At 35.3% G+C, this 72089-nt stretch overlaps 3 protein-coding genes across 3 annotated transcripts; 2 read left to right on the forward strand and 1 right to left on the reverse strand.

Moving 5' to 3' along the window:
- Positions 1–14485: 14485 nt before the first annotated feature.
- Positions 14486–17147, forward strand: LOC116115188. Its single transcript, XM_031401349.1, has 3 exons — positions 14486–15188; positions 16190–16307; positions 16477–17147. The coding sequence occupies exons 1-3, from the start codon at positions 14530–14532 to the stop codon at positions 16717–16719; spliced, it is 1020 nt and encodes a 339-aa protein (XP_031257209.1). The 5' UTR covers positions 14486–14529; the 3' UTR covers positions 16720–17147.
- A 4850-nt stretch (positions 17148–21997) lies between these two features.
- On the forward strand, positions 21998–26868 carry LOC116115190 (gamma-glutamyl hydrolase 2-like). The gene is made up of 10 exons (XM_031401350.1): positions 21998–22643; positions 22731–22817; positions 23493–23582; positions 23750–23844; positions 23964–24024; positions 24922–25011; positions 25138–25200; positions 25811–25899; positions 26201–26293; positions 26625–26868. The coding sequence occupies exons 1-10, from the start codon at positions 22200–22202 to the stop codon at positions 26656–26658; spliced, it is 1146 nt and encodes a 381-aa protein (XP_031257210.1). The 5' UTR covers positions 21998–22199; the 3' UTR covers positions 26659–26868.
- An 8786-nt stretch (positions 26869–35654) lies between these two features.
- On the reverse strand, positions 35655–38357 carry LOC116115204 (receptor-like protein 33). Its single transcript, XM_031401363.1, has 2 exons — positions 38077–38357; positions 35655–37050 (listed from the first exon to the last, which is right to left on the reverse strand). The coding sequence occupies exons 1-2, from the start codon at positions 38312–38314 to the stop codon at positions 35744–35746; spliced, it is 1545 nt and encodes a 514-aa protein (XP_031257223.1). The 5' UTR covers positions 38315–38357; the 3' UTR covers positions 35655–35743.
- Positions 38358–72089: the final 33732 nt, after the last annotated feature.

The raw sequence follows: 72089 nt of genomic DNA on the forward strand, positions 1-72089 counted from the left end.
AACCGGTAGGTGCTTTGTGATCCCCACTCGGTAGTCACTAAGAGCGGTTGGTGCTGTGTGAACTCCACCCGATAGTCATGAGATTGAGATGGTGCTGTGTGAACGCCATCCGACTGTACCTCCGTTAAGATGAGGCCACGACGTTTAGTAGAATACAATAGAAAGAAAGAGTGGAAATAATTAAGAGAAATAAATACGGGGATAGACAATAGAGGTTTTACTATGACATTATTTTGTGCTCACCCCGTTATTTTCCTTTGTGGATGCAGGATCTAGGTGATGATGCAGTCGGAGGGGCGTCGGCAAGCGAGGAGCAATAGCTACACTGTTTCCCCTGTTTTTGTCTTTTTAAATGGCATTTTGTAAATAATGCTCTTTGTGTATAAAAGACTTATTACATATAATAAAAAGAAAAGTTTTGGGCCCATTTTCTATTATTATTATGCAAGCATTTTACTAGTTACAGCAGTTGTTACATTATCCATTGTTTGGTAGTGTTTTTCATAATGTGAACTAGTTAAGTAGTAATTAAGTACAGGAATTAATAATGAAAATTTTAAGTTGACTTTGACATTTTAAAATTAGCTACGTTGATTTAAGTTTGACTTATGTCCAACATTTTGCAAATAAATAATTCAGGTGCATGGAAGATAATACCGGTAATCTATCTTTTTTTCTGCAAATTACTACGTTTAAATGTCAAGTAATGAAAGATTACGATGAACTTGTATCGCAAATAGTGGTTACTGTTGGTGAACACGAGGTAATTGGATTACTATCTGGAGAGTGTTATTTTTCCATTACCAGGGTAATCAATTGTTCATACCAATTTTACCCTTAATTAATAAATATTTTGGACACAAATACCCTCATATGTCTACTAAATAACAATTAGCCCAAATGTGCGATATGACTTCTTTAACCTCATATATTATTTTTTTAGATAGGAATACCCTCACTAGTTATATGGATAATACCCAAAATACCCCTAGCCACCCAAGACAATTGTCGGCCGCCACCGACAGTCATCGAAAAGATGCACGACCAGTCAGATCTGGCCGATCGTGCGTCGATCTAGCAGTTTTCGGCCAGATCAAAGGCTTGAAATGGCCAAATGGTTGTGCATTTAACTGAAGTGTCTTGGGCTTGTTGGTTTATTCCCAGTCACCAACGCTCTTCAAGAATCCCTCCTTTGACGTTTTCCAGCACACACACAACATATTCGACAAAATGTCGCAGTCAGCGACCTCCATCCCTAGTGCGTGCCAGCGCCCCTACACAGTGTGTGTGACTGTTGTGCGGTGCTGGGGTGGTCAACGGGAGGTGCTGGTGCTGGGGTTATGGTGTAGGTGGCAAGGTGTGTCGGTAGGTTGGCACTGAAGGCTGGCCAAAAAGTCGTGCGGCTATGGAAGATGAAAAGTCGCTCAAATGGGTTTTGCGGCAGCTGGGAGTTGGTGTGGGTTTTACGGCGACTGGGAGATGGGTTGGGTTTTGCGATGGCTGGGAGATGGTTTTTGAAATGGCAAAGGGATGGTGGGTGGAGTTGAGGATGGGTTGGGTTGGGTTGGGTTGGGTTGGGTTGGGAGAAAATTTTGGTAAAAAGACATAAATCCCTTTAACCATTATATTAAATGATTTTTGGTTGATTTAACGGTGGGAATGTGGAATTTATGAAACCAGGGTGGGAACTTGCCTTTTCAATAAACCTGGGGTGGGAACATGTCGTTTACTCTAGAGGTCTACTTAATTATATATGAACTATAAATATTAATTAAGTTTTTCTTTCACACCTGGTAAGGTTATAGTTGCTATCAGTCTCTAGTAAAAAACGTAAAATTTGAACAAATTACCGACCTACTATATATAGCCAAATAATGAATTGACAACCGCGTAAAGCATGCAATGTTTCAACTAATTATCGATTGTTTGGTTATGTTTTTCATAAACAAAAAACAATGTTAACTAATTAAGTAGTAAGTAGAGGAATTAATAATGAAAATTTTAAGCTGACTTTGAGCATTTAAAATTACCTGCGTAGACTTTAGTGTGACTAATATTCTCCAACATTTTGCCTATAAATACTCTTAGCTTTTTGCTCAATTGAAACCCATCTGACTCTCCTCTTTAATTACTCAAGATTGATTGAGTAATTTAAAAGGAGCTATAACTTCTTCATTATTTGCTCATATATGCACCTCTCTGTGTCCATTAATTCTAAGCCCTATTAAACCAAAAAAACATGACAACGTAAGTTTGAATTTTCTAATCAAGTTGCTGATATTTAATTTCTTTTAGCATATATATTTTATCTGTATGACAGAAATTAATTTCCTTTGCATACTTTTTTCTTTTTCATTTTTCTTGTCATCAGAAAAAGGGAAAATGATTCACAAATCAATGGAGAAAATCCTGACAGCACACTGACAGTCAAGAGTACCAATGATGAAGAAGAAAAAGTATCAGATCCACCAAAAGACGATCAAGGAAAACCTCCAGAAGTCAATTCTTCACCGAAGGATGTAAAAGATAATAACAAGAATAAAAATAGTCTTGGGCTCCAACCCAACGCCCAATGTTGCCAAACCACTCCCAATTTGATTTATTTATTTTCCATCATTATCTCAATAAAATCAATTAATTATATATTTAATATATATTAACATTTACAATAATGTATATATTTAAATATGTGCGAACACACATTTAAACGTAATTTCACTTATTTAACTTTTCTAATAAATTAATAAAGGCTACGACCTCAGCAAATTTAATTGCCATGTGAAATTACCAAAATACCCTTTCGCCTTAAAAGACGAAAACTCCCTTCTTTCTTCTTGGATCTTAAATTATCTTCTATGTGTATGACCCATAGGCTCCTCATCATATCGGCAGTGTATAGTATCGTGATTAACACCAATTAATCGTCTCACTAATACACAGACCAAGATTGGCCCCTAGCAAGGCATCATGGTCACCCGATAGATTCGGATTTAGCAGATTAGCTACCTGTCAACGATATGGTTACCGTGCAATTCGATCCTTTCATCATTCGTTATCTCGACGAGATGAAGGCATAGAAATAGTGTCAACCTTCGTTACTCTCGATATTATTTATTCAGTTTCTGGACCATGACCCGTATTATAAACTGGATAGAGCATAACTCATCCCCTGTGGCCACAGTTTTAATGTCATTGCCATATACTGAATTGCGTCGTGAGATAACTTTCTCCCATACCCAGGGTGATGAATCCTGTCAATCCACCTAGTCTTGATACCTCCTTGATGCAGCCAATCACCCACCGTATTGACAGCTCTGAAAAGAACTGTTTAGGCTAGTGTCAAACTACACCAATCGGTGCACAAGGCACTCCAGTGATCTCAAGTCTAAGGATCACATGCACCACCATTCGTTAGAGGATTTTTCCATAGACCTGGGTTACCATCCATATGGAATCCTCTAGTGGGTCAGTCCAGTGACTTGCTGTGGTGTAATCGCCTGCAGCAAGCCCCATGTGTTGCACCAGTTGTCACCAAACAACCTTGACAAGTGAGATCAGTCACTGCCTTTCGACAGGGTCGTTCAACACTATGATAGCCTTACCGTATTATCTGTGCTCTTACTTCAGAATAATACTGGGGCTACAGACGTTTCTAGAATGGCCACCATATGTGCTCATAGGGTTCTCACTATCAAGATTTAAACACTTGATACCCTCGTCACGGTTCTACCATTCTAAGACATATATCAATACATATTGCAATAATAATGATTTACGATTAGAATAAATGCCTTTATTGTTAATGACATCATTACAAAGAGTCAATTTTACAATAATTGATTGGCTCTGGGCATCTACTCTAACACCGAACTATCCAATTTTGTCTTTATTCGCTCAAAAAGTCCATTTTAACCTAAAACATGAAAAGTAAAGAATTACGCACCAATTCAGGTAAAAATGCACTAGAAAGTACCTGAAATCCGACAAAAAGATCAAATAAAAACTGTATAATTTACGGATTATCAGCAGATTCTAGACAACGCAAAGCTTTCCTGAACTTTGATTGGTGCTTGTTGATGTAAGCTTATGTCAACCTTGATTTTTTAGGCATAACAATTATATATGAACTATAAATATTAATTAAGTTTAAGTATATGTTTCCAACATGATGAGGAACGAATCAATTGCTATCAGTCTTTAGTTAAAAAAATTAATATTAGATTAGAACAAGTAAACAAATTACGTACTAATATTAATGCCTAACAATTGACAACCGCGTTAAGCATGCAATGTTTCAACTAATTATCCATTGTTTGGTAGTGTTTTTCGTAATGTGAACTAGTTAAGTAGTAATTAAGTACAGGAATTAATAATGAAAATTTTAAGTTGACTTTGACATTTTAAAATTAGCTACGTTGATTTAAGTTTGACTTATGTCCAACATTTTGCAAATAAATAATTCAGGTGCATGGAAGATAACACCGGTAATCTATCTTTTTTTCTGCAAATTACTACGTTCAAATGTGAAGTAATGAAAGATTACGGTGAACTTGTATTGCAAATAGTGGTTACTATTGGTGAACACAAGGTAATTGGATTACTATCTGGAGAGTGTTATTTTTCCATTACCTGGGTAATCAATTGTTCATACCAATTTTACCCTTAATTAATAAACATTTTGGACACAAATGCCCTCATATGTCTACTAAATAACAATTAACCCAAATGTGCGATATGACTTTTTTAACCTAATATATTATTTTTTTAGATAGAAATACCCTCACTATTTATATGGATAATACCCAAAATGTTAGTAAACGGTCCCGTATACGCAGCGGAAACAAAAATTATAATATAACATGATCGTTTACGTGAGCCAAGATCAAGGGTATGATTTTACAATTTATATTAAATAAAATCTGCAAAAATATTCAACATGAGTTAAGAGAAACAAACGCACGTTTGGAGGCTCCACCACGATTGTCTTTGAACGTTTTGCTACCGATCCAAGTGTAGGATCGGACCTGCGTAGTCCACACGAAGACAATCTCAAAAGAACCAAAGAGGGATTTGCTAGATCCTCTTTGGCTTCAAGATTAAGAAGAAAAAACAAATCAATTGAAATTGATTTTAGGCTAAGAGTGTTTCTGTCGTGGGAGTCAAAGAGAGCGTTGCTGTGTGTGTTATTTTTAAAGAAAAATCAATTCATCATATTTTAATTAACACACACTTTTCTTTTTATAGTAAAATAATCAAGTTGCCCTAATCCCATACAGAATAGGCTTGGGCTCCAACCCCAAACGCCCATGTTGCCAAACACTCCCAATTTGATTTATTTTATTTTCATCATTATCTCAAATAAAATCAATTAATATATATATTTAATATATATTAACATTTAACAATAATGATAATATATTTAAATATGTGCGAACACACATTTAAACGTAATTTCACTTATTAACTTTCATATAAATTAAATAAAGGCTACGACCTCAGCAAATTTAATTGCACTGTGAAATTACCAAAATACCCTTTCGCCTTAAAAGACGAAAACTCCCTTCTTTCTTCTTGGATCTTTAAATTATCTTCTATGTGTATGACCCATAGGCTCCACTATATCGGCAGTGTATAGTATCGTGATTAACACCAATATATCGTCTCACTAATACACAGACCAAGATTGGCCCTAGCAAGGCATCATGGTCACCCGATAGATTCGGATTTAGCAGAGTAGCTAATGTCAACGATATGGTTACGTGCAATTCGATCCTTTCATCATTCGTTATCTCGACGAGATGAAGGCATAGAAATAGTGTCAACCTTCGGTTACTCTCGATTTATTTATTCAGTTTCTGGACCAATGACCCGTATTTAAACTGGATAGAGCAATACTCAATCCCACTGTGGCCACAGTTTTAATGTCATTGCCATATACTGAATTGCGTGTGAGATAACTTTCTCCCATACCCAGGAGTGATGAATCCTCTGTCAATCCACCATAGTCTTGATACACTCCTTGATGCAGCCAATCACCAACGTATTGACAGCTCTGAAAAGAACTGTGTTAGGCTAGTGTCAAACTACACCAATCGGTGCACAAGGCACTCCAGTGATCTCAAGTCTAAGGATCACATGCACACACCATTCGTAGAGGATTTGTTCCATGACACTGGGGTTACCATCCATATGGAATCCTCTAGTGGGTCAGTCCAGTGAACTTGCTGTGGTGTAATCGCTGCCGCACAAGCACCCATGTGTTGCACCAGGTTGTCACCAAACAACCTTGACAAGTGAGATCAGTCACGCCTTTCGACAGGGTCGTTCAACACTATGATAGCCTTACCGTATTATCTGTGCTCTACCTCAGAATAATACTGGGGCTACAGACGTTTCTAGAATGGCCACCATATGTGCTCATAGGGTTCTCACTATCAAGATTTGAAACACTTGATACCCTCGTCACGGTTCTACCATTCTAAGGACATATTATCAATACATATTGCAATAATAATGATTTACGCGATATAGAATAAAATGCCTTTTATGATTAATGAACATCATTACAAAGAGTCAATTTTCATAAATGATTGGCTCTAGGGCATCTACTCTAACACAAAATACCCCTAGCCACCAAGACAATTGTCGGCCGTCACCAACAATTGTCGAAAGATGCATGACCAGTTGGATATGGCCGATCATGCGCCGATCTAGGAGTTTTCGGCCAGATCAAAGGCTTGAAATGGCCAAATGGTTGTGCATTTAACTGAAGTGTCTTGGGCTGTGTGGTTTATTCCAGTCACAACGCTCTTCAAGACCCTCCTTCGACGTTTTCTAGCACTACACAAATATTCGACAAAACGTCGCAGTCAGCGACCCCCATCCCAGTGCGGTGCCAGCGCCCTACACAGTGTGTGTGACTGTTGTGCGGTGCTTGGGTGGTCAACGGGAGGTGCTGGTGCTGGGGTTATGGTGTAGGTGGCAAGGTGTGTCGATAGGTTGGCACTGAAGGCTGGCCAGAAAGTCGTGCGACTACGAAGATGAAAAGTCGCTCAAATGGGTTTTGCGACAGCGGGAGATGGTGTGGGTTTTGCAGCGGCTGGGAGTTGGTGTGGGTTTTGCGGCGACGGGAGATGGGTTGGGTTTTGTGACAGCTGGGAGATGGTTTTGAAGTGGCAAAGGGATGGTGGTGGGTTGGTGTTGGTGGTTGGGGTTGTGGAGTTGAGGATGGGTTGGTTGGGTTGTGAGAAAATTTTGGTAAAAGACAAAATCTCTTTAACCATTATATTAAATGATTTTTGGTTAATTAAGGGTGGGAATCTGGAATTATAAAACCAGGGTGGGAACTTGCCTTTTCAATAACCCTGGGTGGGAACATGTCGTTTACTCTAGAGTTCTACTTAATATATATGAACTATAAAAATTAATTAGGTTTTTCTTCACACCTGGTAAGGTTATAGTTGCTATCAGTCTCTAGTAAAAAACGTAAAATTTGAACAAACTAACGACTACTACTATATAGCCAACTAATGAATTGACAACGCGTAAAGCATGCAAGTTTCAACTAATTATCGATTGTTGGTTATGTTTTTCATAAACAAAAAACAATGTTAACTAATTAAGTAGTAAGTAGAGGAATTAATAATGAAAATTTTAAGCTGACTTTGAGCATTTAAAATACCAGCGTAGACTTTATGTGTGACTAATATTCTCCAACATTTTGCCTATAAATACTCTTAGCTTTTGCTCAATTGAAACCCAACTGACTCTCCTCTTTAATTACTCAAGATTGATTGAGTAATTAAAAGGAGCTATAACTCTTCATTATTGCTTATATGCACCTCTCTGTGTCCATTAATTCTAGCCCTATTAAACCAAAAAAACATGACAACGTGAGTTTGAATTTTAATCAAGTTGTGATATTTAATTTTTTTAGCATATATATTTATCTGTATGACAGAAATTAATTTCCTTTGCATACTTTTTTCTTTTATTTTTCTTGTCATCAGAAAAGGGGACAATATGATTCACAAATCAATGGAGAAAATCCTGACAGCACACTGACAGTCAAGAGTACCAATGATGAAGAAGAAAAAGTATCAGATCCACCAAAAGACGATCAAGGAAAACCTCCAGAAGTCAATCTTCACCGAAGGATGTAAAAGATAATAACAAGAATAATATGATAACCCCAGATGCAAAATCACCTTCAAACGACACGGGAGACGATCCAGAAACCAATTTCACCCAAGGATGTAAAAGATAATAAAAAGAATAATATAATAGCCAGATGCAAAATCACCTTCAACCGACACGGGAGGCGATCCAGAAAACAGTGAAGATGAGAAAGAAAAGTAGAGATTCTCACTAAGGGGCGCTGCTACTTTATCAAAACTTTGATCGCCTATAGCCAAAGTATGTATCTTTTTCCGATGATAGTTTAATCATCGAATATATCTTTTCTTGTTTTCTGATAAAGCTACCAAGCTGGTGGATTTGATCATCATCATGGATCTGATAAGTGTAGTTAGTTCATTTTAAAATTTCTCGTTTTCTTGTTTTTTTGTTAGAACGTTCACTCTTGTACTCTTTTATATGTTGGAAATTATGAATTAAGCATGTTCGAGTGTTAATGTTATATCTTTTTCTTATACTGCATCTTCTTCTTCTTGCTCGCATGACTAACTTTCCTTTGAATTAGGCATATTTTATATGCCTGAAGATTTTTCAAGGACTGTAATGATGAGTGAAATGAGAGTGTTTGGTTTGACAGAAAATGAAGAAAAAGTGGGAATTATTTTGAACCCACAACAGGTCTTCTCTCTGTTTGCTCTTATCAATTATAATGGCTCTATTGGGTAGCTTCTTCATGCTAAACGTGCCAAGCTTCAACTCACCCATTCAATCCACACCACCATCCCAAAAATAGGATCACGCATCTTAATTAAAAGCTTTCATGGAGTAATTTTTTTCCTTCTATATTTTCTTTCAATGATTTATCCTCACCACACATAAACCTAGGTATGTATATGTATATATTTTCTAGTACATACGTATGTACTCGCAGTTGTAAAATGAGAAGGAGAGAAAGAAAAAAATGTTTTGAATTGAATAAAGTTGGATAATTCCCCTCTTTTCATTTTTAGATAAAAAAAATGTTATTTGATTTGGATTAATTTTCAGAATAATTATCAACTGTTTTCCAGTGTTTTACTAATATTAAATTGGTTGTTTATTTAGTTTAAATGTTTGATTAAGTACAGAAGTTTTTTTAATAAGAATAATATTTATAATGAACATTCTCAGTTGACTTTTACCATTTACAATTACCTGGGAAGACTTATGTACTTTTGACTTAAATCAAACATTCCAGTCAGTATAGTAGGGGTTTCATTTTTTTTTTAAATATAATTAACAAAGAATTCTAGTTAATTATACATTAATTAAGTTTTTCTTTCCAACAACATGAGGAACGGAACAGTTGCTATCCGTCTTTAGTTAAAAAATATTAATATTAAATTAGAACAAGTAAACAAATTACGCACTAAAGAATTCCAGTTAATTATACATTAATTAAGTATTAATGCCTAACAATAGACAACCGCGTTAAGCATGCAATGTTTCAACTAATGATCCATTGTTTGGTAGTGTTTTTCGTAATGTGAACTAATTAAGTAGTAATTAAGTACAGGAATTAATAATGAAAATTTTAAGCTGACTTTGTCCCTTTAAAATTAGCTATGTTGATTTAAGTTTGACTTATGTCTAACATTTTGCTTATTGTTAATGCTTGATTTTAACACCAATGATTCGTACATATAAAGTGTTAAGTTGACTTAGAAATTACACGTGAATGAAAAATATAATGAAGTAAATAGAAGATGATTTTTAAAGTGGTTCGGATGCTTAAAATGAATCATACGTCCACTGTTCTTTTATTATTCTCTGACTATTTTTATAATATTCCTTGTAAGGCATACAAAGAATGGAGAAATGTTTTATTTATAGAGAAAAAATAATAAAACTCAAATGTTTGTCTAGCTTTCATATGCCCCGCCTCTCTTCTTTCGTGAAGAGATGTGCATATTTATACTTTCGAGGTCAATGTAATTAATGTTTTTTCAAGTTGTCTTGACATGTGGGGACCACTTCTTAATCCTTATTTTAAAATGAGATAGAATTGATATAAAATATCTCTTGGAGGTGGTTTGGGTTGATAACAGCTAATATCACCTTATCTTTATGTATTTATTGAACTATAATTGGTGGTGCTGACATCAGTGTGTATTTTTGGCACAACAGAAGTCTCCCAATTTTTGGAGTGCGTAATTGCACTTCAAAAACTCATATCTTAGATCTAAATGGTTGTCGCACTATAGGCTGTAGTCTCAAACTGAAGAGCTTGAACTATGTCTAGGGTGATCAGGTGCTGAGAACTAGGACTACGATCTGAGCGCTTGGAGTGATCCGAAGCTGAGCACGATCTAAAAACTGACATAAAATGTCCAATAGATGAATTCCTAAAGAGAGCTAATGTCAGAAGCCCAAACGCACTAGAGGCCTTAAACGGACAAGCCAACTTAAAACAGCTATAATTTTTTATCTGAGAGGAGTTTTGGAGCCTGTAAGATATCCACAGAAAGCTCGTTCCAAGCTCTACATCGTGACAACAAGGGAACTTGGTTATGGCCCTTTTTGGGGCCAAAATCCACAGTTTCAGCATGTTTCGGGGCTGTTTTGAGTTTTCTACGCTTTTTTTCTAACACTAGCAACTGGTCGCAATCTAAGAGCTGAGAACTGATCGCGATCTGAGAGCTGAGAACACAACCTGAGGTTGTTCGCTATCTTAGAGCTAAGAGCTAATTGCGATTTGAGAGCTAGGAGCTGATCACGATCTAATAGGGGCTCGACCTGAGAGCTTGTGGCGTGCGATCTAAACGATCCACAGTGTGCGATCTTAAGCAAATGAGCGAGCTTATGAGCTTGATCAAAGAGCATAAGAAGCTCGATCAGTGAGCATAAAGAGCTCGATCAGTGAGCATAAGGAGCTCGATTAGAGAGCATAAAGAGCTTTAATCTTAGAACTCAAAAGCTCTTTGCGAATCTGAAAGCTTGAGAACTCTTTGCAATCTGAGAGCACAAGGAGCTCGATCAAAAAGCACATAGCACAAAGAGTTAGATCAGAAAGTGTGAAGCTTGATCTGAGAACAGAAGAAGTTCGATCAGAAAACGCGAAGCTTGATCTGAGAACATAACAGGTTTGATCAGAAAGCAGAAACTTGATTTGAGAACTCAAGATCAGCGATCTAGGTGCTCGGAAGCGCGATCTGGGTGCTTAGAACCACGATCTAGCTGCTCGAAAGCACGATTTGAATGATCTGAACGCATGATCTCAACGATCTTGAACACGTGATCTGGATGATTTGAGCGTGCGATTTGCAATCTGGCCACACACTCTAAATGATCTGAACACGTGATCTCAACGATCTTGAATGCGCGATCTAGATGATCTGATCGTGCGATCTAGATGATCTGATCGTATAATCTGTGATCTGACCATGCGATCTAAGAGCTTTGATGCGTGCGATCTACAATCTGACCACGTAATCTGAGAGCTCTGATGCGTGCGATCTAGGATTTGGCCACGAGATCTACAAGATCTGAGAGCTCTGATGCATGTGATCTGCGATTTGACTACGCTATCTAGGCGATCTGAGCATGCAATCTGCTATCTGACCATGCAATCTGAGAGTTCTGATGCATGCGATCCATGATCTGGCCACGCGATCTAAGAGCTCTGATACGTGCAATCTAAAGCAGAAGATCAAAGCGATCTGAATGTGCGATCTACGATCTGGCCACGCGATCTAAGAGCTCTAATGCGTGCTATCTGAAGCTGAAGATTAGAGCGATCTAAACGTGCGATCTGCCATCTGACCACGCGATCTGAGAGCTCTAATGCGTGCAATCTGTGATCTGGCCATGCGATCTAGGCGATTTGAGTGTGCGATCTACGATCTGGCCACGCAATCCGAGAGCTCTAATGCATGAGATCTGCGATCTGACCATGCGATTTAAGGGCTTTGATACGTAAGATCTACGATCTGACCATGCGATCTGAGAGCTCTGATGCGTGCGATCTGCAATCTGATCACGTGATCTGAGAGCTCTGATGTGGAACAAGCTTCAGTATTTTGACGATAACTTGAGTTGTAGATGTTGGATTTGGAAGATTCTTAAACCATCGGAAAGCTAACTCGATGGGCTACAACTCTTGCATTTATCACATTGCCAGATTCAGACTTTATCAAGCTCAAATTTTCACAACTGATAATGTGAAGATTTTGAGGCTTGCTGGAAAAACATGGAGAGCTAATGTGAATCATGCCCTCCTTCTAGCGTCAAACTATTGATGCTTGATTCTGACACCAATAATTCACAAGTGTAAAGTGCTAAGCTGACTTAGAAATTACATGTAAATGAAAAATGCAATGAAGTAAATAGAAAATGATTTTTAAAATGGTTCAGATGCATAAAGTGAATCATACGTCCATTGTTCTTTTATTATTCTTTGACTATTTTTATGATATTGCCTATAAGGCATACAAAGAATGGAGAAATGCTTTGTTTACAGAGAAAAAATAATAAAGCTCAAATGTTTGTCTAACTCTCATATGCCCCGCCTCTCTTATTTCATGAAGAGATGTGCTCATTTATACTTTTGAGGTCAATATAATGAGTGTTTTTGCAAGTTGTCTTGACACGTGAAGACCCGTTTTTAATCCTTATCTTAAAATATGATATGATTGATATAAAATATATTTTGGAGGTGGTTTGGGTTTATAACAACTAATACCACCTTATCTTTAAGTATTTGTTGAACTCTAATTGATGGTGCTAATATTGGTGTTTATTTTAGGCACAACACATATAAATACTCTTAGCTTTTTGCTCGATTGAAACCCATCAAAGTGTCGTCGTTATTTACTCAAGAGTGATTGAGCAATTTAAAAGCAGTAAATTCTTTATTATTTACTCAATATGGCTCTACTTGGTAGATTCAGAAATATGAACCTCCCGATGTCCATTAATATTCAAGCCCTATTAACCCAAAAAATTATCACTCCGTAAGTTGATTTTTTTATCAAGTTCTTGATATTTTCTTTCAGCATATATAATTATATATATATAACGTTTTCTTTTAATTTAATTTTTCTTATCAACAGGAAACACGCAGATAAAATTGAAGGGGGAAGCGATCATCCACAAATCAATAGAGAAAATCCTTCCAGGAAACTGATCGCAGTTCAGAGTGATATCGGAAATTTTAAGTTAAATGTTGCAGAAGAAGATCATAACAGTACTATAGCAATCTTAGCTGCTGCTAAATCTGGAGATACCATCGATGAGGGAAACCCTCAAGAAATATATGCTTTACTCGATACTAATAACACTATAGTACCCTTAGCTGCACAATCAAGTCCACCTGAAGACAAACCAGGAAGTTCTGCAGAAACCAATCCTGAACCAAATGCTACGAACGATAATAATAACAAGAAGTAGATGCTTCTACTGGATGCGGCTATTACTTCATCATCAACTAGTTAAAAGAACATCAACTCATCATCCTCTGAACTATTTAGCTTTGATTAATATCTAATGTTGCAGAAGAATAAATTATCTAGTGTGTGTGTGTGTCCACTCAGCTACAGTGATGGGCAAGCGGCTGGTGATTTGATATTTCTGTTCATGGAATCTGATTGAGAAATCCATTTAGTTCATTTTTAATTTCCCATGTTCTTGTTCCTGTTCTTTTTTCTGTTGTTTTTGTTTTTGTTTTGTTTTTTGCTTGAGAAATCATGTTGATTATGAATGAACTCTTTTTATATGTTGGAAATTATAAATTAAGTTGGTGTGGGTGTTAGGATCTTTTTCTTATGTTGGATCATCTTCTTGCATATCCAAAACCAAACCCAAACCCAAACCGCTAGCACCAATTTGAGACAGTATATGAGTAGAATTGTTTTCAAAAACAGTTTTTGAATACAACCCTAAAAACTAATGTAAAATTTGAAAACGATTAAAAGTCTTTTTCATGGTCTTCTACCGTTTTTAATCTAAAAACAATATTTAAATTTTATATCAGACAAATTTACAATTATTAAAATACAATTAAAAAATTTGAATAGCATTTTAATTTTTGAAAATTATTTTTGTATCCAAACATGTTACTTTCAAGTTTCACAAATATATTTTTCTAATTTTTGGGATACTTTTCATTCAATCACGTATTTATTTACTTATTTTGGGCCTAAATTACATCTTTTAAAGCTTTAATAGGTATAAAAACTACTTCAGTGGATGTAAATATTCCTTTTCTAGAATGGGCTGGCCCAATATTAGCTTCGGCGTCGTTTTGTCCCAATCATTTTTCTCCGCAAAACTCATTTTCTGCAGCTCTGCAGCTAGCTTTTGTTCACTTCAAATCTCGTCTAAAACCCCACAAAAACCCTCGTTTCAGCCTTGTCAATGTCTCTCTTCAAAACCCTAAACCCTTCTCAGATTTCTCGCAACAAACATATCTCACTTCTTTCAGTCTTTCTCAGGACCCTAACATCAGTGCCATCTCAAAACCAAACCAGCAACAAGAAGCCTCTGTCTGTTCTTTTCGAAGAAGCCGTGGGGTTACGTAAAAAAGCAGACAGCGACAGCGAAAACGATACCACCAATGTGTTGAAAAATGGGTTGAAAGAATTAGAGCGAGAGGTGAGAGATTTGAAAGCCAAGAATCAAGAGACCGTGAGTGTTAATTTTGAAAAAAAAGAAGAGACAAAGAAAGTGAAGGGTTTGAGGTTGTACTCGTTGTTTGTTAACGGTAAGAGGGTGACTGTTGAAGAGAAAAACACGCGAGAGAGGAGAGTAGAGGAGGGTGGTACTTACCCAAAAAAAGGAGAGGAGGGTGGTCCTTACCCAAAAAAAGAAGAGGAGGGTGGTGTATTGAAGGAGCTGTCGCCGGATATGGAGACGTTTGTGAATCATTTGTACAAAGAAGGGTATTTTAGTAAAGGTAATTTCTTGCGTCCTAATCAAAAGAGGTTGGACTTTGGCTGTTTTGATGAGAATTATGGCCGGGATTTTATTAAGTTTGCTGCTGAGAAGTTTGGCGAGGATCATCAAGAAATTGCCAAGTAAGTATTTTTCTTTTTACCCATATTTGTTTGTTTATGAATTGATATAGTCTATTTGCATTTGTTATTAGGATGGCCAGGATTTTCGGTCGATTTGGTGTTTGATAAAATGAAGAGTAGGAGAGAAGGCATTGAGGTTTTTTAACATTATGCTGTTGGTTTACTAAAATGAATAGCTGATTAAAGTCGGTTAATTAAATTCATCTTAGTTCAGAGGAGATTTTTGCTTATGTACTTATCTATGCCCTGTATTGAAATTGTAGCGGATCGTTTTCTTACCTTTTGAACAACCACATGAAGTATTAGTCATGTCCATTTTCAAAGATATAATTCTAACGTTGAAACTGATGAAGTAATGTCAGCTCAAGTTTGTGAATTTACATTGACATTGAGATAACTTTTTAAATTTTACAAATAGTTATGGGGGATGGGAGGATGTGAACTAGTTATGTTTGAAATTTTCTTGTCTGAGGTTTTTAAAAAATATTATTTGTGTAAGTGTTTGGCCTTTTTTGCATTGGTGGACAAGTCTAGTGATTGCTACCTTTATTGAATATGAGACATGCAAGTGGTGCTATATTCAACAATTTTTAGTAGTTTCATTCATGGACTTGCTGTGGTGTTAAATTGAAGTAATCGGAAATTGTTAAAATAATGTCATTTCATATAAATGATGATAATAATATTCTGCAGCATTTATTTATCAGTAATGCAGTGTGATTCATGATGTCATGCTTATTTACCAATTTTATTTTCTTACAACTTTAGTTACTGCAGTGGGTTTGCCACTAGACCTGTGTGAATGATTAAATAGATTGTGCAATCATCTTACCTGATTAAGGTGATATTAAAATTTGGCACCTGTTCAACTATTTATAATATGCCTTTTTAAATATTTGTTCAACTTAGTATGTTTGCTCTAGTTCCGCTTGCTCCTTTGTTGGCAACGTGTGTCTGTCTTTGCACCCACTGTTTTATAATCCTATCTTGTGGAATTACAGATGGTTGTCGGGAAGCGACTTGAGAACGATAGCTCTCTTTGGTTGTCCTTCCACTACAAAGAAGGCTGTCTTTTCTGCTAAACAATTGCGCAGATTTTTTGAAATTCAAGAAGACACTGTAAGCCAATATGTCCATTGATCTTTTTTTCTTTCATAAAGCATATTTATCTTTGGACAAATATACTGTGAAATTTCCTTGCCTTTTGCATTTATGCTCATTTAAAATGCTTATCTTAGTGCAATTTAATTATGAATTTTCAGTGCTTTATGTATTGTGCTTGTTTCAGGTATGTCGCAAATGTGTGTTAAAAGAGTCATGCAAGTTTGTAAATCAAAGCATATGGAAAGGTCAACATAAGAATTTGAATTTGGTTGTAGTGATGAGGGTTATCACTAGGTATGCTCTGGAGTCAGTACCTCCGCAATTGGTAGTGCCTGATGAAGTAAAGGCTTCTGTCAGTCGATTGTTCAAGGAGGTTATCAACCTAAGTGAAACTACTCATAAAGCTACTTCCACTATATCTGTATAATCCAGGTAATTGGTGGCTAAATTGCTCTTCAAGTGCTCAGCTTTCATCCTATGTCTCACCAATTATTCAAACCAGATATCAGTATGACCAAAGATGTCTGAAAGGAGGGTGTAGATCATTACTATAGACCTGCAGGAGCCAATAAATGGACTTCTAGATAGAAAATGATGGCTGATGGTATAATTGTTTGTCCCAGTTGCTGCTTGGCTTGATGCTGGAAGTTCTAGTTTTATCTGAAAGGCAGCGTTTCATTTATTAAACTATTGATAGCTCTAGTCACAATACACAAACTCGATTATCCTCATGAAGGTAGCTTATAGTTTAGTTAATTCTAAAATCCTTGGAAATTTTTGCTATGTCCACACAAAATTATTTTCTTCTTTTTCTTATTATCGTTATAAATTTTGACATGTATGTCATAGACAAATACTGGTGAAATGAACACAATCGTGGATCATTTACTTTTATTGCAAGGTTTGTCAATATTGCATGATTCTTTCTTTGGCCTAAATGGTAGGTAAATAATCTGTTGACTAGTAGATTTATGTCGAGAATCAAAGATTGAAGTCTAAGGAAATTTTATGTCAGTCCTACTTTAGAAATTTGAATGTTAGATACGAAATGAGTGCCCATCTGATAAATTTAATTCTTAGCATATTAGCATCATGTATTCTTGTTAAATTCTGCTTGAGAAGCTTGTTTGCCACGAGGCCACTTGATATTGTTATTGATGATCACCTTAAATTGTTTGCCGGGTTTGCAAAGCTAAGCTTATGGCTTTGTACTGTCCCTATTAGGCCAACAAAATTGCTTGTTATTATTTAAACACTCAACAACTAAGGCACGAGGTTGAAGAAGTGCCAATTTCTTGGTAGTTTGTTACTCACATGCCCTTGCCCTCCAAATTTTCAGGTTATATTAACCATAATAAACAATCGTTTCCAAGTAAGAGTCGTATTAGGAAGTTTATGATGATTAACTGTTTGTGGTTGCTGATTAATCAAAGATTTCTGTCAAAAGAGTTGTTTTGTTTCCCATTTGGTGCCCATGCTTTATGTTCCAAAATTGCATCAAACTCTCTTTTCAAGTGAATCGCCCAATTTCTTTTACTTGGCAATCAAAATTAAGGACTAGCCTACAGGCTAGAAACTTCTGCAGTGGGGCAGTTAGAGCTGGCCCCTTAATGAACTTTCCAACATTTTGATTCAGCCAGAATTTTGAAAGTTGATTTCATATGAAGACCATTGAAAATGATCTTTCTTTGTTTTCTTGCCCTCAATACTTTTCTCATCACATGTAAAAACAACCAACAATTTTATTCCAATTCTTGAAAGTCATGATCAATAATTTGACCAGAAAACGAAATGCACGAACCCAGTACTCCATTTCCTGCAAACTGTGAAAAGATAACTTTCTTCTGGTAAATCCAGAAAAGAAGAAACAAAACAATATGAGTAAAATGCCATTGTGTAAGTTTCAACAATGAAAGTAGACATTAAAACCAAAGAAAGATGACTTGAAATGACCCCATCAACAGAATCAGAACTTGTTTCTTTTAGCAGAAGAATAAACAGGCATGAAAGTGGTGATAGGGTCGATTCCAATACATTGTTTTAAAAACCGGGACCTGGTCACGTGTCCGGTTCGAGTCAACATTAAACCCGCTATTATGTAATAACCCGTTTTAAACCGTTTAAAATTCGGATAAAATGTGTGAACCGCCGGTCCGGATAAACTGGTCGAAAGTTTCAAAATGGGAAAAAAATCCCTAACTCTACACAAGTCGCAAGGCCATTCCATTTTGATTTCACTTCTCACTTTCTCTGTTTCTCAAATTTCTCAGCTTCTTCTCTACGCAAATTCCTCTCTAAAATCTCACTCAAATCGCAATAAACTCCACTTCCTAAAGTCTGAAATTACAACCATTCACCAAATCGCAACTGAACTCTCTGAAATCGACGACGACGACGCCTTCCTCCCTCGCCGAAAATTGACGATGACAACTCCATTCCCTGCTGGAAATCAACGACGACGACGGCTGCTCCATTCCTCGCTAGAAATTGATGATGACGACAACAACTCCATTCCTGGACGACGACGACAACAACTTCGTTTCTTGTTGGAAATCAACGACGACAGTTCCATTCCTCGGTGATCCAGGTAATAAACATATCATTCACAGGTTCGTCTTCAATAATGATTTCGTTTTTAATGCTTAAATGTGATTCTTTTGTTTGCAAAAAGTTTACATTTCATTACTATGAAACAGAGTTCATTTGTATGAGGAGCGCAGTATTTCTATCGGGTAAACAACAATAGCTTGCAGATTAAATGCTTTCGGATTACTTCAGTGAATTTTTTAACAAAAATGGATTTCCTGATTGATTATTGTCAATATAAATTAACTTATTGTTCTTTCCGTAGTATTGCATAGTGCCATTACATGCCTGAGATGAATTTATATCTGTGCTTGAGATGTGGCACTGCTAGGAGTTGTATACCCATGAATTATCAAACTTTTGTCTGCCCTGTGTCATTGTTGTCTGTAGCTAATTTTCAGCTGGTCTTGTAACAGGTTATTTCTGATTGGTTTGAGTAAATTTGGAAAGGGTGATCGGAGGAGTATTTCAAGGAATGTAGTGGCACCAACTCAGGTATTAAATGTGATTTCGTTTTTAATGCTTAAATGTGATTTTTTTGTTTACAACAGTTTTTACTATTAGGTTGTGATTGTTATTGAATTTGAATTTTGAATTATCTTACCTAATAATTAAGTTGTTATTATCTTAATAAAAAATAGAAATCTTAAAATACAGAATAAACAGTAGGTTTTTTTCTGTGTTGACATTACCGATCCAATCAATGATCCAATCGATTGAATTGATTAACCTGTGACCCAGGCAACAAGGCGGATTGCCCTTTGATCCCGATTTTAAAACAGTATTCCAATATGGTGTTTGTGCCTTTGAAGAAACTTTTAGGTGAGAATAGGTCCCATATTATGTCCTACCTTCTTGAATGATATGTAACTGAAAGAATCCTATGCATATTCAATGGTCCTGTGATTGAACAAGACAGGAAAGGTTTATTTATGAGCTTATGTGGATGATTTTGGTCCACAAATATTACTTTAATACAGTCCATAAATGTGGCCGGCTGAATCAACTTTATGATAACCCCCTTTCTGCGTAAAATGCCTTATCAAAAAATTCCTATACATATCGTCAAAAGACAACATATCATCAATCTTTAAAAATTATAGATTTCATTTCCCCTATATATTATATCATGTCCTTCTCATTACATGCTGTATAATTTATTTTTTCTTCCAGATTATGTAAGCAGTTTACTTGTAGTGACAGTAAAGGTCACCAAATTTAATATAACATTACAATCATGTTGTCATCTTTCCCCTTACACGACATCAAATATTTTCTTGAACAAATTTCCTTAACTCATCAGCAGATATGAAAAATCGATTTTGCCCTATAAAATCATATTAACCCTATCCAGTTTATTGCGCACAAAAATCTACATAACATGTAACAGTGTTTCGATATTTTAGTATTATTTGATATTAAAATCAACAAAAACTGGCTAGACAATTGGATCGGAAACCTCGACTTGAACAGGCCAGCTGGCGGCGCCGGCGCGCAGATGTAGGTGGGCAGCTGTTGTTTCTTGTTTAGTATTTGTTTTTGTATAACTTTTGCCGGGTTTTTTGTAATGTTAAAGTGAGGTGAGATTGAGTGTTAAATCATAAATGTATTTGTATTATAAATATTTATGTGGTTCCACTCAGGAGAAAAAATTTATATGGGACAGTCCCGTCATCCCATTTTGCTCATCTGCTGAAGCTCTCCAATAAGCAATAAGGTAATTAAATGTGTTATCTTATTTTAGTTAAAAAAAAAAAAAAATTCATCCACTTATAAAAATGATATAAATAACTATCTATCACCGTACATTGATAATTACATTAATAATTATTACAATAATATGTTGTTTTGAAAATAAACAATAGGTATCATTACAGTAGTAAAATGGAATGATAAAATTGTCACGTGTAAGTATTTTTATCAATCACACAATGAGTTAACTGCTTTTTCTCACCCAAATAATGGTTTAATAACTGATTTTTTTCATTCTCAAACTTTTAAAATATCACTTTATTATCCAAATTTATATTTCGACGATGAATAGAGAGCAAATTCGGTCTAGATTGTTAAGGCTTTTGATGATTAGGATTGATCAGAATTTGACTTAGGAGAGGCGACTGTGTAAACCCTAATTGCTTGATTACTAAGGATTGGCAAGGTTGGCGAGAGTAGGGTTTGAGAGGTTTAAGTGAGTGATGATCGGAAAGAGTTGGGGTGTTGTAGGGTCGTAATGATGCCAAAATTGGAAATGAAATATAAATTTGGGATAATAAAATGATATTTTAAAAGTTTGTGGGCGTGAAAATGTCATTGAGCCATTATTTGGGTGGGAAAAAGTTGTTTTCTCTCACATAGGTCATAAAGAAGGAAGGTTTAATATAGCAGTTCGGGTTGGGTTTTTGAAAATAGAACGAATTGACTTCGATCCCAATTTCGGGTTGATCTGTCACAAATTTTTGGCCTGTTTGATAGATTATTTGAAAAATGTTATTCTAAAATATTTTTTTAATATTTAGATAATTTTTAATCCTCTACTTTTGTTAATTTAGCTAAACACTCCCTCAATAAAAGTTTAAAAATTAACTAAAGCACCCTATCACCCAAGAGGGTAGCCAACCATCAACCACCGCTGTTGGATGGCAGCCGACAATCGTCAAAACAACGCACGATCGACTATTTCTACTAGATCTATCGTAGATCTGGCCATCGTTAATGACCAAATTATAGCCGTTAACAGCTAGATTTGGCTAGAGTTTAGCCAATCATACATCATTCTAGCCACGATAGCCAACGACGACAATGATGGTGGCCATTGGCCAACAGTGGTTATAATAGGATAATTGAAAACAAATTTCCCCTCTTTTTTATTTTAAAAAAATTATTAGATTTGGATTAGTTTTTAGAATAATTTTTTATTTTTAGAAAAAAAATATTATTAGATTCGGATTAATTTTTAGAACAATGATTCAAACCCATATTCTATTTTTTTAAGTTTAAAAATATATTAAAGAAAGTGAAAGAAGGATGAGCTTTAAATTATAACACAATTGTGTCATGATTTATTATTATTCTAATAATAATACAAATTTAATGGTAATTAATTGTCTTGTTTTGTCTTTCCGCACGTAACCTTCTTTCCTTCTTCGTCTCTCTCTACTTTCTGCTCAAATTGCAGTACTCCCCTCGCCACTCTCCCTTCAATAATTTTCCACGCTCTTCTCCACACTTCCCTCTTTAATTTCTCCCCCTTCTCCATGTTAACTCCCTTTCTTTTCCCCTCCCTTTTTCTTTCTCTCCATTTCCTCCCTCCCTTTTCCCAGAATGCCCCACTCTTTCCTTTCTAATTCCCCCACCACTCCTTCCCCTACCTCCTCCCCCTCCCAAAACGACACCGTTCCCTCCACCTCCTCCGCGACCTCCGATATGTGGAACTGCCTTTGGATCCCGATCCTCATCTCTCTTTCTAAAGAACTTTCTTCTGCTAAAGCTGAGTCAACCATTATTCTACCGAGTCAGCAACACCCAACTGACGACTCTGTGACTACTTTGACTGTTCCCGTCCCTCGCTGTCCCCGGCCTGACCCCAAGCTAAATTATCGGCCGGTCATCGGGATTCTAAGTCATCCTGGTGACGGCGCTTCCGGTAGGTTGAATAATGCAACGAACGCGTCGTATATTGCGGCCTCGTATGTGAAGTTCGTTGAATCGGCTGGCGCTCGTGTTATTCCTCTAATTTATAACGAACCTGAAGAAATTTTATTTGAGGTGAATGATTTAGTGGTTTATTGACTAAATCCAATTTTTTTGTTGCCGTTGTTGTTAGGGTAAAGTTTGTTTTGATGCTTGTTGCAGAAGCTGAAGTTGGTGAATGGCGTGTTGTATACTGGAGGTTGGGCCAAAACCGGTTATTACTACGAGATTGTTGAAAGAATTTTCAAGGTAAATAAGCACATGAAAGTGCTTGCGGAAAAGCACTTACTGAATGTTTTTTCAAAAGCTTTTTTTTTCTTTACCCCTTAAAAATCGCAATTTGAAGAAGTGTTCTGGCAAAAATGCTTTTTCTTTAAGTACAAAATAATTTACTCCTAAATACTTTCGTAAAAATACTCACTGAATGCTTCTCCGAAAATTACTTTAATCGTTTTTTTTTTTTTTTTAATTTATAGACTGCTAATTTTTTATCAAATTTTTTTTTTTGCAAAAATATAAGTTCTTTTTAATCATAAAACCAATGGTCTTTCGAATATACAAATAATTCATTTTTTCAAAAAGCACTTTAGATGCCTATTTTTCTGTGCTCAAGAAAACGGTTTCTTAAGAAGTTGCTTTTTTATCCGGGAAAAAAACCTTTTTTTTTTAATTTTTAATTTTTATTATCCTGATTAGGCTCTAGGAGTAAAAAAAAAAAAAAAACGAGTTTGATTTGGTAAAAGGGCTTTCTAATGATTTCAAAGCACCGTGAAGTGATTTACTGAAGCTTACCTTTCTACATTTGAGTTAGGCCGTGTTAGTATAGTATGGTATAGTATAATAGAGATTGATTTATCTAAATATTGAGTTTCTTACTGTAAAATTTTTCATTAATTATAAGCTTTTCTCTTCTGTTTCTGGCAGAAAATTTTAGAGAAGAATGATGCGGGAGATCCTTTTCCATTATATGCCATTTGCTTAGGCTTTGAACTTTTAACAATGATCATTAGCAAGGTAAATTTTTTTTGTTTTTTTTATTTGTCAGACCACATCATTCTTGTGCTTAGGTGAAAAATGATTTAAACTATAGGATTCCTTGGCATATTTTAGTGAAGTTTTTTTTTTCTTTTTTTTTTTTTTTTCCCTGAATACAGCTTTTGTTTTTTTTCCCTTGATAACAGAACACAAACATTCTTGAATCATTCAATGCAGCAGATCAGGCATCGACTCTCCAGTTCATGAGAAACACTAATATTGATGGAACTGTGTTTCAAAGGTAAATGATTTTCATTATTTTAAAAGGACTTTACTGTGAATACACGATGATCCTAATATCCTATTACTCTTATTATGGTGAACACTTCTAAGCATGCTTATACTCATATGCTTTTACAGATTTCCACCAGATTTGCTTAAAAAGTTGAGCACAGATTGTCTTGTCATGCAAAACCACCATGTGAGTCACTTGTGCTTCTTCTATTGCTTAACATGTTGTGCATTTCTCTATCCAAATTCAATTAATTGAAAGGATCTTTTGGGGTTGTATAAAAGGTATTGGGATTTAACATTGCTCACACCTGGGGTAGGGACGTGTTTGGTTTAAAATTATAGGTTTGATAAAAATAATAAGTGTAGTGTGAGAAAAGAAAAGAAATTCTGTACCTCCTTTTTGATATATGTATAATACAATTTTCATTGTTCAAAAGAAAGTGGAGTTGCTTTTTTTTTTTCTGGGCATTGTAATATAGAACTAGAATGATTTTTGAAGTATAAAATTCATTTTATATATTCTTATATCTTTATATTCTTTTTACCCTGAAATACCCCAGAGCTGCTTCACGAACTCAAGTTTGAAAACTGACCTCTGTCTCCTCTTTCACATCCCCAGTTTGTTTGTTTATTATCGGAAAGCAGTCAAAGGATATTCTGGCCCTTGAAACAATACAAAAATAAGCTAAGCCTGGGGAAGAAAATAATATCAGTGTCTCTTATTAATAATCTTTGCTTGATTAGGCAGACTTACTTCCAAATTTTGCTATGTAGTTTTCCTCTTTGATTCAAAGGCCTGAAATTAGTTCATTTTTATGTACTTTATTCAATTTATTTCTTAAGATGCTGGTCTTAGAGTTTCAGAGATGGACTCTCCAATATTTTTCAAGTGATGTTATCATTTCAAATTTTGCCATATAATTTTTCTTTTTATTTAATCATACATGTGAGACTAATCTTTCAATGCTATATCAGTTGGGATCTAAAAATTAGGATATATAGTATTATTCATATGTTTTATTGCTGCATGGTGTTTGAATTATTTTTAGGTTAATTGAAGTTTATGTGTTCTTCTTTTCAACAGTATGGCATTTCACCTGAGAGAATGCAAGAGAACTTGGATCTATCTGGGTTTTTTAAAACTTTGACAACAAGTGCGGATGGAGATGATAAGGTAAGGTTCATAATCAAATTTTTATTTTTATATTGATATGTGGGCTCAGGAAATAATTACGACATGCTTTAACTCAATATGAATAGTCTACTGGAAGAATTCTAATTATGGTATTCATAATTTCAGGTCTATGTCTCTACAGTACAAGCTTATAACTATCCTGTGACTGCTTTCCAATGGCATCCAGAGGTATTTACCTCAACATGCTTCACATTGTTCCATGTGTGCCCCATCACATATAGTTTATTATTTTGACTATTGGATGTATGGAAATATTCTTTTTGACATTTTACTTTTTATCTATATTAAATATATTTAGCTTAAGAGAAAAAAAATTCTGCAAATCAAATTCTGATCAGTATCAATGTTGTTGAAGGTCTAACTTATTTGAGTTTGTTTTAAGAAATAAATGCTGTCAAATTATTCAAGGCAACTATACTAGATCGTATGTCTGGGTTTTATGAAGGGTGAAATGCATGGTCACTTAATGTGTGGTTCAGACTGAGCTTCATGCTGTCTTGATTGTCTGATATGATGTTATTTTATAGCTAGCTTCACTAATCTGTAATTTATGTTAAGAAAAATTCAATATTCCATATTGATGTGCCTTTTTTTGGCTTAACTAGATTGCAAATTATTTTCAGCTCTGTTCCTGTGTGCTTATGTGTCCACATTTATGTTTGTGTTAAATTTTTTTCTTCCTCAATCTGTTTGCTGTTATTGAGTAGAATATTACTAGATCTCTTGGTAATGCAACTGATTTCAATTAAGGTGAAAAGACTAATCAATTGCTCTGCAGAAAAATGCTTTTGAGTGGGGGTTATCGGGAATTCCCCACTCGGAGGATGCCATTCAGGTGACTCAACATGTTGCAAACTTTTTTATCAGGTTAGTTCTTGATAACCATGAAAGTCTCAATGGCTTATATTGTAAAAGTTAAATTTATGCTCACTGCCCAAGCAATAAAGTTAATAGTATTCAACAGGCAATTTCTTGCATCTCTTTTGTATTTTCTAAACAAGGCTATGTAACTGTTCTTTGGATGTTCTTTACAAATAGTGATGCTTCAAATGCCGTGACCTAGTGTTTAGTTGTCAAAAAAAGAGACTAGGTTAGGACTTTGCATTTGTGCATAACTATAATGATTAAAGGTGCTGAGGCTGATATCAACTGTATGTCTGTTGTGCAGTGAGGCTAGGAAGTCGATGAACAGACCGCCTGCTCGAAAAGTGCTTGACAACCTTATCTACAATTACAGTCCCACCTACTGTGGAAAGGCTGGGTAAGTGTTACTGTCCTTGAATCCCAAGTGGTATGTTAAGGCTCATTTGGTATATTGTTTTTAGAAAATGGACTTGTAGAATAAAACTGGAAAATGAATTTTGTTTTTGAGGGTTTAAAAATGCCTTTGGTATCACTTCTTTGAAACTATATAATGAAAACGCATTTGGTGCTGATTACTTGTACAAACTAATAAAAAGTATGAGAACAATACGAAAGTTAAAAAATGGTTGTTAAATCAAACATTTAATATTTTGATGATGATACTGAAACCCATCTAACTTTACATATAAATTTATTGATTTTATTGTTGTATGATGTCTTGACTGCAGGAAGGGATATGATGAAGTTTACATTTTCCCATGATTTCAATCCTGAATTTTCTGTAAAGGTTACAATTGTAACAGACTTGAAAAATGTAATATTGTTGTAGACTGTAAGGGACTGTTTTAAAGACCATTTGTCTGTTCCTTCCGGGATTGGTTTCAAATATGTTGCTACTTAGTTTTATTCCACCACATCAAGTAGAACATACTACCTATTATCAACATCAATTATACAGGAAAATTTCGTAAATAATTTTATTGTAACACAATGACCTATACGAAGGGCACCATCTTAAATAAATGTTTAACTGTTGCAACAGCTCCGCAGCTGGTTTTAAACTGCCGGCACATTTTTGTCCTGAGCTTCTTATGGAAGATTTTGTTTCTAAATGTCTTACTAGACCTGCACTTAGATGACTTGAAATTCCAGTCGTCTCTATTTCTAGTTTTAGCTTTTGTGCTAAACCTCACAAAAAAGGAAACAAATGGGAGTTTGCTGCTCAGAGTGAGCTGAAATGTGGGCGTCTCAAGGGTGGCATTTTTCCCTTGGTGATTACGAAGACAGCATTCATGAGAGCTTTCAGAGTATCAAGAATCTTCATCCAATGTAACACAGTTATTATTTCAAACAAGGTGTGTATAATTTTATGATATCAAGATGGTTGAAACCTGAAATTCATAAGAGAAAGAACAATGGGGGCAAAGGAGTTTGCTCTAATATATTATGCAATATGATGCTGGGCATCAATTGACTGACGTATAGAACGATTTCATTAGATCAACACAATAAGTATCTTGCTGATACATTATTTCAAAAGAAAAATAAAATCAAGTACAGCATATTATCAACATGAATAAAACTATGTGCACTAACCAATGTGTACTAATCCAAGTACTAACATTGGAAATTTGAAATTCCCTTCAAATTTTTTTTTTTTTTCAAATTTCTAATGTTAGTATTTGGATTAGTACACATTGGTTAGTGTACATAGTATTACTCTCCTTCAAGTTGTTTATGAGACAGGTATAGGACTGCAAGAAACGTCATTCTTTTCAACTGCCATGGAATTTTCCCATGAAGTCTGTTTGAAAAGAGGTCTAAGGATTCTAGATCTGCGAAATTTCCCAATGACAAAGGGATGTTGCCAGTTAGGAAGTTTTGAGAAACGTTGAGCAGTCGAAGTGATCGAATCTTTCCAATTAAATCAGGAATTCCCCCACGAAAGCTATTGTTTGAAAAATCAATGGTACTGAAAATAGTGAGGAATTTCACCAGTTTAACTTCATTCTTTTTTACAAGCAATGTCAATGAATCTTCATAATATGATTCACCCATATACTGCAGATTCCTTTAAGCCTCACCACTAATATCCATCACAGATTTCATGTTCTCAAAATAGAATAGGGTTTGGGATATGATCTGTTTATATGAGGAACAGAGACCTCCAAGAATAAGCGATAGAGAGATTAATTGACAAAATTCTTCATTGATAACCACGATCTAGATTTAGACTATTATACATCTTACACTTTGACTCCAAATGACTCCCAAAATACTCTAATTGTCTAATTCAAATCTAATAAATTATTCTATCATAATCATAAAAGGATAATAAGATAATCATAATTCTATCCTAATAACATAATTATAAAAGACTTAACATAATTATCCCTAGAATAATCCTAACAAAATACCTTGCTAGCAGCAAACCACTGAAATTGTTGTTCAAGAGATCAAAGATTCACAACTTAGAGAAAGAATTTTTCGCCATTGGATCATCGACTAGACCATGAAATTTATTGGAGCGTGGAACAAGAACTTGTAATTCCGGAAGAGTTCTCAACCACTGCAAAAATGTATCATTTATGTTGTTGTTTTCGAAAACAGAATTTCCAACATTGTACAATTGATCAAAGATGGTGGAACTGTCCCTTCAAATCTATTGCCATTGAAGTTAAGGGTCCTTAAATTGTTACCCTTTGCAAATGTTTGAGGAATGGTGCCATGAAACCTATTCTTTCGTAGAACCATCACATGCAAACTATTGCTAAAGTTTCCCATGCATTTTAGAATGGTGCCACTCAAGCAATTATTAGAAAGGTCAATGTTAGAGTCATGAAAATGACTCTATTAAAGTGATTTAATACACTTTGTTATGATTTAATTGACTATATATCGAGACAATTTATGAATTTATTGATGAAAAATAGCATTTTAATGTTTTCTTACGAATTTTTCATGTTTGAAATGATTTTAGAAATGGTGTGAGTTGGTATTAGCTAGGTTGTGGTTGATGGATTATGATTGATTTTGTCTCATTTATGTTTATCAAGGGGTAAAATGTCATATTTCCAAGGAGTTGATTTTGTCACCTTTTAAATGTGCAAGGACTAAAAAAATTATTAGTCGTGAAAATGTAGCCAGCCGCCTCCCATCAAACCCTAGCCACCATCCACCATTTTTTGGCGACTCTTCATCTTTCAAAACTTCGATTGGCCATCACCTCCATCATCTCCTTGAAGATCTTCTGCTGCCATTCATCATCATTTTCACTGCCATGTCTCTTGGTATTCCGACGTCGATTTAGCTTCCCCAAGTGGCAGTCATCCTTCCCTTAGCGTTCCCGAGCATTTCAGCCGCCGTTCAGCAACATCCGTTGTAACGCCCAACATGGAGATACATGATTTAAATTATGTTTTATAGCCCTTGGTTAATTTTTGTTAGAATTATGTTAAGAGAATATGAAGAAATGCCTTAAAACTTGCATTAAGGGTAAAATGGTATTTTCAATCAAAATTAGTTGAAAAAGTGGGGAGTGAAAAGAGAGAGAATTTCATAGAGAATACAAAAAAAATAAGGGCATTATGGTAATTGACTAAGGGACAAGGATGAAATTTCAAAAAAAGCGTAAGGGCAAAATGGGAAAGCATGTTTATAAAATAAGATGATAAGGGTTTGTAACCCTTATTTCCTTCATTCCACCGCCACTCTCCTCCTTCATTTTCTCTCAAATTTTCATTCACTTCTCCAAGGAATTTGAGGGCTTTTGAGTAGATTTTCATAGGGTTTTGATTCTAGGCATCAAAAGGTAAGAATTCATGCTTTTTATCTATGATTTATTTGTGTAAAAGTTAAGTTCTTATGAAGTTTATGCTTAGGGTTAAGAGAAGATTTGAATCCAACAAGAGTAGAGAGCTTAGGAGAGACAACTCAAACATAAGGTAAGTAAATTCCACTCAAATCCAACTCAAGGTAAGTAAATTCCACTCAAATCCAACTCAAGTTAAAGTTTAAGAAAATCAAGTGAGTAGAGATTTCCTTTAACTATGTATATGTTATGATTATTGAGAAATTGAGATGAGATGGATGATTATTTATGCTTGTTGTTGGATATATTTGAATATGAGGAGTGTATGTGATGGTTTGATGATGGGTTGAAATTGGAAGAATTGGAGAAATCTTTTGGGAGTGTTTGTGCCGTGTAGGTATGGTGATGATATAAGAAAGTTTTTCTCTCAATTTGGGTGGCTTAAGAAACCAATAGAATGATAATTAAATTAGGGTTTGTTCATGCACAAGTATTGTTTGATGAAATGCCTAAGAGAAGTATGAATGGAGTAGAAACGTTAATTTTATGTAACATTGCATATGTGCATTTCAGAAGTGCATTTAAGTAAGAAATTTTAAGCATGAGTCATCCATATGCATATAATTGTGTATGTCTAGAAACTTAAGAAAGAATGAAGAATAAAGAATAAAGAATAAGGAATAAAGAAAGAAAGAATAAAATACTCTAAGAATAAAGAGAATGGAAGAATAAGCATTAAAGAATTAAAGAGTGTTAAAGAAGAGAAAAGAATAGGTTGTTGTGATGGGGAACCGTGAGTGTTAAGAAGAAATTCCCACATACACGCCACCTTAATTAAGTGGCATAAGAAGAAGAAGAATTGTACGACCCGTAAAAGTGTATGTGGATGAGGGTTGTACCAAGAAGAATTTCCTACATGCATGCCACCTTAATTGAGTGGCCTAAGAAGAAAGAAGAAAGAAGAATTTGTACGGTCTGTAGAGTGCATGTAGATGAGGACTGTACTCACTCACACGACCAAGGTTCCAAATCCATACATCAACCCAGTCCGATCGGCAAAGAATAAGAAAAGAAAGAATGAGAAAAGAAAGAATAAGAATAAGAAAGAATAAGAAAAGAAAGAATAAGAATAAGAAAGAATGAGAAGGCTTGAACAAGCAAAGAAAAGAAAAGAAATAGAACAAGAAAATAGAAATAAGAAAGAAAAAGCATTTTATGCATTATTGCATATGCATTTTATTCATGCATATTGCCATGAATTTCATCATGGTTAGGAAGAATAGAAAGAATAAGAAAGAAAGAATAGAGAGAAGTAGAAAGAAAGAAAAGAACAGTGAGAGTTAGAAACAGAGAAAGAAACAGAGAAGGAATTAAGTAAGGAAAGAACCTAAGAAGGAGAAGAGTTAATGGATTTACTTACTGAGCATTTTTATGCTCACCCTGTTGTTTTTTCCATATTTTTGCAAGAAATAGGTGAGCAGCAGTCGAAAGGACGTCGACAAGCGAGGAGGATTGGCATTATTGTTCACTGTCGCTAAGTTTTTGTACTCGTTATTTTGATATATGTAAAGAATTATGTTTTGTAAGTGAAGGAAAATTTGGGCCCAACTATTTTCATCTACTAATTATGTATGTTGTTATTGTATATGTTCTAAAGTATACTAGTAGAAAGTAGTTATTACATCCGTCATGAGTCCATTTGCGCCGCTGTGTCTTTGCTCATTCCAGCCAAGGTTCTTCCACTTCCCGGTGTCGATTTGTCTCCCCAACTATCGGTCATCTCTCCTACAGCTCCCAGCCACCTTGCTATCACAGTTTTAGCCACAGCCGACATGTTTTCACTGAGATTCGCCGTCACCGACGATGATCGTTCACCTTTTCATGTCCTTTGGTCTTCCTCAGCCACCAATCTCTCATTCGAATTGCCGGCGATGTGTTTCCCACATTTGGCAGTGACCGGTTAGACCCTTCAGCCATTATCAGCTCACCATGAGCGGTTGATCTCCGGTTGCCGTTAGGCAGAGGCGAGACTAGGATTCAAGCTATAGTTTTCTTCGCTTAAACTTTTGACTAATTGGATTATTAATTACACATTGAAGATATGATTTGATTGTTGTGTATTGTGATTTGAGGTTTGCTTTGTTCCAATATGATTACAATATGATGCATGATTTAAATTATGAAATGCTTTGTTGGATTGTGTTCGTTGTAAAATCAAACTGATTGCATCTTGAATGTTGGGCTTGAAAGTTCTGAATGATGGATTATAGTTTCCAATTGTTTCTATACTGATTACAATCTTGCTATATATTGTTATTCAGTAATGTTTCTACTATATATGATTTCATTCAAGTGTGATAAATTTGTGATTGTATTACAAGGATTATGGATTGTGTTTATTCTCTCTGTACCAATTAGTGGTTTTAATTGATTGAGTCTCTTTGTTAATTGAAGATAGTCTTTAACCAATCAACATGTAACTAAGATAACAGGGAGACATGATAGATTATACTTGGTTGTGGAAAGACTTTTTATGTGATTTGTCTAGCCTTGTAGGTTTAGGAAATCTAAGAGTGAGAAGAAGAATTGCGTGCTAATTCTGAGTTGAGCCGAAGCCTTAGGGCAACACCTTTAACATTGTGTTTCAGTTAGTAATTAGATTTCCTGAAATTATTTTCTTAGGATACTAGTTGATTAAAACTTGTCATTTTTACTTTCGTTTACCCAATCATACCTTAGGTTGAGAGTCTTTGCTCTCTATGGATTCGACCCTAATTACTGCTACTTACATGACAACCGGTTCAACAAGGACTTCATTGTCCCTCATTTTACATATTAAATGAGGTATTTCTCCATTTAGATTATTGTTTGAGATAAAAAATACTTTTATATTAGGTGGTGGAACTGGAGCTGGTCCTTCAAACAAGTTGGAACAAAAGTCAAGATATTGAAGGTTCTTCCATTGAAGTCATTTAATGCCTGTCAACAAGTTTATGAAAAATTAAACTCTAAATCCTATTTGTTAGTCTGATCCTTTGTTTTCCAAAGTTCCAAAGTTTGTACAAGTACAGAATTAAACCAAAATATGCGTAAGTCTTATAATAAATTTTTGAAAATAGATTGTAAATCAACCTAGATCATAAGAACAAAGAAAATCAAAAGATAGCCAATAGAATTCTTAACATAAAACTAACGATATTGCAAATAAGAGAGATTTCCGAGAAATATATAAACCTAAGTTCCTTCAAATTTTTAAACAATGGAGTGCAAAAGATTTAATGGATAAATTAATCAAGCAAAGAAGGATTATTTATCTTACCAACCCCCTTCAAAGATTCAGTTCAAATGATTTGGTTAGGAGATTATACAACGGAAAACATACATTTGAGATTAATAACATAGAAATAAAATCACACCACAAAAAGAGACACTACATTTACGTGGTTCAAAATAACCTGGCTACATTCACAGATGAGAGAAATCCACTATAGTTTCATAAATACGATATACAAGAGTACACGACACTATCATAAATCTGGTATATAATTAACAGACCAGTACCTAAAGTGAAAACAATCCTAATTTTTAAGACACTCTACCCATGGTGTCTTATAGCCCTTACATAAAATATCTTATGTTCTAACATTCTCTCATAACCTTCAATTGGTTCTCACCCCTATATTTATACACAATATATTTCAATTCTTAATAGGATTCTCATAATTCTATTTCTATTTACAATTGTATTCTTTATTAAAAGGTTTTTCTATGCGATTTATAAAATCATAGTTGAATGAACTTGGTTAAAGACATACAATTTAACATGAAAATAAATAGGAAAACGAACCACAATATCCCAATAGATTCTGGAGCTTTCAAAGTTCTACGGGAAGCTAGTTAGAAGGATGTTCATGGTCCCAAAGTCAGCTAGTTGGAAGGATCTAGTAAGCGACCCAAGAACTTCGAGCTCTGATACCAATTGTCATGACCCTATTTATTTCACCATTAGATAACTCAAGCTTGCTAGTTTTGAGAATAAGAGAGAACACTCACTCAAACTCATAAGATTATGCTAGAGAAAAGAGTATTCTTTATTACTTAAGCTTATAATTCTTGGATGGTTTGGCCAAATGAGGCCTCCCCCTATTTAGAACAATCTTAACTTATTATGAACGGTCTAGATTTACACAATGTTCCACATTCAATGGTGGAGATTTAAGACCTAAAATCTTCTACCAACTACCAATAATTCAAGAGATACCTGCAAATGTGTAGAGAACTCAAGAGAGTTCTAGAATTTTGTGAAGGGGGCTAGAACTTTTCTAGCTTGAGATTTCTACCAAGTATTTGATGAAATGCTTGTGAGGCGTCACACATGGCAAATAATTGAAAAAACTAATGATTGTGTTATGCCTAAAATATATGTTGACGTCACCTCCACCAATTAGCTCTTAGTAGGCATCTCCGCCAACCTCCAATTCAGAATGATATTTTGTGTAGCCATCTGCCAAAATTTCATTTAATTTAAGGATATGAATGAAAGCTTCCAACGAATCAAAAGGAAGGCAGATCTTCACCAAATCAAGACAACTTATAAAAACACTTATTAACTTAAGCTGAAAAGAGTATAAATAGGCAACTCCACTCCTCACAACGGGATCGATTATCAAATTCACATATTTGTTTTACAGAAAAAATAGCAAATATACACTACTAAAAGAGATCGACTTATCATTATCCTAGAATACTTCAAGTACTTGTAACCATTGAGAGATCGTTCTCTTTGTAATCTTCATTAGTGATCATAAAAGAAATCATAATACAAACATAGTGGATGTAGGACTTGCTCATAGCATCCGAACCATTCTAAAACTCTCACTTGTCAGCTTGTTATTTACGTACTAAGTAACAAGCATCATCACTGCATCATAAACACATCTCACAATCACCTCACATGTAACCTCTTAGCACTTTATATGTGCGTAGTCGTTAGTGTGAAAATTACGTATTAATAGACTGGAAGAACAGCAACAACACTCATCACTAGTTTCATTGTTGCTAGTTAATTTCAAAGTCTTTTATTACTATAAAACATGCCAATGACCCGTGAGACACGGTTTGAAATTTCTCAATTCTTGTGCGAAACTGACAGTCAATTTGGAAAAAGTGGCTTTGAGAACTATTTGCAGGTAATTTCCTGGGATAGTGCTCTCCCCCCAGACTTGAAAGATATTTCACCATTAGATGTCCACAGTGGACTTCTAAGTCAATAAAAGGATAAATGGATCTAAATTTTATATTTACACTCGTTAAACTATTGATATTTGACTCTTAATTTGAGTAAATAAAGTCTGGGAGAAAATGAACATAATACAATGGTTTCATTTTCATATGCAAAATCAGCTCATCAACGAGCTTGACTTAAAAAAGTTTCGCCAATAAATTAATTAAAACTTAAAAGACAGTGCAGACCTCGTAAGAAATGACGAAAAAGTCCTCATCATTCTTGATAATTCCTGGGAAATATTAGGCTTAGAAGAAATTGGGAAGTTAGCTCTCCTGGGTTGAATCACGGTTCTTAAGGCACTGGACATTTCAAGAGAATGCAGTGGCATGGTAACTGCAATTTTGACAGTTTCAAATGTATTAAGACCGAAAAATTTAGACTACTTTGGAATTCTATATGTTGATGATATTGAAGAATTCCCAATCTTGTTTTTTTTGGGTTTCCGAATGGACATTGTTTTTCTTTTTTTGAATTAGTCCTGGTTAAAACTAGGGGTTAAAACATGGTTTATCAGCAAACTGTGATTGTTCCAAGATGTGCTGACTAAATTAGACCATACAATTACAGAACTTTCTGTCAATAAGGGCAAAAGGGTTTTGTATAATTTGAAGAGATCCGGACAATTGAATTTAAATTCATAAGAGAAAGAACACTGAGGCAGAAGGAGAAGACAGTTTGCTATTGCTAAAGTCGGTTACATTATGTATGGCTGATACATGATACCAAAAAGAGAAAACTACTTTCAAACACTAATTTCTTCTTCTTTTCTGTTTGTTCTTAATCCTTCTCACCGTTTTGTGGGAATTCCCTTCAACTGCGTTTACAAGCCATTGAGGCTTTCTTGTTGTGAACACAAGACATCCAATAATCAATCCAAACGCCGTCCCACATCCATAACCCATCAACACAACTTTCCAACCAAAATCTTTTTCAGAGTCTGTATCACCTGATCTCGGGGATGGCTGGGAAGGCTCACCGCTGCTGCATTTCTTCTTTAATGGAACTCCACATAATCCCCAGTTTCCTTCGTACGAATCACTTGAGAATGTACCGAATTGGTTCCCTTCAGGAATACGTCCCATAAGGTGGTTTTGTGACAGGTTCAGCAAAGAGAGAAATGTCAAATCAGTTAACTGCCATGGAATTCTCCCGCCAAGTTTGTTTGAAGAAAGGTCTAAGACTTCGACTCCTTTCAAATTGCCCAACGATGGAGGAATCTGACCTGTAAGATTGTTTTGAGAAAGGTTGAGGTGATTAAGTGCTCGAAGCTTTCCAATTACTTCTGGAATCTTACCATTAAAGCTATTATTCGAGAAATCAATGGTATAGAAAATAGTAAGAATTTTCACTAGTTTAACCTCGAGCTTTTTCACTACAAGCGTCACTGAATCATCATAATACCTGTCTCCCATATACTGAGGCTTCTTTTTAACTTCAACACTCATCATGGATTTCATATTCTCAAAGTAACTCACAGGTAATGAACCACTAAAATTGTTGTTCGAGATATCAAAAATTCTCAACTTAAAGAAAGAAGTACTATTGGCTTTAGGATCCGTTACAAGACCATAAAATTTATTAGAACGAAGAACAAGAACCTGTAATGCCGGAAGGCTTCCCAACCATTTTGGGAAGGACCCGTTTATCTTGTTATTTCCCAGATCTAGGACTTCCAACTTTGTACAATTAAGCAAAGATGTTGGGATTGGCCCTATCAATTCATTGCCATTGAAGTTGAGAGTCCTCAAGTCATTGCCCTTTGTAAATACTCCAGGAATGTTGCCACGAAACTTATTCTCCTGCAGATCCAACACGCGCAAACTGTTGCTGAAGTGTCCCAAGCATTCTGGAATGGTACCCGTCAAGCTATTGTTGGAAAGATCAAGAACTTCAAGGGTACTCATATTGCTTATTAAATGAGGTATTTCTCCTGTCAGATTATTGTTTGATACTAAAAAGACTTTCATGTCAGGTGGCGGAACTGGAATTGGTCCTTCGAACAAGTTGGAACGAAGGTCAAGATATTGAAGATTCTTCCATGGAAGTTGTTTGACGCCTGTTACAAGTTGTAGGAAACATATATGTAAAATTGAATCAGATCTATAAACTCTACTAATTGTTTGAAAATATTTTTGGATCACGAATCAAAGGCACACTTAAGTTTCTTACAATTTTCCAAAATAGATTTAAACATGGTAGTTGTAAGATCAGTTAAGTTGTCAACAATATGAACAATGGTGGCATCAACTCAGCCACACCGTTCTGAAGATAATAGAACCCAGGAGCTTCCTTTTGTCTCAGCCTATGTTTTCTGAAATTCTTGAGTCAGTTGACTATTATAAGTAATTTTTTTCACACACCGATTCTCCCATAATCTATTTTTATATTCGCACTCAAAAGTAACACGAGTTGTTTTTTCACAATAGAAATCTGCTTGCGATTAGTAAAAGAGTACCACTAGCCTTACAAAGAGGCATACAAAGAAACAATCCATACCTTTCAAATTTATGATTGTCTCTCTCTCTCTCTCTCTTTTTCCATTCTTTTAAGGACAGTAATTGTCTCTTTGTATGCCTGGGCTAGTGCTACTCTTAGTAAAATACCAAAATGACTTCCAAATAATTTGTTATTTTAAAAAAATAAAATTGCTGTCAAAATGTCATTGCCAGGCAACTGTTATCATTGGCAACAGCCACCCAGCCATCGAAAACCGGCCACCAATATTGGAGAATATCACAGATAGGCATCCAACAGTATTCTAAAAATAATTCTTAATAAAATTGTTAGTAAATTACCCAAAAAAAAAAACAGAGTAAACTACAGTTTATCAGGCAACCTATAACTTTGGGTTATAACTGATTAATTTCGAAGCACAACTATAAGTGTGATAATGGTAAAAGCTACATAATTCCAAATGCATCATGATTCCTAAATAAATAAATAAAATTCTCAGTATAGAACTTACATAGATAAGAAAAAAGGTCAAGATATTGAAATATGAGTGATTAATTTCCAAAAGACATCAATATTACAATTTCAAGTGTAATTAAAATGATAAAGGAAAGAAAGATTGTTATCTTACCAACCGTTTTTGGCTGCTCATAAGCTGCTTTAAGAGTTCTACGAGGGAGGTCGGAGTCGGAAGAGTCAAGGCGATTGGAAGGATCTTGATTAAACCTTAAAAGATCTTGTTTCTCACTCTTGAAGAATCCCAAGTCAGATCGTCCACTGCAGAAGCTACTATTAATGGTTAAAAGGGCAAGTAACACAATAAAAAGAATGGTTGCAGGAGCAGCAACAATACTCATGGATTCTTTCATTGTTTCTACTTACTTACTCAGTCCTTCTTCTACCATAAATATGATGAATGAGCGTGTAAAACAATCTCATATTTCTCAGCTTGCGTGTTGACCTGGCAACCAATTTTCCAAAGTAGGTCCAGAACCTCATTTTTCTGCAAAAAAGTAGAAAGGAGCTCTGCTGGAATATTGCTATGGGTCAAGGTTTTAAATGTTTACAGTTGTTCTATGTCCCAACGTGTGCTCCTATGGTAATCAAGTCAAGTCAATTAAAGAAGGAATATAATTGCGGAATGGAAAATTCACACTTGTAGAGTTGTGTATTTCTATTTATCCATCGGAACCGAATCAAATAACATGTATTCTTATCCAAAATTTCTGTTGCACTTACTGCTAAGATTTCCCCCAATTGAAACGAGAAAATGATTAATCGGCTGTTTGCCAACCACCTAGTCGATTCATGACTGAATTGACCATTTATAGTCTAAAATTTTAAGTAAAGGTCTGACATATTTTTTACGATATCAATGTTCAACTAATTTTTAATTCCATCAATCCCTTTCTATCCTAAAACGTTACGTAGTTGATCATTCTCCTGTTGGGTTTTCCCTCTTATATGGAGGAAGTCCGAAAGCCCATGTGGTTTATTAAGTCCACATGGAGAAGGGGCATTTTTGTCTGTTACTCTTAGGGATGGGAGAGGAAAGGCTGGGGATCCCATTCCTTGGCCCCGTCCTTGACCCTTTGGGGATTCCCTAGGCCTGGCCTGTCCCGTCCTCAAGGTCGAGGATGAAGGGGGGATCTTGGGCACAGTCCACAAGGATTGGGTTGACCCCCTATCTCCTCCCAATCAATGAAGTCTTTGCGGGGTCAACGTTTATGATGGGCTTTAGGATTCTTGACTGTGGGCTGGATTTAGGCTTTAGGATTCTTGACTGTGGGTTGGATTAGGATTTTCATGGGTTTTAGAGCCTTAGGCTTTTTTTTTTTTTTTTAAGTAAAAGTACATTAACATTTGTATCTAATTTTCAGAAGGACAAAGGCTTTTATTTGAATACAAAAAACATCTATTATTACTCATTTGTATAATTGTATATGATTTCACTCAATGTTTCCACAATTATAATCACATTTGATCAATTAATAGTGTGAAAATAATAATTATTAAAGTGGTAATTTCGTGACAAATGTGATTTTTTTAGAAAAGAAAATGAATAAGAGAATTTCAAGCAAAATTATTGGAAAATTAATTACAAATATTATTTAAATGAAATGTCACAAATTAATTGATATGCAGTAAAACTTCTCACATTTATTGAATATTGATAAAATTGCCTAGAAAAGATCTTATATTAAAATTTTTAAATGAAATGATATATATATATATATTTTTTAATGAAATATATATATATATATATAGCCCGGGGGGGGGGGGGGGGGGGGGGAGGGGCATCCCCGAGGTCACGGAATTATTCTCTTTCATGGATTCCCTAGGCCATTCGCGGGGGGGCGGGGACCAACTCAAACGCCCATCTCTAAGTACTCATACATTGGTTTATGCATATTTGGTGGGTTTATTTTTTGTTGTTGCTGTGAATGTGTGAGAGGAAAAAACACAGAACAAATTTCAGTTTCATTATACTCCAATCAGACTTATCAAGCACTTTGATGGAAGGTCATTCGTTGTTAGATTGAGCGGGTGCGTGTGCGTGTGTTCAGTTTTCTTTATTTACATGATTTTTATTCCAACTTTCATACATTTGATTGTGTTTACGTGTTCAATTAGTTTTGAATTATATTATTTCTTTAAATTATCATAGTTTATTCTATACAATTTTTTTTATTTATCTTGTATAAATATATATAATTATCAAGGTAATGAAAATTATATCATTATTGCTTGTATATAGCTCTATTTATTTTATCAAACGTTTCTTATAATATTAAGTTTCATCTAAAATATTTAAATTCAACATATACAATTTTTGCCAATTCACAAGTAATTCTCTAGGAAAAGATTATCTTCAAGTTTGAGAAACACCATTTCTTTGACTGTTTCTTTCATGACACAACAAAAAAAAAAAAAAAAAAAAAAAAGATAAACCTCAAAAGCATTGTTGGACACGTCTAGAAAAGTTGTGTTAGAGGATAAAAAGGCAATGAACTTGACAATTATTTGAACTCAAGTCAACAATAGTGGATCGACAGGCTGGGTTAAATTTGGAATCTCTCTATGATTTGGTTATGAGAGAGATTTATATTTGAAAATGTAGTCCAAAACAAAACTGTAAGTGTATCAACAGTTCTTGAGTTGGATATGTCCAAAGTTAGAGTTTTTGTGAATAAGGCCGTGACGGAATAAAAGGCCCTAATGACAATGATGCTATATTTATATCATTTTCATACATATTATATGTGGTATAGTCACAATCACATAAATTATTATAATATTAAAAATTTATGTGATTGTATATATGTCACATCATGAGTAATGAATATGGTGTAAAAGAGTGGTGTAAACGTAATATTAATCAATGACAATATCCTAATTAAAATGCTCCCTGAAAAGGAGGAATCCAATCAGGATGACTTTTTCCTTCCCACGTGTTACTTGAAAGATCTAAAACTGCTAAAAACGAGAGTCTCCTATACAAACCGGAAAGAACCAGAAATAGGTGTAATTGGGATTAAAATATTTTATTTTTTTAAACTGCCTAAGTTGCTCGGTCAAATGACCAAAAAGATTAGTATTCTATAAATCCAGATTCTCCGAACCCTGAAACGAATCCTAAAAACATGTCTAAGACTTCATTTATTTCTTGACTCTTGACTCAAATTGACACTGACAAAAAAATTGAATGCAAGTTGCAAATTCTCCCCCTTGAACTTGTAATGTTTCCTCCAAAGATCAAGGTTTGAGAGAAGTCAAATTTCCTAAAGCACCTGAAATTCTCCCCCTTGTTCGATTCAAGAATTGAATTGGTGAAAGATAAATCAAGATGTTTAAGCGAAGTCAAGTTTGAAGTTCCTGGGGAAGTGAACCTCGAAATCCAGTTTCACTTAGTTCAAGAAACACTAAATTACGAAGACCAGAAACCAACCAAAAATCAAAGAGTTATGAATTTGGTTTAAATGAAAGATCAAGTGTGCTAAGAGATGACAAATTTCCAATTGGTGGTGGAGGAAATCTGTAAACTTGACAATATGATAATTTAACTCCACTAAGAAAGGAGCGGTTTACACCCACAGCCAATCAGAAACTTCTTGGTATCCCTAAAGCACAAATCAAGGCACTTCGGCAAAGAAAGACCAGACAGCCAACCCAAAATCTCAGCACGTATATTTGAATTATTACCAAGATATTGCAACAGATATTGGAGGGAAATTTCGTTGCACTAGTAGAATCTCTCAATCTGAAGCCATCAAAATGTCCCAAGTTGAAACCCTAGATATTGTCACGACCTCCAAGCTCGTCTCTAATCATCTCCATCTACAATATCTAATTGTTCTAGTCGCTATATATCAATTCATTTTTCTTATTTATTACTTTTTCATTGTTGAATCGCACTCTGTGATGCTTTTATATTTTTATCGTCAATTTAATTTTTCTCTATTTAGATTATTTTCTACAGAGAATAATTTTACTGAATCAGCGAATAAATTTCTAGGTATTATATTAGATTTTACCCATATTTTTATGCAACCAATCTGTTGTTTCTCGACTACGTCGAGTATTTATGAAAGCAACACAATATACAATTTGAATTTTTATCTCAGAGGATAATGTTCATCACAGTCTCCAATTCCAAAAGCATCATCCTGTCATTAACTTTAAAATAAGCTTCCAATCGTAATCAGAAAAACAATACCTTTTTGTTCTTTACATACGATGAAATTACATAAAGACAACAAAGCTCCAAACACAACACTAGCTAGCAACATTTTCTTACAACACTGACAAATTTGTCGCTAAGGCAATCTAGAATTGATAGTACATATACTCAATCTTCTGTCACAAGTAATGGACCTATTAGCTCCAAAAGCCAACCACAAAACCAAGTGCCATGCCTACATAGAACCAATCCACTTCATGTTTCATTATCGTTTTCCCCGCTATGGTCATAGGTTGGAGTTAAAACAGTATGTGGTGATGTGGCTGTGTTTGTGCCACGGTGGAGTCAATAAAAACTGGAAGAGTTAAAGGGGTCCAAAGCGACGACGTTTGTGATACTAAAATGGCTTTGTCTACTCATCGATCTAGCCCTCATTTTACACAGATTTCTCCTCTCTAACTGCTTGTTCCAGAATGTTCTAATGGGAGGCGGAATCTGTTGCTCATCTACAGCTGGATCTTCTTGGGGTTCCAAGTGGAGGCTGATCCTGGAAGGGGACCTATGTATAAAAGATTGACCTTTGATATGGATTTGCAGCAAGGGGAAAAGGGAAGAAAGCTAGGGTTTCTTCGGGTTGTATTCCTTTGCTCAATCTGTTTCTTTCTTTGTAAATCCCTGTAAATTGTCTCCTTGACTGTGATAGTATGATATCCTATTTGCACCTTGAAGGTGGATGTAGGCTACCCAACCGAACCACTATAATTCCTTGTGTTGATCTTTATCTCTTTGCTTGATCTGCTGTTTGCTAATGCCTGAGATTCAGAGATCTTAATCTGTGATTACTTTGTTGTTTGGAGATTGGTTGTTAACCAGAGATCTTAATCTGTGATTATCATCTTGCTATACTATTGATTATTTAGCCTTAGATCTGTAATCTGTGATAACTTAGGACACAAAAATCCTAAGAAGTACCAGTGCAATTCTTAAGAAGTGGAGATTCACAAAGGTCATTGCCAACAAAACTGGAAGGATCAAAGCTTTGTTGTTGAGTGCCCAAAGGAATTTTTCCGGTCAAGTTGTTGTTAGACAAGTTCAAGTGACTTAGAAATGTCAAACTTGAAATGACTTGTGGAATTTAACCGGTTAGTTGTTTTTCAGAGAAATCAAGAGATTCTAATGAGGTCATAGCACTGATAGTTTCAGGAATTCTTCCACTGAATGAATTGTGAGACAAATTCAATGATTGTAATGCTTTAAGATTTGTTACTTCATTTGGAATCACTCCTGAGAAACTGTTGCCAGAAAGGTCTATACTTCTCACCAAATTGAGAATATTATTATATTCGAAAGCTTTTTCCTTTTGTCACAAGAACTGCGCCCTCATGGTACTCTATTTTAAAGAAGTACGAGAAATGGATGGACAAGTAGGAAATATAGTTCCCTTCATCATAGTCAATTGACACTATGCCACTGAGGTTCTTAATACAACTTGGAATGGTTCGAGAGAGATTGTTGTAAGCAAGGTCCAAGACATGCAGAAAAGTCAGATAGCACAGTTTTGTTGGTAAATGATCATCAAACTTATTTGAACGAAGGCTAAGAATTACCATACCTAAAACTTCTTGTCCTATCCATATTGGTATATTTCCAACAAACCAGTTTTCAGCAACATCAAATGTCGTTAAACTGGTACAATTTTTAAGTGACGTTGGAATTATACCGGAGAGGTTGTTTTTGCGAAGGTGTAATGACTGAAGCCAACGTATTGATCCAATAGAGGATGGAAGGTTACCAATAAATTTATTGTTATCTAAATTCAACATTCTCAATTTTTGCCAATTCATCCAACAATCTGCTAATTCTCCCGATAAAAGATTATCTTCAAGTTTGAGAATCATCATTTTCTTTGACTTGTTTCTTTTGTGACACAAAAAATGAAAAATGGAACCTAACAAAGCATTGTTGGAAAGGTCTAGCAGAGAAATTTTAGAGGATACAAGAGGTAATGAACCTGAGAAATTATTTGAACTCAAGTCAACATAAGTGGGTCGATCAGCCTCAGTTAAATTTGGAATCTCTCCATAGTTTATGTCATGAGAGAGGTTTAAATAAGGTATTTGAAAATAAGATGTCCAAAACCAAATCAGAAGTGTACCCACAATTCCTGAGTTGGATATGTCCGAAATAATTAGATGCTTCTGTGAATGAAGCCACGATGGAAATGAAGGCCCTAAATGACAATATCCTAACTCCAGAAATTCGATCTGAAATGAAGGAATCTAATCAGGACTAACTTTCAACATTAATGAGTTACCAAAGATGCCAAAAGATAATGGTCTTGTCAAATCGGTGAAATGAATTTCAGAGACTACACCTTCCAACTTGTTATTTGAAAGATCTAAAAATCTCAGAAACGAAAGTTCTCCAATGTTCACAGGAACAGATCCAGAAAGTGAGTTGTAATCAAGATTAAGATATTTTAGATTTTTAAATTGCCCAAGTTGTTCGGTCAAAAGACCAAAAAGATTTGTATTCTCTAAATCCAGATATTCCAAAACCCCTGCGACGCATCTTGAGAAAATGTCTAAGACTTCATGCACCTCTTGACTCAATTTGACCTCAGACAAGAAAATTGAATTCAAATTGCAAAGTCTCCCCCATGACCTGCTTATGTATCCTTCAATTTTATTGGAGGAAAGATCAAGGCTTGTGAGAGAAGTCAAGTTTCCTAAAGCACCTGAAATTGTACCTTCCAAGTTATTTGCCCTAAGAGAAAGGAAATCGAGATGACTATTTCTATACAACCAGTCCGGTATTGTCTATATATAATATGTTCTTTTTTCTAGACTGTAAGAACAGAAGTTCTTGTTGAAAATAGTAGTCTCTCAGGATGTCATATTTTGGACTAAGCTATCAACATTACTCTTGTAGTCTTGTTGTGGATCAACTGGACGAGATAGGCATATGCTACATACGTATTTACTAATATGGTTCTTTTGTGTACTACTTCAATTTGGCTTCTAGTATGTCATAATTTAATTATGTATTGTCTTGTAGAATGAGATCATTACAAAGAAATAGTACAGATTTTCTTATTTCTGCATGGTTGTTATGAGTGTATTAGGGATCTCAGGTTCTGAGGTCTCACTCTGGAATTTTAAAGTTAATGGTCGTACTGTGTTTTATCTCACTCTGGGATTTTAAAGTTAACTGTTGTATTGTATCTTCTCTTTTCAGGTATGATCCTTCAACTGGTATCTATGGTATGGATTTCTATGTTGTTCTTGAGCTCCCAGGATATCGTGTTGGTCGCCGTCGCAGATGCAAGTCACGTGTTGGAATTCAGCATAGAGTTACAAAGGAGGATGCAATGAAGTGGTTCCAGGTGAAATATGAAGGAGTCATCCGTAGCTCTTGATTAAACCTTAAAAAATCTTGTTTCTCACTCTTGAAGAATCCCAAGTCAGATCTTCCACTGCAGAAACTACTTTTAAAGGTTAAAAGGGGAAGTAACACAATAAAAAGAATCAAGAATGGTTGCAGGAGCAGCAACAATACTCATGGATACTTTCATTGTTTCTACTTAATTACACAGTCCTCCTTCTACCATAAATATGATGAATAAGCGTGTTAAACAATCTCATATTTCCCAGCTTACGTGTTGACCTGGCAACCAACTTTCCAAAATATGTTTTATATTCTTAATAAATTTAAAAATAAAATAAAATTACTTGTACAGACTAATAAAAAGTATGAGAACATTACGAAAGTTAAAAAATGGTTGTTATATCAAACATTTAATATTTTGATGATGATACTGAAACCCATCTAAATTTACATATAAATTTATTGATTTAATTATTGTATGATGTCTTGACAGAAGGAAGGGATATGATGAAGTTTACATTTTCACATGACTTCAATCCTGAATTTTCTGTAAAGGTTACAATTGTAACAAACTTGAAAAATGTAATATTGTTGTAGACTGTAAAGGACTGTTTTAAAGACCATTTGTCTGTTCCTTCCGGGCTTGCTTTTAAATATGTTGCTACTTAGTTTTATTCCACCACTTCAAGTAGAACATACTACCTATTATCAACATCAGTTATACAGGAAAATTTCGTAAATAATTTTATTGTAACACAATGACCTATACGAAGAGCACCGTCTTAAATAAATATTTAACTATTGCAATAGCTCCGCTGCTGGTTTTAAACTGCCCGCACATTTTTGTCCTGAGCTTCTTATGGCAGATTTTGTTTCTAAATGTCTTACTAGTTTTAGCTTGACTTGAAATTCCAGTCGTCTCTATTTCTAGTTTTAGCTTTGTGCTAAACCACACAAAAAAGGAAACAAATAGGAGTTTGCTGCTCAGAGTGAGCTGAAATGTGGGCGTCTCAAAGGTGGTATTTTTCCCTTGGTGATTACGGAGACAGCTTTCAGAGTATCAAGAATCTTCATTCATTGTAACACAGTTATTATTTCAAACAAGGTGTGTATAATTTTATGAGATCAAGATGGTTGAAATCTGAAATTCATAAGAGAAAGAACAATGGGTGCAGAGGAGTTTGCTCTGATATATTATGCAATATGATGCTGGGCATCAGTTGATTTGCTTTTACTGACATAGACAACAATTTCATTAGATCAATACAACAAGTATCCTACTGCTTTAGTTGACTTCATTAAATCCATATATCTTGCGGATACATTATTTCAAAAGAAAAATAAATAAAGTACAGCATATTATCAACATTATTTTGACACTGTGCCTAATGCAGACACTAATTTCTTCTTCCATTGTGTTTCCTATGCAACCTTCTCATCCCTTCAAATACAATTGCTAGCCAGAGAGGTTTTCCAGTTGAAAATACAAGATATCCCATAATCATTCCCAAATCCATTCCAGATCCATAATCCATCATTACCGCTTTCCAACCAAATTTTTTTCCACAGTTTGTAGCATTTCCTGATATTGAGGATGGTTGCGGCCGCGTCAGCGTCGCATTCAATTGACAGTGGAAGTCTACATAATCTCAAGTTTCCGCTATAAGAATCACTGGAAAAGGTTTCAAATTGACTGCCTTGATAGGTCCTTCAAGTTGGTTATGAGACAGGTATAGGACTGCAAGAAACGTCATTCTTTTCAACTGCCATGGAATTTTCCCATGAAGTCTGTTTGAAAAGAGGTCTAAGGATTCTAGATCTGCGAAATTTCCCAATGACAAAGGGATGTTGCCAGTTAGGAAGTTTTGCGAAACGTTGAGCAGTCGAAGTGATCGAATCTTTCCAATTAAATCAGGAATTCCCCTATGAAAGCTATTGTTTGAAAAATCAATGGTACTGAAAATAGTGAGAAATTTCACCAGTTTAACTTCATTCTTTTTTACTAGCAATGTCACTGAATCTTCATAATATGATTCACCCATATACTGCAAATTCCTTGTGATGATGTGGCTTGCAATTGACACGCTGGAGTCAATATCAGTCAAAGCAAGCATTGTTATATTTTTTTTCCTATGCGACGTCGTTTTGGTTATCAAGTTTAAGTGCCCTATCTGGCACTCGACTCTCATTCTGTTGTAACAAATTCTTCACAACTCATCTCTCTCTCTGGTCCCGTTTTAACGCTAGGTCTTCAATTATGGCCGAAGATTCTACTGCTTGTTTTCTCCAACGGTTCTCAGATCTTATTGGACAACTGGTGATTGATCAACGGAGCCTTGATGTGTATAAAATCAGACCAATATGTGTGAGAAGAAGCAGAGCAGTGAGAGGCTTAATCGGGTGTGTTCTTTCCTATATTTTACTTGTTAAATACTCTCTGTAACATTGTTCTCTTGATGAATGAAATACTCTAAAGTGTGCCTTGAAGAGTGGATGTAGGTTGCTGTAGTTGAACCACTATAAATCCCTCTGTGTCGTTTTTATTCAGTTTTTCCTTGCTTTTATTAATCTCTAAAATTGATTGCTTATTATACTGTATAAGTTGATTGTTGAGTTTCTTCATTGATTGAGTTGATTGTAATCAGCGTAGTTGAAAACCCTAGTTGTTACTACAAATTGGTATAAGAGCCTAGTTCAAGTCCTAATTAGGGTTATCTGTGATTCCTTTTCTGTTGTTACAAATTTCATACCAAAACATGTCCACTAAATTTGAACTCTAAAAGTTTACAGGAGACACTGATTTTGGACTCTGGAAGATGAAAATGGAATCTGTGCTGATTAAAGAGGGACTAGCCCTAGCATTGAAAGGGGAATCTGGATTGCCTGACGCCATGACTGAAATTGAGAAGCAGGATGTTCTCAACAAAGCGAAAAGCTCCTTGATCTTAGGATTGGGTGACAAAGTCCTTCGAGAAGTGAAGAAGGACCAAACTGCTACTGAGATCTGGAACAGGTTAGACTCTCTGTATCAATCTAAAGCTGTCCCTAATAGACTGTTTTTAAAACAAAGATTGTTTGGGTTTAAAATGGATGAGCAGAAAACTTTAAAAGACAATAAGGATGAATTTCTGAAACTTATACAAGATTTAGAAAGCATATCAGTAGAGATTGATGATAAAGACAAGGCTATAATTCTTCTAAATTCCCTACCAAAACCCTACTCTAATTTTGTAGAAACCTTAAAATATGGTAGGCAGATCCTAAAATTAGAAGAAGTTGTAGAAACCATTACAGCTAAGGATAGTGAGAATAGAATGAAATTAGGCAGTGATGGGGAAGGTCTTATGGTAAGGCATAGATCAGAGAAGAGGAACTGGAAAAAAAAGGGACACAATAGGAATAGATCTAAGTCCAAAACTGGGAAATGCAAGTGCTTCTTCTGTTACAAGGAAGGCCATCTTAGGAGAGATTGTCCTGAGAGAAAGGGTAAGAAGAAGTATGAAAAGGAGGAAGAGGAAGGCAGTGTTGGTGTTGTGTCTGAGGTTTATGAAAGTTCAGAGGTATTAGTCATCTCTGAAGGTAGAAATAGTGAGGAATAGATCTTAGACACAAGATGTACCTATCACATGACACCTAATAGGAAGTGGTTTAGTTCTTTTTAAACTCTAGATGGTAGAAAAGTTGTGATGGGAAATAATGCAATATGTTGCATTAAGGGCATGGGTGTTAGTGTATATTAGTGTATGCCCTAGAAACCATTCGTGTTGTCGGCTTTAGAGCATTTTATCTTGTATCTATATATCATAAATAATAGAAGAAAGAGTTCTTCAATTCATATATATAAATTGCTTCCTTTATTCAGTCATGCATTTAAAATAAAGTATGTATACGAATAGTCCAGATGATTCATTTAATCGGTAAATAAATTATCGAAAAGGGTTCCCTACGGAAGCAATATAATTTGGGCAACTATATTTCATAGTAGGCATACTGGATGCTTCTGAAAGATATCATGAGTTGATATAAGTACGGATGACAATGATAGTCATGTCACTAGGACATTAGTATGGATTAGTAGTTTGTGAACTATTTTTCGAACGTGACCGAATAACGACAAATCACTTAGAAAAGCATGTAGTCAATGATTTATCGTTTGGTTATATCAGTGTACGATGTAGTTCTTTAACCTGAGACATTGTGGTCGAATCCAATACGGATGCGTATGGTTCATACGGTGTATAAGTACGAGACTAGTCATGTTTCGTATGATAAAGTCTATTTGGTCATGCGTTGTTCATATGCGAAAATGAACGATGGTTAAGAAGGGATCCATTGACTCAGAAATATAGGATTAGGAGTATCGCTGACTCCATCCAGATTTGAGTTTCTGGTCGAACATCGATAAATGTCAGAAATCAGAATCTCTGGCCAGATTCTATTATTAGTCAGATAAAAGCAAGTTTGTGATGACGAGTTTTGGATATATTGATCGACGATTCGATAGAAGATCGAGTTTAGGATTTTAACGTTCCATGAATCCGTGCTCGATTAGAATATATCAATGGAGGAACTTTACCTGCATGACACATATGATCTGAAATGGGTTCGATGAAGTATTTCTTCATCGTGGTTTAGGGACTATGGCACATTGCTAGATGTTTACCATAGTCGTTAGGCTTCTGGACAGGTTTCCAGATTCATTCAGAACAGGCTCACGGCTAATCCACGGTGGACCTACATGGTCACACTAATAGCCTTGAGAAGTTAGAGAAGGATGAGAGAGAGAAATGATTATCTGAAGAGGGCTAGCACCTTTCGAGGGTAATGACGAGATTTCTATGGTAATAGTTACATAGAAAATTGTTTGTGACATTTTAAGGGTTAAAATGGTCAAGCAATAATTAATTATATTTAATTATTATATCTTAAAGTGTTAAGATTAATGAGATGAACGAAAATAACATTTTAATAGTTAAAGGGTAAATTTATGGGTTACTAATGTAAACTAGTTTAGTTTACATGGGCCATTGAATAATATTGATTATTCAAAGGGTAACATAATAAATTCACGGGGTCCCTTTTAAAATAAGATTTTATTGGGGCTTGGAAGTGAAAAACAAATAATTGCAAAATTGTCCAAGTATATTTAAATGCAAAAGGTTGCATTTTAGTTCATTATTCACTTGTTCACTCAAAAACAAACCAAAAGCTCTCTCCCTAGCCACGACCACTCTCTAACTCTCTCAAGGTGGTGTTAAAGTGTGGAGGTCTCATCATTTTGAGTCTTATCTTCATCAATCCAAAGCAAAGGAGTAGGTATAATGCTTTATCCAAGCTTTGTTTGAAAACCGTTTTCTGAAATCCAACCTTTCATGCTTTCAATCTTCATTTCCACCACTCTTCATGCATGTTGTTGTTCTTTCAATAGGTACTGTTAAACTAAGCCTTGATAATGGCCTAACCAAAACCCTTACAAATGTAAGATATATTCCTGATCTCAAAAGGAATCTAATATCACTAGGCACTCTAGACTCAATAGGACTGAGTTACAAGGCTTTAAATGGAAGTCTTAGAGTGATGAAAGGATCACTATTAGTGATGAAAGGTGAAACGAGCAATAGTCTCTATGTGTTAAAGGGTAGGACATATGATGACATAGCTGCTGTAGGGTCTCTAGTAACACAGGACAAAACCTTATTGTGGCATCAAAGGTTGGCATATGTCAATGAAAGAGGGTTAGATGAGTTGAGTAAGCAGAATTTGTTAGGAGGGGACAAAACTGGAAATTTAACCTTCTATGAACACTGTATTTTTGGCAAGATGTGCAGGGTGAAATTAAGTTCACCACTTGAGTATGTTCACTCAGATGTATGGGGCCAGCTAGACACTACTCACTAGGGGGCTGTAGGTATTTCATTAGCTTTGTAGATGACTATTCTAGGCATGTTTGGATATACTTCCTCAAGACCAAAGATGAGGCATTCCTTAGGTTTAGAGAATGGAAAACAATGGTTGAAACTCAATCTGGGAAGAAACTTAAAAGGCTTAGGACTGATAATGGTCTTGAGTTTGTGAATGATGAATTCAATAGTTTCTGCAAAAACCATGGAATTGTTAGGCACAAAACCGTTAGAAATACCCCACAACATAATGGCCTCTGTGAAAGAATGAATAGGACAATCCTAGACAAAGTTAGGAGCATCCTGTCAAACTCTAAACTACCTGTACAATTTTAGCCAAAAGATGTGCATACTGTGGTGTATTTGATTAATAGAACCCCCTTATTTGCCATAGTTTTCAAGGTGCCTTTAGAAAAATGGACTGGACACCTTATAAAGTTGGACAACTTAAGAGTTTTCGGGTGCCTATCTTATGTTCATGTAAAGGATGATAAACTGAAACCTAGAGCTATTAAGTGCCTGTTTCTTGGATATCCAGAGGGAGTAAAAGGTTATAAGTTTTGGAATCTAGAAACTAAGAAATGTATAATCAGTAGGGATGTGGTTTTTAGGGAAGAGGTCCTTCTTGGACTTGAATATGAACCTTGAAAACTAGTTGACAGTGCCTCAGGATCAGATCACCTAGAGTTGGAAATTCAGGATGTAGTCTCTAATCATTATGGTGGAGCAGAAGAGACATTGGAGAATCCTAAAAACCTTGATACAAATGAATTTGGTGAGCAAGGGGAACAGGAGCCAAACTTGACAAACTATCAGCTATCTAGGGATAGAACCAGAAGAGTCATTAAACCTCCCAATAGACTAGGATATGCTAACCTGGTAGCTTATGCTCTTCAGGTAGAAGAAGAGTTGAATGATGAGCCTAAAACCTTTTAGAAAGCTATATTATGGCTTGAAAAATCAGAATGGAAGAAGGAAATCAAGGTTGAATTCAACTCCTTAATGAAAAACAATACCTGGACCTTAGTTGACAAACCAGAAAACTGCAGGGTGGTTAAGTGCAAGTGGATCTTCAAAAGGAAACCAAGCCTAACTTCAAAAGAATCACCTAGGTACAAGGCTAGGCTGGTTGCAAAAGGATTCACACAAGTGGAGAGCATAGACTATCATGAAATATTCTCCCCAGTTGTAAAGCATGCATCAATCAGAATTCTGATTTCTCTTGTTGTACAATTCAATCTGGAACTGGAGCAACTGGATGTAAAAACAGCTTTTTTACATGGTGATTTGGAAGAAAATATTCTGATAGAGCAACCCGAAGGATATTCAGGACCAGCAGGTAAAGTTTGTCTTTTAAGAAAATCACTTTATGGTCTAAAACAATCACCACGATAATGGTACAAGAAATTTGATTCTTTTATGATTGAAATTGGCTTTAATATATGTCAGTTTGATAACTGTTTTTATTTTAAAAGAAATTCTGATTTGACTCATACTTACTTGTTGCTTTATGTGGATGGCATGTTGGTTGCTTGCCATGACAAAACTGAGCTTACTTTATTGAAGAAAATCCTTAATACCAAGTTTGAAATGAAACATCTAGGTCAGACTCAAAAGATCATTGGTATTACCATTGTAAGAGACAGAATGCAGGGAAGCTTGAAGCTGGTTCAAGAAGAATATGCAGAAAAGATTCTACAGAAGTTCAACATGTAGAATGCTAAAGCTGTCCAAACTCCCTTAGGGCAGCACTTCAAATTATCACATGATTAGTGCCCACAAACAGAAGAAGAGCAAAAGGAAATGTCCGCCATCCCATATGCAAATGCCCTTGGTAGCTTGATGTACTTAATGGTTTGCACCAAGCCAGATCTATCATACTTTGTGAGCTCAGTAAGTAGGTTCATGAGCAATCCAAGAAGACTACATTGGTCTGCACTCAAATGGATTCTAAGATACTTACAAGGATCCAAGTCAGTGGGCATTGTATTTAGTAAGAACAAAGAAGAAGAGCACAACATTAGAGGGTTTGTTGATGCCGATTATGCAAGGGACATTGATAACAGAAAGGCCACTTCAGGCTTTGTTTTTACATTGTGGGGGAATGTGATTAGCTAGAAATCAAAACTTCAGCATATGGTTATACTCTCTTCAATAGAATTTGAGTATGTAGTCCTGACAAAAGCAGCAAAAGAAGTTATATGACTCAAGGGTTTTGTGAATGAACTGGAGCTGGAACAGAAAATCATGGAGATCAAAAGTGACAGTTAGAGTGCAATACATACGTCCAAAAACCAAGTCTTCCATGAGAGAACTAAACACATCGATGTCAAGCTTCACTTCATCAGAGAAATGATTAAAAAATGAGAAGTCAAGATTGAGAAGATAAAAGGAACTCATAATCCTGCGGACATGCTTACCAAACCAATAACTGCAGACAAGCATAGGCTCTGTATGAGCCTACTCCATGTTCAAGTATAGCTCAGTTTTGCCAAGGCCACCTAGGGTGTCAATTCACAAACCAAGGTGGAGAATTGTGATGATGTGGCTTGCAATTGACACACTGGAGTCAATATCAGTCAAAGCAAGCATTGTTATATTTTTTTCCTATGCGATGTCGTTTTGGTTACCGAGTTTAGGTGCCCTATCTGGCACTCGACTCTCATTATGTTGTAATAAATTCTTCAAAGCTCATCTCTCTCAGTGGTCCCGTTTTAGCCCTAGGTCTTCAATTATGGCAGAAGATTCTAGTGCTTTTCTCTCCAACGGTTCTCAGATCTTATTGGATAACTGGTGGTTGATCAACGGAGCCTTGATGTGTATAAAATCAGACCAATATATGTGAGAAGAAGCAAAGCAGTGAGAGGCTTAATCGGGTGTGTTCTTTCCTGTATTTTACTTGTTAAATACTCTCTGTAACATTGTTCTCTTGATGAATGAAATACCGTAAAGTGTGCCTTGAAGAGTAGATGTAGGCTGCCTTAGCCAAACCACTATAAATCCCTCTGTCATTTTTATTCAGTTTTTCCTTGCTTTTATTAATCTCTAAAATTGATTGCTTATTATACTGTATAAGTTGATTGTTGAGTTTGTTCATTGATTGAGTTGATTGTAATCAGCTTAGTTAAAAACCCTAGCTGTTACTACATTCCTTTTAGCCTCACCACTAATATCCATCACAGATTTCATGTTCTCAAAATACGTTGCTGGCAACAAACCACTGAAGTTGTTGTTTGAGACATCAGAGATTCACAACTTAGAGAAAGAATTTTTTGCCACTGGATCACCAACTAGACCATGAAATTTATTGGAGCGTGGAACAAGAACTTGTAATGCTGGAAGAGTTCCCAACCACTGCAAAAATGTATCATTTACGTTTTTGTTTCCGAAAATAGAATTTCCAGCATTGTACAATTAATCAAAGATGGTCGAATTGTCCCTTCCAATCTATTGCCATTGAAATTAAGGGTCTTTAAATTGTTACCCTTTGCAAATGTTTGAGGAATGGTGCCATGAAACCTATTCTTTCGTAGATCCATCACATGCAAACTATTGCTAAAGTTTCCCATGCATTTTAGAATGGTGCCACTCAAGCAATTATTAGAAAGATCAATGTTAAGGTCATGAAAATGACTCCATTAAAGTGATTTAATACACTTTGTTATTATTAATTGAATATATATTGACACAATTTATGAATTTATTGATGAAAAATCGCATTCTAATGTTTTCTTATGAATTTTTCATGTTTTAATGATTTTGGAAATTGTGTGAGTTGATATTAGGTTGTGGTTTATGGATTAGGGTTGATTTTGTCTTATTTATGTTTATCAAAGGGTAAAATATCATGTTTCCAAGGGGTTGATTTTGTCACTTTTTAAATGTGCAAGGACTAAGGAAAGTTTGCCACATTTTCCATAAAAGGAAAGTGAATAGTCATGAAAATACAGCCAACCGCCTCCCATCAAACCCTAGCCACCTTCCACCATTTTTCGGCGACTCCGGTGACCCTTCATCTTCCAAAACTTTGATCGGCCATCATCTCCTTGAAGATCTTCCGCCGCCATTCATCACCATTTTCACCGCCCTGTCTCTTGGTTTCTAGTTCTCCGATGTCGATTCAGCTTCCCTAGGTGGTGGTCATCCTTCCCTTATCATTCCCGAGCATTTCTGTTGCCGTTCAGCCACCGCCGTTGTGAATCCATTTGTGCCGCCGTGTCTCTTCGTATTCCAACCATGGTTCTTCCACTTTCCGGTGTCGATTTGTCTCCCCAACTGTCGGTCATCTCTCCTACAACCCCCAACCACCTTGCCGTCACAGTTTCAGCTACAGCCAACGTGTTTTCACTGAGATCCGTCATCACCGACGATGACCGTTCACCTTTTGGTGTCCTTTGGTCTTCCTCAGCCAACAATCTTTCATTCCAACTACCGACGACGTGTTTCCCACATTTGGCAATGACCGGTCAGACCTTTAGCCATTGTCAGCTCACCATGAGCGGTTGAGCTACGGTTGCCCGTTAGGTAGAGGCGAGACTAGGATTCAGGCTATAGTTTTCTTTGCTTAAACTCTTGACTAATTGGATTATTAATTACACATTGAACATATGATTTGATTGTTGTGTATTGTCATTTAAGGATTGCTTTACTCCAATACGATGCATGATTTGAATTATGAAATGCTTTGTTGGATTTGTGTTCATTGTGAAATCAAATTGATTGCATCTTGAATGTTGGGTTTGAAAGTTCTGAATGATGGATTATGGTTTCTAATTGTTTCGATACTAATTACAATCTTGCTATATATTGTCATTCAGTAATGTTTCTACTATATATGATTTCATTCAAGTGTGATAAATTTGTGATTGTATTACAGAGATTATGGATTGTGTTTATTCTCTCTTTACCAATTAGTGGTTTTAATTGATTGAGTCTCTTTGTAAATTAAAGATAGTCTTTAACCGATCAACATGTAACTAAGACAACAGGGAGACGTGATAGATTACACTTGGTTGTGGAGAGACTTTTTATGTGATTTGCCTAGCCTTGTAGGTTTAAGAAATCTAAGAGTGAGAAGAAGAATTGTGTGCCAATCCTAAGTTGAGCCGAAGCCTTAAGGCAACACATTTAATATTGTGTTTCAGTTAGTAATTAGACTTCCTGAAATTATTTTCTTAGGATACTAGCTGATTAAAACTTGTCATTTTTACTTTCATTTACTCAATCATACTTTAGGTTGATAGTCTTTGCTCCCTATGGATTCGGCCCTAATTACCGCTAACTACGTGACAATCGGTTCAACACGGACTTCATTGTCCCTCATTTTACAAATTAAATGTGGTATTTCTCCAATCAGATTATTGTTTGAGATCAAAAATACTTTTATATTAGGTGGTGGAACTGGAGCTGGTCCTTCAAACAAGTTGGAATGAAAGTCAAGATATTGAAGGTCCTTCCATGGAAGTCGTTTAATGCCTATCAACAAGTTTATGAAAAATTAAACTCTAAATCCTATTTGTTAGTCTGATCCTCTATTTTCCAAAGTTCAAGAGTTTGTACAAGTACACAATTAAACCAAAATGTGCATAAGTCTTATAATAAATTTTTGGAACGAAAGTCAAGATATTGAGGATTGCTTTGTTTCAATACGATGTATGATTTGAATTATGAAATGCTTTGTTGGATTTGTGTTCGTTGTGAAATCAAATTGATTGCATGTTGAATGTTGGGTTTGAAAGTTCTAAACGATGGATTATGGTTTCCAATTGTTTCAATATTGATTACAATCTTGCTATATATTGTCATTCAGTAATGTTTCTACTATATATGATTTTATTCAAGCATGATAAATTTGTGATTGTATTACAGGGATTATGGATTGTGTTTATTCTCTCTATACCAATTACTGGTTTTAGTTGATTGAGTCTTTTTGTTAATTGAAGATAGTATTTAACCAATCAACATGTAACTAAGACGACAGGGAGACTTGATAGATTATACTTGGTTGTGGAGATACTTTTTATGTGATTTGCCTAGCCTTGTAGGTTTCGGAAATCTAAGAGTGAGAAGAATTGTGTGCTAATCTTGAGTTGAGTGGAATCCTTAGGGTACTAATTGATTAAAACTTGTCATTTTTACTTTCGTTTACTCAATCTTCTTCTGTAATTCACTTTATGTTTATGCATCTTTATATTTCTCCCATGCTTTCCGTTGGTCAACAATCAACCACAACTCACTAGAATTCAAAACTTGTCTAATTATACCAATTCAGGAAGACGGAAATCGCGGCGAAGGCGAGTCCGAGACTGAAGAGCAAGAAGCAGGGATGAAATGAAAAGTTTTTTATGATTATTCTGGAATTCTTCTTCCTTGCAATGGATCCGTATGATGTACATCCATATCTAGTTCAAAACGTAGTCATATTGGGAAGACCTTAGGTTGATAGTCTTTCCTCCCTATGGATTCGAACCTAATCACCACTAACTACATGATGATCGGTTCAACAAGGACTTCATTGTCCCTCATTTTACAAATTAAATGAGGTATTTCTCCAGTCAGATTATTGTTTGAGATCAAAAATACTTTTATATTAGGTAGTGGAACTGGAGCTGGTCCGTCAAACAAGTTGGAACAAAAGTCAAGATATTGAAGGTTCTTCCATGGAACTCGTTTAACGCCTATCAACAAGTTTCTGAAAAATTAAACTCTAAATCCTATTTGTTAGTCTGATCCTCTGTTTTTCAAAGTTCAAGAGTTTGTACAAGTACACAATTAAACAAAAATGTGCATAAGTCTTATAATAAATTTTTGAAAACAGATTGTAAATCAACCTAGATCAGAAGAACAAAGAAAATCAAAAGATAGCCAATAGAATTCTTAACATAAAACTAACATAGAGCGTAAGAAAAAGGTCAAGATATTGCAAATAAGAGAGATTTCAGAGAAATATATATATAAACCTAAGTTCCTTCAAATTTTTAAACAATGGAGTGCGAAAGATTTAATGGATAAATTAATCATGCAAAGAAAGATTATTTATCTTACCAACCATTTCTGCCCCCTCTAAAGATTCAATTCAAATGATTTAGTCAGGAGATCATGCAACAGAAAACATACATTTGAGATTAATAACATAGAAATAAAATCACACCACAAAAAGACACATGACATTTACGTGGTTTAAAATAACTCGGCTACATTCACGGATGAGCGAAATCCACTATAGTTTTATGAACATGATATACAAAAGTACACGACACCATCATAAATCTGGTATATAATTAACAGACCAGTACCTAAAGTGAAAACAGTCCTAATTTTTAAGACACTCTACCCATGATGTATAATAGCCCTTACATCAAATATCTTATGTTCTCACATTCTCTCATAACCTTGAATTGGTTTTCACCTCTATATTTATACACAATATATGGGACATTATATTTCTACTAGACTCATATTTCAATTCTTAATAGGACTCTCATAATTCTATTTCTATTTACAATTGTATTCTTTATTAAAGGGTTTTCCTATGCGATTGATAAAATCATAGTTGAATGAACTTGGTTAAAGACATACAATTTAACATGAGAATAAATAGGAAAATGAGCCACAATATCCCAATGGATTCTGGAGCTTTCAGAGTTCTACGGGAAGCTAGTTGGAAGGATGTTTGTGGTCCCAAACTCAGGTAGTTGGAAGGATTTAGTAAGCGACCCAAAAACTTCGAGCTCTGATACCAATTGCCACGACCCTATTTATTTCCCCACTAGATAACTCAAGCTTGCTAGTTTTGAGAATAAGAGAGAACACTCACTCAAACTCATAAGATTATGCTAGAGAAAAGAGCATTCTTTATTACTTAAGCTTACAATTCTTGGATGGTTTGGCCAAATGAGGCCTCCCCTATTTAGAGCAATCTTAACTTATTATGAACAGTTTAGATTTACACAATGTTCCACGTTCAATGGTGAAGCTTTAAGACATAAAATCTTCTACCAACTACCAATAATTCAAAAGACATCTACAAATGTGTAGAGAACTAAAGACAGTTCTAGAATTTTGTGAAGGGGGCTAGATCTTTCCTAGCTTGAGATTTCCACCAAGTGTTTGATGAAATGCTTGTGATACGTCACACATGGCAAATAATTGAAAAAACTAATGACTTTGTTATGCCTAAAATATATGCTGACATCATCTCTACCAATTAGCTCTTAGTAGACATCTCCACCAACCTCCTATTCAGAATGATATATATTTTATGCAATCATTTGCCAAAATTTCATTTAATTTAAGGATATGAATGAAAGCTCCAAACGAATCAAAAGGAAGGAAAATCTTTACCAAATCAACAACTTATAAAAATACTCATTAACTTAAGCTGAAAAGAGTATAAATAGGCAGCCCCTCTCCTCACAACGGGATCGAATATCGAATTCACATACTTGTTTTACAGAAAAAAAATAGCAAAGACACACTACTAGAAAGAGACTGATTTATCATTCTCCTAGAACACTTCAAATACTTGTAATCCTTGAGCGATTGTTCTCTTTGTAATCTTCATTAGTGACCACAAAAGAAACCATAATACAAACGTAGTGGATGTAGGACTTGCTCATAGCATTCGAACCATGTAAAACGCTCTCTCTTGTTAGCTTGTTATTTACATACTAACTAACAAGCATCATCACTGCACTATAAATACATCTCACAATTACCTCATGTAACTTCTTAGCATTTTGCATATACGTAGTCATTGATGTCAAAATCACGCAATAACAACACTTATCGTTACTTTCATTGCCGCTAGTTAATTTCAAAGTCTTTTATTACTATAAAATATGCTAATGACCCGTGAAACACAGTTTCAAATTTCTCAATTCTTGTGTTAAACTGACAGTCAATTTGGAAAAATTAGCTTTGAGAACTTTGCTTTCTTCATATAATTTTCAGGTAATTTCCTGGAATGGTGCTCTGCCTCCAGACTTGAAAGATATTTCACCATTAGAGGTCCCACAGTGGACTTCTAAGTCAATAAAAGGATAAATGGTATTTACACTCATTAAACTATTAATATTTGACTGTTAATTTGAATAAATAAAGTCTGGGAGAAAATGAACATAATACAATGGTTTCATTTTCATATGCAAAATCAGCTGATCAACGAGCTTGACTTAAAAAGTTTTACCAAGAAATTAATTAAAACTTAAAAGACAGTGCAGACCTCGTAGGAAATGACGAAAAAGTCCTCATCACTCTTGATAATTCCTGGGAAATCACAACAAAAAAAAAAAAAAAAAAAAAAGATAAACCTCAAAGCATTGTTGGACACCGTCTAGTAAAAGTTGTGTTGAGGATAAAAAGGCAATGAACTTGACAATTTATTTGAACTCAAGTCAACAATAGTGGATCGATCAGGCGGGTTAAATTTGGAATCTCTCTATGATTTGGTTATGAGAGAGATTTATATTTGAATGAGTAGTCCAAAACAAAACTGTAAGTGTATCAACAGTTCTTGAGTTGGATATGTCCAAAGTTAGATGTTTTTGTGAATAAGGCCGTGACGGAAATAAAGGCCCTAAATGACAATGAGCTATATTTATATCATTTTCCTTCATTATTATGTGGTATATGTCACAATCACATAAATTTATTATAATTAAAATTATGTGATTGTAATATATCACATCATGATAATGAATATGTGTAAAAGAGTTGTGTAAACGTAATTATCAATGACATATCTAATCTAAAATGCTCCCTGAAAGGAGGAATCCAATCAGGTTGACTTTTTCCTTCCCACGGTTTACTTGAAAGATCTAAAACTCTAAAAAACGAGAGCCTCCTATACAAACCGGAATAGAACCAGAAATAGAGTGTATTGGGATTAAATATTTATATTTTAAACTGCCTAAGTTGCTCGGTCAATGACCAAAAGATTAGTATTCTAAATCCAGATTCTCCGAACCCCCTGAAACGAATCCTAAAACATGTCTAAACTTCATTTATTTCTTGACTCTTGACTCAATTGGACATCTGACAAAAAATTGAATCAAGTTTGCAAATCTCCCCCTTGAACTTGTAATGTTTCCTCCAAATATCAGGCTTTTGAGAGAAGTCAAATTTCCTAAAGCACCTGATTCTCCCCTTGTTCGATTCAAAAATTGAATTGTTAAAGATAATCAAGATGTTTAAGCGAAGTCAAGTTTTGAAGTTCCTGGGAAGTGAACCTCGAAATCCAGTTTTCACTTAGTTCAAGAAACACTAAATTACGAAGACCAGAAACCCAACCAAATCAAAGAGTTGAATTTGTTAAATGAAAGATCAGTGTGCTAGATAGACAAATTTCCATTGTGGTGGAGGAAATCTGTAAACTTGACAATATGATAATTTAACTCCACTAAAGAAAGAGCGCGTTTATCACCCACAGCCAATCAGAAACTTCTTGGATATCCCTAACACAAATCAAGGCACTCGGCAAAGAAAGACCAGACAGCCACCCAAAATCTCAGCACTTTATTTGAATGTTACCAAGATATTGCAACAGATATTGGAGGAAATTTCGTTGCACTATGTAAATCTTCAATCTGAAAGCCCAAAATGTCCAAGTTGAACCCTAGATATTGTCCACGACTCCAAGCCGTCTCTAATCATCTCCATCTACATATCTAATTGTTCAGTCGCCTATATATCATTCAATTTTCTCTTATTATTACTTTTTCATTGTTGAATCGCACTCTGTGGATGCTTTTTATTATTTTTCTGTCATTTAATTTTCTCTTATTTAGATTATTTTCCTACAGAGAAATAATTTTACTGAATCAGCTACAATTTTCTAGGTATTATATTAGATTTTACCCATATTTTGCAACCAATCTGTTGTTTCTCGACACGTCGAGTATTTATGAAAGCACTAACAATATACAATTTGAATTTTTTCTCAAGTATAATTCATCACAGTCTCCAATTCCAACAGCATCATCCGTGTCTATTTAACTTTAAAAAGCTTCCAATCGTAATCAAAAAAACAATACCTTTTTGTTCTTCATACGATGAAATTAACTAAAGACAACAAAGCTCCAAAAACAACATCTAGCTAGCAACATTTTCTACAACACTGCAACATTTGTCGCTAAGGCAATCTAAGAATTGATAGTACATATATCTCAATCTTCTGTCACAAGTAATGGACCTATTATGCTCCAAAACAACCACAAATCCAAGTGCTGCCTACATAGAACCAATCCACTTCATGTTCATTATCGTTTTCCCTCCGCTATGGTCATAGTTGGAGTTAAAACTATTGTGGTGATGTGGCTTGTGTTTGTGCCACGGTGGAGTCAATTAAAAACTGGAAGAGTTAAAGGGTCCAAAGCGACGACGTTTTGTGATAAGCTAAAAATGGCTTTGCTACTCATTCGATCTAGCCCTCATCTTTTACACAATTTCTCCTCTCTAACTGTCTTGTTCCAGAATGTTCTAATGGGAGCCGGATCTGTGCTCATCACAGCTGGATCTTCTTGGGTTCCAAGTGGGAGCTGATCCTGGAAGGTGGACCTATGTAATAATTGATTCCATTTGATATGGATTTGCAGCAAGGGGAAAAGGGAAGAAGCTAGGGTTTCTTCGGTTGTATTCTTCTTTGCTCAATCTTTCTTTCTTTTGTTAATACCCTGTAAATTGTCCCTGACTGTGATAGTAATGATATCCTATTTGCCCCTTGAAATGGATGTAGCTACCCAACCGAACCACTATAATTCCTTGTGTTGATCTTTATCTCTTTGCTGATCTTCTGTTTGCTAATCCTGATGATTCAGAGATCTTATCTTGATTACTTGTTTGTTGGAGTTGGTTTTAACCAGAGATCTTAATCTTGATTATCATCTTGCTATACTATTGATTATTTAGCCTTAGATCTGTATCTGTGATAACTTAGGACCAAAAATCCTAAGAAGTACCAGTGCAATTCTTAAGAAGTGGAGATCACAAAGGTCATTGCCACAAAAACTGGAAGATCAAGCTTTGTTTTTGAGTGCCCAAAGAATTTTCCGGTCAAGTTGTTGTTAGACAAGTTCAAGTGACTTAGAAATGTCAAACTTGAAATGACTGTGGAATTTAACCGGTTAGTTTGTTTTTCAGAGAAATCAAGAGATTTAATGTCCTAGCCCGATAGTTTCAGGATTCTTCCACTGAATGAATTGTACAACATCACATAGTTGTAATGCTTAAGATTGTTTACTTCATTTGGAATCACTCCTGAGAAACTGTTGCCAGAAAGGTCTATACTTCTCCCCAAATTGAGATATTATTATATTCGAAAGCTTTTTCCTTTTGTCACAAGAACTGCCCCTCATGGTACTCTATTTTAAAAGTACGAGAAATGGATGGACAAGTAGGAAATATAGTTCCCTTCATCATAGTCAATTGACACCATGCCACTGGGGTTCTTAATACAACTTGAATGGTTCGAGAAGATTGTTGTAAGCAAGGTCCAGACATGCAGAAATTCAGATAGCACAGTTTTGTTGGTAATGATCATCAAACTTATTTGAACGAAGGCTAAGAATTACCATACCAAAACTTCTTGTCCTATCCATATTGTATATTTCCACAAACCAGTTTCAGCAACATCAAATGCGAAAACTGGTAACATTTTTTAAGTGACGTTGGATTATACCGGAGGTTGTTTTTGCAAGGTGTATGACTGAACCAACGTATTGATCCAATAGAGGATGGAAGGTTACCTAATTTATTGTTATCTAAATTCAACATTCTCATTTTTGCCAATTCATCCAACAATCTGCTAATTCTCTCTCCGCGAAAAAGATTATCTTCAAGTTTGAGAATCATCATTTCTTTGACTTGTTTCTTTTGTGACACAAAAAATGAAAATGGAACCTAACAAAGCATTGTTGAAAGGTCTAGCAGAGAAATTTTAGGGATAACAGAGGTAAGAACCTGAGAAAATTATTTGAACTCAAGTCAACATAAGTGGGTCGATCACCTCAGTTAATTGGAATCTCTCCATAGTTTATGTCATGAGAGAGGTTTAAAAAGGTATTGAAAATAAGATGTCCAAACCAATCAGAGAAGTGTACCCACATTCCTGAGTTGATGTCCGAATATTAGATGCTTCTGTGATGAAGCCACGATGGAAATGAAGGCCCAATGACAATATCCTAACTCCAAAAATTCGATCTGAAATGAGGAATCTAATCAGACACTTTCACACTTAATGATGTTACCAAGATGCCAACAAGATATGGTCTTGTCAAATCGGTGAAATAATTTCAGAGACTACCCCTTCCACTTGTTATTTGAAAGATCTAAAAATCTCAGAAACGAAGTTCTCCAATGTTCACAGGAACAGATCCAGAAGTGAGTTGTAATCAAGATTAAGATATTTAGATTTTAAATTGCCCAGTTGTTCGTCAAAGACCAAAAAGTTTGTATTCTCTAAATCCAGATATTCAAAACCCTGCGACGCATCTGAAAATGTCTAAGACTTCATGCACCCTCTTGACTCTTTGACCTCAGCCAAGAAAATTGATTCAAATTGCAAAGTCTCCCCCATGACCTTGCTTATTTATCCTTCAATTTTATTGGAGGAAAGATCAAGGCTTGTGAGAGGAAGTCAAGTTTCCTAAAGCACCTGAAATTGTACCTTCCAGTTATTTGCCCTAAGAAGAAAGGAATCGAGATGACTATTTCTATACAACAGTCCGGTATGTCTATATATAATATGTTCTTTTTTCTAGACTGTAAGAACAGAAGTTCTTGTGAAAATAGTAGTCTCTCAGATGTCATATTTTGGACTAAGCTATCAACATTACTCTTGTAGTCTTTTTGTGGATCAACTGACGAGATGGCATATGCTACATACGTATTTACTAATTGGTTCTTTTGTGTACTACTTCAATTTGGCTTCTAGTATGTCATAATTTAATTATGTATTGTCTTGTAGAAAGATAGTAACGAATTTCTTATTTCTGCATGGTTGCTAGGGTATTAGGGATCTCAGGTTCTGAGGTCTCACTCTGGAATTTAAAGTTAATGGTGTACTGTTTTTTATCTCACTCTGGGATTTTAAAGTTACTGTTGTATTGTATCTTCTCTTTCAGGTATGATCCTTCAACTGGTTCTTATGGTATGGATTTCTATGTTGTTCTTGCTCCCAGGATATCGTGTTGGTCGCCGTCGCAGATGCAAGTCACGTGTTGGATTCAGCATAGAGTTACAAGAGGATGCAATGAAGTGGTTTCCAGTGAAATATGAAGAGTCATCCGTAGCTCTTGATTACCCTTAAAAATCGTGTTCTTCACTCTTGAAGAATCCCAAGTCAGATCTTCCACTGCAGAAACTACTTTTAAAGGTTAAAAGGGAAGTAACACAATAAAAAGAATCAAGAATGGTGCAGGAGCACACAAACTCATGGATACTTTCATTGTTTCTACTTATTACACAGTCCTCCTTCTACCATAAATATGATGAATAAGCGTGTTAAACAATCTCATATTTCCAGCTTACGTGTTGACCTGGCAACCAACTTTCCAAATATTTTTTTATATTCTTAATAATTTAAAATAAAAAAAATTACTTGTACAGACTAATAAAAGTATGAGAACATTACAAAGTTAAAAAATGGTTGTTATACAAACTTTAATATTTTGATGATGATACTGAAACCCATCTAAATTTTACATATAAATTTATTGATTTAATTATTGTATGATTGTCTTGACAGAAGGAAGGGATATGTATGAAGTTTACATTTTCCCTGACTTCAATCCTGAATTTTCTGTAAAGTTACAATTGTAACAAACTTGAAAATGAATTTGTTGTGAGACGTAAAGGCGTTTTTTTAAGAACCATTTGTCTGTTCCTTCCGGGCTTGCTTTTAAATATGTTGCTACTTAGTTTATTCCACCACTTCAAGTAACATACTACCTATTATCAACATCAGTTAACAGGAAAATTTCGTAAATAATTTATTGTAACACAATACCTATACGAAGCACCGTCTTAAATAAATATTTAACTATTGCAATAGCTCCGCTGCTGGTTTTTAACTGCCCGCACATTTTTGTCGCTTCTTATGGCAGATTTTGTTTCTAATTTCTTACTAGTTTTAGCTTGACTTGAAATTCCAGTCGTCTCTATTTCTAGTTTTAGCTTTGTGCTAAACCACACAAAAAAGGAAACAAATAGGAGTTTGCTGCTCAAGTGAGCTGAAATGTGGGCGTCTCAAAGGTGGTATTTTTCCCTGGTGATTACGGACAGCTTTCAGAGTATCAAGAATCTCATTCATTGTAACACAGTTATTATTTCAACAGGTGTGTATAATTTTATGAGAATCAGATGGTTGAAATCTGAAATTCATAAAGAAAGAACAATGGTCAGAGGAGTTTGCTCTGTATATTATGCAATATGATGCTGGGCATCAGTTGATTTGCTTTTACTGACATAGACAACAATTCATTAGATCAATACAACAAGCAGCCTACTGCTTTAGTTGACTTCTAAATCCATATATCTTGCGGATACATTATTTCAAAGAAAAATAAATAAGTACAGCATATTATCAACATTATTTTGACACTGTGCCTAATGCAGACACTAATTTCTTCTTCCATTGGTTTCCTATGCAACCTTCTCATCCCTTCAAATACAATTGCTACCAGAGAGGTTTTCCAGTTGAAAATACAAGATTCCCATACATCTATCCCAATCCATCCAGATCCATAATCCATCATCACCGCTTCCAACCAAATTTTTTTCCACAGTTTGTAGCATTTCCTGATATTGAGATGGTTGCGGGCCGCGTCAGCGTCGCATTCAATTGACAGTGGAAGTCTACATAATCTCGTTTCCGCTATAAGAATCCCTGGAAAAGGTTTCAAATTGACTGCCTTGATAGGTCCTTCAAGTTGGTTTGAGACAGGTATAGACTGCAAAACCGTCTTCTTTTCAACTGCCATGGAATTTTCCCAGGAAGTCTGTTTGAAAAAGGTCTAAGGATTCTAGATCTGCGAAATTTCCAATGACAAAGGGATGTTGCCAGTTAGGAAGTTTTGCGAAACGTTGAGCAGTCGAAGTGCGAATCTTTCCAATTAATCAAGATTCCCCTATGAAAGCTATGTTTAAAAATCATGGTATGAAAATAGTGAGAAATTTCACCAGTTTAACTTCATTCTTTTTTACTAGCATGTCACTGAATCTTCATATATGATTCACCCATATACTGCAAATTCCTTGTGATGATGTGGCTTGCAATTGACACGCTGGAGTCAATATCAGTCAAAGCAACTTGTTATATTTTTTTTCCTAGGCGCGTCGTTTTGGTTATCAAGTTTAAGTGCCCTATCTGGCACTCGACTCTCATTCTGTTGTAACAAATTCTTCACAACTCACTCTCCTCTGGTCCCGTTTTACGCTAGGTCTTCAATTATGGCCGAAAGATTCTACTGTTGTTTTCCTCCAACGGTTCTCAGTCTTATTGGACAACTGGTGATTGATCAACGGAGCCTTGATGTGTTTAAATCAGACCAATATGTGTGAGAAGAAGCAGAGCAGTGAGAGGCTTAATCGGGTGTGTTCTTTCCTATATTTTCTTGTTAAATACTCTCTGTAACATGTCTCTTGATGAAGAAATACTCTAAAGTGTGCCTTGAAGAGTGGATTAGGTTGCTGTAGTTGAACCACTATAATCCCTCTGTGCTTTTTTATTCAGTTTTTCCTTGGCTTTTATTATCTCTAAAATTGATTGCTATATACTGTATAGTTGATTGTTGATTTCTTCATTGATTGAGTTATTGTATCAGCTAGTTGAAAACCTAGTTTTTACTACAATTGGTATAAGAGCCTAGTTCAAGTCCTAATTAGGGTTATCTGTGATTCCTTTTCTGTTGTTCCAATTTCATACCAAAACATTCCACTAAATTTGAACTCTAAAAGTTTACAGGAGACCTGATTTTGGACTCTGGAAGTGAAAATGGTCTGTGCTGATTAAAGAGGACTAGCCCTACATTGAAAGGAATCTGGATTGCCTGACGCCATGACTGAAATTGAGAAGCAGAGTTCTCAACAAAGCGAAAAGCTCCTTGATCTTAGGATTGGGTGACAAAGTCCTTCGAGAAGTGAAGAGGACCAACTGCTACTCTGAGATCTGGAACAGTTAGACTCTCTGTATCAATCTAAAGCTGTCCTACTAAGACGTTTTTAAAACAAAGATTGTTTGGTTGTTAAAATGGAGAGCAGAAAACTTTAAAAGAACATAAGGATGAATTTCTAGAACTTATACAAGATTTAGAAAGCATATCTAGATTGATGATAAACAAGCCTATATTCTTCTAAATTCCCTACCAAAACCCTACTCTAATTTTGTAGAAACCTTAAATATGGTAGCAGATCCTAAAATTAGAAGAAGTTGTGAAACCATTACAGCTAAGGATAGTAAAATAGAATGAAATTAGGCATGATTGGGGAAGGTCTTATGGTAAGGCATAGATCAGAGAAGAGGAACTGGAAAAAAAAGGACACAATAGGAATAGATCTAAGTCCAAAACTGGAAATGCAAGTGCTTCTTCTGTTACAAGGAAGGCCATCTTAGGAGGATTGTCCTGAGAGAAAGGGTAAGAAGAAGTATGAAAAGGAGAGAGAGGAAGGCAGTGTTGGTGTTGTTCGAGTTATTTAGTAAAAGTTCAGAGTTTAGTCATCTCTGAAGGTAGAAATAGTGAGGAATAATCTTAGACACAAGATGTACCTATCACATGACACCAATAGGAAGTGGTTTAGTTCTTTAAACTCTAGATGGTAGAAAAGTTGTGATGGAATGCAATATGTTGCATTAAGAGGCTGTGTTGTTAGTGTATTTAGTGTATGCCCTAGAAACCATTCGTGTTGTCGGCTTTAGAGCATTTATCTATTTGTATCTATATATATAAATAATAGAAAAGAGTTCTTCAATTCATATATATAATTGCTTCCTTATTCAGTCATGCATTTAAAATAAAGTATGTACGAATGTCCATGATTCATTTAATCGGTAAATAAATTATCGAAAAGGTGCCCTACGGAAGCAATATAATTTGGGCAACTATATTTCATAGTAGGCATACTGATGCTTCTGAAAGATATCATGAGTTGATATAAGTACGGATGACAATGATAGTCATGTCACTAGGACATTTATAGATTAGTGTTTGTGAACTATTTTTCGAACGTGACCGAATAACGACAAATCACTTAGAAAAGCATGTAGTCAATGATTTATCGTTTGGTATACAGTGTACGATGTAGTTCTTTAACCTGAGACATTGTGGTCGAATCCAATACGATGCGTATGGTTCATACGGTGTATAAGTACGAGACTAGTCATGTTTCGTATGATAAGTCTATTGTCATGCGTTTTTCATATGCGAAATGAACTGTGTTAGAAGAATCCATTGACTCAAATATAGGATTAGGAGTATCGCTGACTCCATCCAGATTTGAGTTTCTGGTCGCACATCGATAAATGTCAGAATCAGAATCTCTGGCCAGATTCTATTATTAGTCATAAGCAAGTTGGTGTGACGATTTTTGGATATATTGATCGACATTCGATAAAGATCGAGTTTAGGATTTTAAGTTCCTGAATCCGTTGCTCGTAGATATATCATGAGGAACTTACCTGCATGACACATATGATCTGAAATGGGTTCGATGAAGTATTTCTTCATCGTGTTTAGGGACTATGGCACATTGCTAATGTTTACCATAGTCTTAGGCTTCTGACAGGTTTCCAGATTCATTCAGAACAGGCTCACGGCTAATCCACGTGTGACCTACATGTCACACTAATAGCCTTAGAAGTTAGAGAAGGATGAGAGAGAGAAATGATTCTCGAAGAGGCTAGCACCTTTCGAGGTAATGACGAGATTTCATGGTAATAGTTACATAGAAAATTGTTTGTGACATTTTAAGGTTAAAATGGTCAAGCAATAATTAATTATATTTACATTATTATATCTTAAAGTGTTAAATTAATGAGATGAACGAAATAACATTTTAATAGTTAAGGGTAAATTTATGGGTTACTAATGTAAACTAGTTTAGTTACATGGGCCATTGATAATATTGATTATTCAAAGGGACCATAATAATTCACGGGGTCCCTTTTAAATAAAGATTTTATTGGGGCTTGGAATGTGAAAACAATAATTGCAAAATTGTCCAGTATATTTAATGCAAAAGGTTGCATTTTAGTTCATTATTCACTTGTTCCCTCAAACAACCAAAGCTCTCTCCCTAGCCACGACCACTCTCTAACTCTCTCAAGGTGGTGTTAAGTGTGGAGGTTCTCATCATTTGAGTCTTATCTTCATCAATCCAAAGCAAAGGAGTAGTATAATGCTTTATCCAAGCTTTGTTTGAAAACCGTTTTCTGAAATCCACCTTTCATGCTTTCAATCTTCATTTCACCACTCTCATGCATGTTGTTGTTCTTTCAATAGGTACTTTAAACTAAGCCTTGATAATGGCCTAACCAAAACCCTTACAAATGTAGATATATTCCTGATCTCAAAAGGAATCTAATATCACTAGGCACTCTAGACTCAATAGGACTGAGTTACAAGCTTTAAATGGAAGTCTTAGAGTGATGAAAGGATCACTATTAGTGATGAAAGGTGAAACAGCAATAGTCTCTATGTGGTTAAAGGGTAGGACATATAACATAGCTGCTGTGGGTCTCTAGTAAACAGGACAAACCTATTGTGCTCAAAGGTTGCATATGTCAATGAAAGAGGGTTAATGAGTTGAGTAGCAGAATTTGTTAGGAGGGGACAAAACTGGAAATTTACCCTTCTATGAACACTGTATTTTTGGCAAGATGTCAGGGGGAAATTAAGTTCACCATTTGAGTTATGTTCACTCAATGTATGGCCACTGACACTACTCACTAGGGGGCTGTAGGTATTTCATTAGCTTTGTGTGACTATTCTAGGCATGTTTGGATATACTTCCTCAAGACCAAAGATGAGGCCATTCCTTAGGTTTAGAGAATGGAAAAACATGGTTGAACTAACTATCGGAAGAAAACTTAAAAGGCTTAGGACTGATAATGGTCTTGATTGTTTGTGAATGATGAATTCAATAGTTTCTGCAAAAACCATGGAATTGTTAGCACAAAACCGTTAGAAATACCCCACAACATAATGGCCTCTGTGAAAGAATGAATAGGACAATCCTAGCAAAGTTAGGAGCATCCTGTCAAACCTAAACTACCTGTACAATTTTAGCCAAAAGATTGCATACTGTGTGTATTTGATAATAGAACCCCTTATTTGCCATAGTTTCAAGGCCTTTAAAAAATGGACTGACCCTTATAAAGTTGGACAACTTAAGAGTTTTCGGGTGCCTATCTTATGTTCATGTAAAGGATGATAAACTGAAACCTAGAGCTTTAAGTGCCTGTTTCTTGGATATCCAGAGGGAGTAAAAGGTTAAAGTTTTGGAATCTAGAAACTAAAAATGTATAATCAGTAGGGATGTGGTTTAGGGAAGAGGTCCTTCCTGGACGGAATTGAACCCGGAAAACCGTTGACAGTGCCTCAGGATCAGATCACCTAAGTTGGAAATTCAGGATGTAGTCTCTAATCATTAAGGTGGAGCAGAAGAGACAATGGAGAATCCTAA

Source organism: Pistacia vera, unplaced genomic scaffold (assembly GCF_008641045.1).
Source record: "Pistacia vera cultivar Batoury unplaced genomic scaffold, PisVer_v2 Contig732, whole genome shotgun sequence".
Taxonomy (NCBI): Eukaryota; Viridiplantae; Streptophyta; class Magnoliopsida; order Sapindales; family Anacardiaceae; genus Pistacia; species Pistacia vera.

Bases quoted from the DNA above. Each gene is read 5' to 3' on its own strand.
- LOC116115188 (XM_031401349.1), top strand. From the start codon at position 14,530: ATGTCTCTCTTCAAAACCCTAAACCCTTCTCAGATTTCTCGCAACAAA. The intron at 15,189-16,189 runs GTAAGTATTTTT...GTGGAATTACAG, and splicing joins GATCATCAAGAAATTGCCAA to ATGGTTGTCGGGAAGCGACT. The intron at 16,308-16,476 runs GTAAGCCAATAT...TGCTTGTTTCAG, and splicing joins TTGAAATTCAAGAAGACACT to GTATGTCGCAAATGTGTGTT.
- LOC116115190 (XM_031401350.1), top strand. From the start codon at position 22,200: ATGCCCCACTCTTTCCTTTCTAATTCCCCCACCACTCCTTCCCCTACC. The intron at 22,818-23,492 runs GTAAATAAGCAC...TGTTTCTGGCAG, and splicing joins TTGTTGAAAGAATTTTCAAG to AAAATTTTAGAGAAGAATGA. The intron at 26,294-26,624 runs GTAAGTGTTACT...TCTTGACTGCAG, and splicing joins ACCTACTGTGGAAAGGCTGG to GAAGGGATATGATGAAGTTT.
- LOC116115204 (XM_031401363.1), bottom strand. From the start codon at position 38,314: ATGAAAGAATCCATGAGTATTGTTGCTGCTCCTGCAACCATTCTTTTT. The intron at 37,051-38,076 runs GTAAGATAACAA...AACTTGTAACAG, and splicing joins TGAGCAGCCAAAAACGGTTG to GCGTCAAACAACTTCCATGG.